The sequence below is a fragment of the Phodopus roborovskii genome, unplaced genomic scaffold, assembly GCF_943737965.1.
Source record: "Phodopus roborovskii unplaced genomic scaffold, PHOROB, whole genome shotgun sequence".
Lineage (NCBI taxonomy): Eukaryota > Metazoa > Chordata > Mammalia > Rodentia > Cricetidae > Phodopus > Phodopus roborovskii.
In genome coordinates, this window is record NW_026125489.1 from 1,070,347 (window position 1) to 1,138,779 (window position 68,433).

General features: G+C 50.0%; 4 protein-coding genes and 2 non-coding genes across 15 annotated transcripts in view; 3 read left to right on the forward strand and 3 right to left on the reverse strand.

Annotated features, from left to right (window-relative positions):
• Positions 1–15,801: 15,801 nt before the first annotated feature.
• Positions 15,802–20,401, forward strand: Myl6b (myosin light chain 6B). The gene is made up of 7 exons (XM_051176046.1): positions 15,802–15,863; positions 17,175–17,391; positions 17,899–17,926; positions 18,148–18,291; positions 19,530–19,703; positions 20,006–20,083; positions 20,192–20,401. The coding sequence occupies exons 2-7, from the start codon at positions 17,221–17,223 to the stop codon at positions 20,218–20,220; spliced, it is 624 nt and encodes a 207-aa protein (XP_051032003.1). The 5' UTR covers positions 15,802–15,863; positions 17,175–17,220; the 3' UTR covers positions 20,221–20,401.
• LOC127215859 (U6 spliceosomal RNA) lies at positions 18,547–18,650 on the reverse strand. Its single transcript, XR_007833978.1, has one exon. It is a non-coding gene; the product is annotated as a U6 spliceosomal RNA (small nuclear RNA).
• A 517-nt stretch (positions 20,402–20,918) lies between the features above and the next one.
• Myl6 (myosin light chain 6) lies at positions 20,919–23,514 on the forward strand. Of its 3 annotated transcripts, none has more exons than XM_051176047.1 (6): positions 20,919–21,011; positions 21,749–21,892; positions 22,078–22,251; positions 22,343–22,420; positions 22,685–22,729; positions 23,339–23,514. In XM_051176047.1, the coding sequence occupies exons 2-5, from the start codon at positions 21,823–21,825 to the stop codon at positions 22,711–22,713; spliced, it is 351 nt and encodes a 116-aa protein (XP_051032004.1). In that variant the 5' UTR covers positions 20,919–21,011; positions 21,749–21,822; the 3' UTR covers positions 22,714–22,729; positions 23,339–23,514. The 3 variants fall into 3 exon arrangements, with proteins under 3 accessions (XP_051032004.1, XP_051032006.1, XP_051032005.1); XM_051176048.1 differs by lacking the exon at positions 20,919–21,011 and adding an exon at positions 21,156–21,175; XM_051176049.1 differs by lacking the exon at positions 22,685–22,729.
• A 1,194-nt stretch (positions 23,515–24,708) lies between these two features.
• Positions 24,709–51,305, reverse strand: Smarcc2 (SWI/SNF related, matrix associated, actin dependent regulator of chromatin subfamily c member 2). 6 transcript variants are annotated; one of them, XM_051176051.1, is made up of 29 exons: positions 51,147–51,291; positions 49,234–49,353; positions 46,977–47,062; positions 46,105–46,186; positions 45,924–46,016; positions 44,715–44,784; positions 44,434–44,503; positions 41,331–41,406; positions 41,044–41,175; positions 40,826–40,941; positions 40,453–40,577; positions 36,602–36,661; positions 36,444–36,481; positions 36,075–36,205; positions 35,792–35,863; positions 32,107–32,220; positions 31,604–31,757; positions 30,832–30,924; positions 30,436–30,552; positions 30,290–30,352; positions 29,723–29,981; positions 29,331–29,492; positions 29,023–29,087; positions 28,507–28,642; positions 28,260–28,426; positions 27,785–27,919; positions 26,702–27,083; positions 25,987–26,412; positions 24,709–25,438 (listed from the first exon to the last, which is right to left on the reverse strand). In XM_051176051.1, the coding sequence occupies exons 1-29, from the start codon at positions 51,255–51,257 to the stop codon at positions 25,359–25,361; spliced, it is 3,735 nt and encodes a 1,244-aa protein (XP_051032008.1). In that variant the 5' UTR covers positions 51,258–51,291; the 3' UTR covers positions 24,709–25,358. The 6 variants fall into 6 exon arrangements, with proteins under 6 accessions (XP_051032008.1, XP_051032010.1, XP_051032007.1 ...); XM_051176053.1 differs by having other exon boundaries at positions 26,329–26,412; positions 30,436–30,555; XM_051176050.1 differs by having other exon boundaries at positions 30,436–30,555.
• A 534-nt stretch (positions 51,306–51,839) lies between these two features.
• Positions 51,840–51,921, forward strand: Trnas-cga (transfer RNA serine (anticodon CGA)). Its single transcript has one exon. It is a non-coding gene; the product is annotated as a tRNA-Ser (tRNA).
• A 12,993-nt stretch (positions 51,922–64,914) lies between these two features.
• Positions 64,915–68,433, reverse strand: part of Rnf41 (ring finger protein 41) — a 9,299-nt gene continuing 5,780 nt past the window's right edge. The window contains exons 2-5 of one of the 3 annotated variants that reach the window (XM_051176057.1): positions 67,950–68,221; positions 66,752–66,887; positions 66,303–66,406; positions 64,915–65,591 (exon numbers count right to left, since the gene is read on the reverse strand). In XM_051176057.1, coding sequence (XP_051032014.1) covers positions 65,240–65,591; positions 66,303–66,406; positions 66,752–66,887; positions 67,950–68,221 — 864 coding nt within the window. In that variant the 3' untranslated portion in view covers positions 64,915–65,239. The remainder of the gene's footprint in view (positions 65,592–66,302; positions 66,407–66,751; positions 66,888–67,949; positions 68,222–68,433) is intronic. The other 2 variants (XM_051176058.1, XM_051176059.1) reach the window with 2 other exon arrangements.

Below are 68,433 nucleotides of genomic sequence, written 5' to 3' on the forward strand. Positions count from 1 at the left end.
CCCAGTCTCCTGAGTGCTGGGCTCACAGGCATGTAGCAGGGCATATATAGCTCAAGGCATGCTGTTCTAGAATTTAGAAAATATAACCAGGAGTTTTGTTATATATGATTTCAAAAGACCTAACTAAATTCCCTTTTCTTTTGGTTTTCTGAGACCAGGTTTCTCTGTGTAGCTTTGGCTTTGTAGACCAGGCTGGCCTTGAACTCACAGATCCTCCTGCCACTGCTTCCTGAGTGCTGGGATTAAGTAATTACACTTCCAGAAAACCAGAAGACCGTGGCACAGCTTCTGTTCTGACAGGCTCTTAGTCTTTCCCAAGCTTTGCAAGTCAGGCTACAGAATCGAGGGATTCCAAGTTACACAGCAGCTGTGAGAATGAACACACCGCACAGTTGTCCTCAAACATGATGGTGAAATTTGGTGAAAGCACCTGTCTGCTTTAGCAGAAGATCTGGGTTTGATTCCCAGCATGATAGCTCTCTGTAACCTCGGTTCCACGAGACTCAACAGGCGTGCATTTGGTCCACACACACACCTACTGCAAAACATTCATACACAAAGTGAAATAACATCTAAAGAGAAATCACTGTCTTTGCTTTTAAAAGAATATCAAGAATCATCTGTCATGGAATTAAATATACTTATTTCTCAGAACAGCTTTTTCATTTTTTCTATACTCAGCACCTGATGTATTCTTCTAGCTCTACCACTGAGGCTGGCTTCAAACTCAGAGATCCGCCTGCCTCTGCCTCCTGAGCGCTGGGATGGAAGGCATGAGTCACCACCCCCTTCCCACTCTTGTTTTGTGAGATCGGATCTTACTATGTGTTCTTGGTTAGGTTTGCACTTGCTATGTAGACCAGGCTAGCCTCCAAGTCATTTTGATTTGCCTGCCTCCTACATACTGGCCCAAACTGAGGTTCTCGTGTGTACAGCCAGTATCTTCCAGGAAGTAGTTTTGAAACGACTTGCCTCCAGAGTTCTGGGATTACAAGCAAACGTCACCACGCCCAGCTGCTTTTACTGTGTCCATGTGTAGCATTAGGGTACAAACCCAGGGCTTTACATGCAGGGAACTGTTCTACCACTGAGCTCCCTAGCCAGCCCCCAAACAATGCACTTTTGACAGTGACAGGTACAGGCTACTCCCTTCTCAGAATATGGCTTTATTGGACCAAACAATGTGCAGTAGTTAAGTGGGTGTGGCAACTCAGGTCATCTGCTTAGCCTTTCCCCCTTTACCCACACACAAGACTCTCCAGCCTTCCTGGAGGCAGTGTGTAACCCCTAAGGGTTAGGAATACTTGTGACTCAGTCATAGCCAGCAAGATGTCAAAGGAAGTCACTTAGGAGTTAGATCATCAATAGGAAGCAGATAACCATCAGGCACACATTTAATGCCAGCACTCGGGAGGCCGAGGATCTCTGAGTTTGAGGCCAGCTTGATGACAGAGTTCCAGGACAGTCAGGGATCTGTAGAGAGACTCTGTCTCAAAATAAATAACCTATTGCTCTTCAGAGGACCCAAGTTTGTCCCATTACCGACCTGGTGGCTCACACAGTCTGGCTCCAGTTCTAGGGATCTAGTGCTCTCTTCTGGCCTCTTTAGACACTGAGCCCAATACATGGTGCATATACATACATGAAGGCAAAATGCACACAGACACACACTCACACACATCATGAAGAATCATACCGTGGTTAAGAACACTGGCTGCTCTTCCAGAGGATCTGAGTTCAATTCCCAGCACCCACATGGTGACTCACAACCATCCGTAATGAGATCTGGCGCCCTCTTCTGACCTGCAGGGATACATGCAGGCAGAAATGTGTATGTATGTATGTATATTTTTAAAACTAAAACCACACAGGGATCGGGGTGGTGGCAGTGGCAGCAAACATTTTTTAATCCCAGCACTTGGGAAGCACAAGGAGGTGGATCTCTGAGTTCGAGGCCAGCCTGGTCTACAGAGCATGTTCCATGATAGCCACAGTTACACAGAGAAACCCTGTCTTGAAAAAAATTAAATCAAACAAATGAAAAAAATCCATACATGGGCTGGAGAGATAGCTCAGAGTTTAAGAACACTAGCTGGTCTTCCAGGGGTCCTGAGTTCAATTCCCAGCAACCACATGGTGGCTCACAACCATCAGAAATGAGATCTGGCGCCCTCTTCTGGCCTGCAGAGATACATGCAGGCAGAACACTGTATATAATAAATAAATAAATCTCCACACATGTGGGGGGGGGGTGGGCAGCTGAGAGCATTATTCCTCTCCCAGCACTCACAGCAGCTCACAGCCATCTGTGACTCCAGTTCTAGAGGATCGGACACCTCTTCTGGACCCTGTGGACACCAGGCACCTAAGTAGGGTAAGATAGTCAGTGGTAAAGACAGCTGACACGTTGTCGTTTGGTTTGGTTTTGGTTTTTCGAGACAGGGTGTATTAATGTATTAGTTAGGGGCTTTATTGCTATAAAGAGACACCATGACCAGGGCAACACTTAATTGGGTGGCTTACAGCTTTAGAGGTTATGCCATTATCATCATGGTGGCCTGTAGGCAGACATGGCGCTGGAGAAGGAGCTGAGCGTTCTAATATCTTGATCCTCAGGCATTGGGCATAGCTTGAGAACAGGAGACCTCAAAGCCCACCCCTACAGTGACACTTCCTCCAACAAGGCCACACCTCCTAATAGTGCCTCTCCCTATGATCTTATAGGGGCCAGTTACTTTCCAACTTACCACACAGGGCTTCCCTGGCTGTCCTGGAACTCGCTCTGTAGACCAGGCTGGCCTCAAACTCAGGGATCCTCCTGCCTCTGCCTCCCGAGTGCTGAAATTAGAGGTGACTGCCACCACTTCCCGTTGTCACATAGCCTTGATGGCCTGAGTTTGATTTCTAGACCCACACATAGATAGAAGTTGTGACCTTAACACATAAGCCCACACATACACTGTGCACACACACAAAATTTGGGGTTGTTTTCACAATTTTTGGGGCTCAGTTGTTAATACACTGGCTGTTCTTCCAGAGGACCTGGGTTCAATTCTCAGCACCCACATGGCAGCTCAGGACTGTAATTCCAGTTCCAGGGGATCCAACATCCTTTCACAGATACACCAATGCAAATAAATCAATCATTACAAAGAAAATGTCTCACTCTATGGCCCTGGCTGGCCTGGAATTCACAGAGATCTATCTGTCTTGGGGGCAGGAGACCTCTGAGGAGCTCCAGGCTAGCCAAGGCTGTATAGTGAGATCTTGTCTTGAAAACTCAATTTAAAACTAAAGTATTTGTGAGTTAACTGGAGCCCAGGGAAACATCTCCCTTCCTTCATAGCATCTATTTCAGATCTTTACCACCTTCTAGAGTCATTGCCTCCTACTTCCTCACCGACTACAGGGTGGACATGTAAACGAGTTAATGCACGACAATGCTCCCATCCCCGTCAGGCCTCCCGTGTCCCTGCGACACTTAATTGTAGTGTGATATCTGCTCTTGACTTTCTCCAAATATTTCAGGACTGTGAATGGACCAGGTGACCTGCTTCTTCTTGATGCTGGACAGTGCATGCCTGTGCATGGTGGAAGAGGGCATAAAAGATCACGGGAACAACCCGAGCAACCAAGACAGGTTATCTTGAAGATCTGCAAGCTCCTGGGCGTGGCTGGGCAACAATGCAGCCAGTACAAACCAACTGTGTTGGTTTGAAGCTGATGCTGTGTTCCCTTTGTGGGCTGTGCCACATGCTGGGCAAGAGCTCTGTGGCTGATCTATGCCAGACACTTACGCTTTATCAAAACACATGAACCGGTCACCGGGGCCCATGCACATGACCCCAGCACCCAGGAGGCTAAGGCAGAAGGACTGTCACAGTTGAAGACAGAGTCAATGGAGAGTTCCAGGACAGCCTGGGACATAGGGTAAGACCCTGTCTCTAAAAACCAAACCCCCACCACCACCACTGGCAAAAAGCCTGCTGTGGAGGCAAATGCTGTAACCTCAGCATTTGGGATACACAACCAGTCCCAGGCCAGCCCTGTCCCACAACAGAACAAAAATAAAACACATGCAGGCCAGATTACAAATATGGAAGGATTCCAGATAGAGAGACAACATAAGAACTTCATTTCGAGGTGGGTGGGCAAAATCTCTCATCCATTAAAGCCATCTGCCACTAACTGCAACAACCCGAGTTTGACCCCCAGAGCCCACAGAGTAGGAAGAACCAATATTACAAGTTGTCCTCTGACCTTAGCACCCACCCGTCTCCACCAAAACAAAAAACTTTAGACTTTAGTCCCAGCACTCAGGAGGTAGAGGCAGGGGGATCACTGTTAAGTTCAAGACCCTGTCTCAAAAAAAAAAAAGTACATTGCAAAATTATCATTGTTTATTAAAGCCTAGATTACCCTTGTGTTTGGTAGCTTGTTCTCTGTCCTTCCCAACAGGCTTAAAAATAAAAAGATTGCTAGGCTCTAGCAGGCCTGCAGGAGCAATCTACAAGTCTGCTGGCATACAAAGTTCCCAGGAGATTTTAGAGAACAGCTAATTCTGGGACTTCTGCCTTAGAAAAGGAAAATGCCTTTACTTATTAAAACCAACTTTTTTATTTATATCTCTCATCTCATGCAGCTCTATAATAATAACTTAAGAAGGGCTTCATAAACTAAGTATCTGAAGACCTCCTCACGATCCTCCTTTTTTTTTGGGGGGGGGGTTTCAACACGGGGTTTCTCTGTGTAGCTTTGTGGACTAGGCTGGCCTCAAACTCACAGACTCCCGAGTGCTGGATTAAAGGTGTGTGTCACCACCCGGTGGCTCTATCATTCTTTTTATTGTGGGTTATCTTAGATTTTTTTATTGCTGTGACAAAACACCATTAACCAACATCAAGTTGGAAAGGAAAGGGTTTACTCTGCTAACACTTCCAGGGAACAAGCTATGAGGGAGGGTGGTAAGGACAGGAACTCACACAGGGCAGGACCTGGAGGCAGGAGCTGATGCAGAGGCCATGGAGGGTGCTGCTTACTGGCTTGCTCCCCCTGCTCTCTTACAGTGCCCAGGACCTCTTCCCAGGGATGGCAACACCCTCATGGGCTGGGCCCTCCAATCACTGATTGAGAAAATGCAGCCAGGTGGTGTCACATGCCTTTAATCAGAGCACTAGGGAGGCAGGCCGATCTCTGTGTAAAAAGGCCAGCCTCGTCTAACAGAGCTAGTTCTAGCACAGCTAGGGCTACACAGAGAAACCCTGAAACCCTGTCTCTAAAAACAAAAACAAGAAACAAAACAAACAAACAAACAAACAAAAAAAAAAGGAAGGAAGAAAAATGCCCTGCACGCTTGCCAGTTTCCTGGAGGCAGTTTCTGATTTGCAGTTCCCATTTCCTAAATGACTCTAGCCTGTGTCAGAGTAACATCAGATCACCAAGAATAACTGACCTCTTGGTAACTTGAAACAAACACATCATTATTAAGCCGTAACCTTTCCTTTTTTGTTCATTTCCAAGATCTATCATCACCATATGAAACATTCCAAAATCTAAAAGTCCCATAAAGTTTAAAAATTCAAATAGTAGGGCTGGCTAGAAGACTCAGAGGAACAGTGGATGAGCCAGGTGGTGGTGGTGCATGCCTTTAATCCCAGCACTTGGGAGGCAGAGAAAGGCAGCAGATCACTGAGTTCGAGGTCAGCCAGGTCTACAGAGATAGTTCCAGGGCAGGCTCCAAAGCTATGGAGAAACCCTGTCTCAAAAGCAACAAAACAAAAAACCCAAAGCAACAACAACAAAAAGAGCAATGGCTGCTCTTCTAGAGGACCTGGGTTCAATTCCCACCACCTACATGGCAGCTCATAACTGTCTATAATTCCAGTTCAAGGGGATCTGACACCCTCACACAGACATACATGCAGAGATAGAAATAAATAAATCTTTAAAAAATTCAAACAGTGAAAATCTATTTAAAAGTCCAAAGTCTATTTAAAATATTCAAAAAAATCGATCAACTGTGGGCTCTTGTAAAATAAAAAATAATGCCTTTAATCCCAGCACGTGGGAGGCAGATCTCAGAGTTCAAGGCCAGCCTGGTTTGCAGAGCAAGTTCTAGGACAGCCAAAGCTACACAAATAAACAGTGTTTCAAAAAACAAAACAAAAAAAGTTACTTTCTTACCTCAAGAGGAAGAACCAGTTTATAGTTACAATCAGAACAAAGCAAAAACAAATTCCAACAGGGTAAATAATTCGGCGTGCAATGTCTGGCATTGCTCATGATCTGGGCTCCTCCAAAGGGCCTGGATCACTTCTCTGGCCCTCTCTGCATCGCACACAGCTTGTCTTCTAGGCTAGGCTAGCTCCATTCCACAGCTGTTGCTGTTTTCCGAAACGCTGGGGTCTTTTACTGCAACTGGGCTGCACTTTCACCAATAGCCTCTCCTGGGCTCTCTTCAAGGACCCTGGCCTGCCATGGTGTCAAGCCTCAGCTGCTCTTGTATGAGCCCTGCATGCCTTCAAAGCATGAGATACGGGGTGACTCTTACACTACTGAGTTCAGCTGCCAGCATGAGGTTCAACCTTGACTGCTTGTGTGTGCTTGCTCTGCGGGAACGCTTTCCAGAAGAGTTCGCCTCAATGAATCACAGCGGAATCTTCAGCCCCAGCTGACCAGATAGCAGATTCTCCATGCACAAGGCCGGAGGTCTTTTGTTTCTCTCTGAAACTTCACAAGCCGGGCTTTTGTGTTCTGCACTGCTCTTTGTTTTGTCTTTCCAGATCCCACAGAACAGCCCACTTGTAGGGTACGGGAAAAAGATGAAGAGCCCACACTCAAACAGTATGCAAGGACAAAGAGCGTTTCATATTCCGGCATGAGCCGGGCTGATCTCTTGAGAGTTCGAGGGCAGCCTGGTCTACAGAGCTACACGGAGAACCCTGTTTTGAAGAACCAAACCAAACCAAACCAAACCAAACCAAAATATTCCAGCACGCAGGGGTCGACCCTGAGAGAAGTGTACAGGCTCCTTTTAAGCATAGTTAGGGGTGTTTCAGGGGCAGTGAGGTCATCTCAACCTCAACCGTGACTGGTTAGTCAAGCAGCAGTTACATTAGCACACTTCTAATCGGCTGAGGTTCAGTCTTATCATTTTTGGGTAAGTTTCAAGGGGGCTGCAGGAACTATCCTTGAGACCCTGTGGGACCTGTTGGAAATCAGTCTGCGGACCCCGCCCCCTAACGACGGTGGGTCGCTCATGGCCATGTAATCGCCCGCCCCCCTCTAGCTGACTTCCTAGCCCTGGCCATGGACGATGATGAGTGGAGGGGTTCTCTTCCCACTCTCATCTCTGATAGGGAGCCCTGGGTAGAAATCAAAGTATCAGGGCGATCCATCTCCTTCCTTTTGGACACTGGTGCCAGGTACTCAGTCCTGAGGGAGTTTTAGGGATCCACTTCCCCTTCTCGTCTCCCTATTGTCGGGGTAGGGGACAGCCTTGCCTACCTCATCAGACCCCACCACTCAGTTGTATTTTTAGGGGAATTCCCCCCACTCATTCATTTCTAGTTATACCCACTTGTCCTGTGCCCCTACTGGGAAGGGATCTTTTAGCCAAGGCAGGAGCTTCTCTTTCTGTTGCTCCCCCCATTCGCCTAACCCCACACTCATCAGCGGCCTCTCTTCTCCTCCTTCTAGCCACTCACCCTATTGGTTCTAATACGTCATTTCCTCTGCCAGCTTCTGAGGTAGACCCCAAGTCTGGGACACCAAAAACCCTTCTGTAGCTAGACACCATTCTCCCATTGTCATTCAGCTACAGAACCCCTCGAGGTACATCACTCAAATCCAGTACCCACTCCCACTCCAGAGCCTTAGGGGACTTAAACCTATCATCTCTGACCTCTTAAGGAAAAAGTTACTCCGTCCTACATCCTCTCCCTTCAACACCTCTATACTGGCAGTTAAAAAACCTAATGGGACCTATCGCCGGGTTCAGGCTCTCCGACTCATTAACTCTGCAGTGGTCCCCCTCCATCCTGTGGTACCTAATCCTCACACACTTCTTTCTACTATCCCCTCAGGGACTTCCCATTTCTCAGTTTTGGATCTCAAAGATGCCATTTTCTCTATCCCTCTTGATCTAAGTCTCAAAATGTCTTCGCTTTCACCTGGACTGGCCCTGATACCTATGCCTCCTCACAGCTCACCTGGACTGTCCTGCCTCAGGGATTCCAGGACAGCCCACACCTGTTTGGCCAAGCTCTGGCTTCTGACCTGCTCTCTCTGTCTCTCCCCAAATCCAAACTCATACAGTATGTAGACATTCTACTTTGCAGCCCTTCCTTAGAAGTTAGCCAGACTAACACCTCTGTTCTTCTAAATTTCCTGTCCAACAGGGGTTATAGAGTCTCACCTTCCAAGGGCCAACTGTCTACTCCTCAGGTCACCTACTTGGGACTAACCATAACCACAACTCACAAAACTATTAACTTAGACAGAAAAAACCTAATCCAGTCTCTTGCAGTTCCTTCTACTAAAGAGGAAATTTTATCTTTTCTAGGAATGTCTGGCTTATGCTCCTTGCTCACCCTCTATCTGAGGCAGCTCTTGGCTCTCTTTACGAACCTCTCCTTAACCCCATTACTAAGCCCTTCCAGAAATGCAACAGGCTCTTCTCCAGGCCCCGGCTCTTCATCTTCCAGACCCTACTCGTCCTTTCTCCCTCTATGTAGCAGAAAAGGAGGGGTATGCCCTTGGGGTTCTAGGCCACCAGCTGGGAACTTCCTTTGCACCTGTAGCATATCTGTCAAAGAAACTAGACTTAACTGCCCAAGGATGGGCACCCTGCATACATGATTTAGCAGCTGCTGAGCTCCCCATTCGTGAGTCAAAGAAAATAATCTTTGGGTCACACATCACTGTCTTCTCCCGCCATAACCTGTCCCATCTCTTAACTTATAAAGGCTTACAAACTCTACCTCCTTCCTGAGTTCTTTCCCTCCAGGTGGAACTAATAGAAGATGCCACATGTACTTTCCAATCCTGCCCACCCATCAATATCTCAAATCTCCTACCTCAACCTAATATTAACTATTCCCCATCTCATTCCTGCATTGAATCCCTAGAGGAATTATTGCCCCATCCTTCACACATATGGGAGGGCACACTACCTCAGACCACCTATACCTGGTACACAGATGGCAGTTCCTTTTAACATGAGGAGACCCATAGAGCAGGATATGGCATAGTGTCAGATACCAGGATGGCGGGGGCACAGGCACTCCCTGTCCGTATTACTAACCAGCAGGCTGAATTAATAGCCCTTACCCATGCCTTCCAATTAGCACAGGGACAAACCCTCAATGCTTACACAGACTCCAAATACGCCTTTCACATTCTTCTGTCCCATGCTGCTATCTGGAAAGAGTGGGGGCTGCTTACTACAAAAGGAGAATCCATAACTAACTCAGGTCATATTATGGCCATGTCAAAGGCCTCCCACCTCCCCAAAGCTATAGGGATTATTCACTGCCGGTCTCATCAGACCGACAGCTCCATTATCTCTAAGGAAAACAACCGGGCTAATGAAGCAGCTAAAGCTGCAGCCCTCAGAAGCCCACAGTCACCACACCCACCACAAGGAGTCCTGACACATCCCACATCCTCACAGTCACGTAATACTTGACAAATTCTGTCCTATTTACACTAGCTCTTTCATCCTTACAGCAAGGCTCTTTCTCATTTTGTCAAGGCTCACCTCCAGCCCACTCCTGAGGACTTACATTTCTTAAAAACTATCACTGCCTCTTGTAAAACCTGTCAGATGTCAGACCCTAACTCCAGGTATCATATCTTCCCTTTCCTACCCACCAGGCCAGGGGCTCTCTCCCAGGGACTGATTGGCAACTTGACTTTACCCACCTACAGCCAGACGGGTCAAGTATCTCCTGGTATTGGTTGATACCTTCTCAGGGTGGGTAGAAGCTTTTTGAACTACTAACAAGAAAGCTCAGACAGTCTCTTCCCTTCTCAGGGAAATCATTCTTCAGTTTGGAATCCCAGCTTCTCTTCAGTCAGAGAATGGCCCTGAGTTCACCTCTCAGATCTCACAAATCTTATCTAAAGCTCTAAACATCCCTTGGCATTTCCATATTCCCTATCACCCCCAGTCCTCAGGAAAGATAGAGTGAACTAATGGTTCTTTAAAAAATATTCTTGATAAAATGTCACAGGAACTTCACCTTGTCTGAATAAAGCTCTTGCCTCTGGCTCTATTCAGGCTTAGGGTCTCTCTCCCAAATTGTCACCTCTCCCTGACCTGCTTACACCCTTACTTCATCATCTCCATTCCCTCCTATGGAACTTTACTGACTACTCCCTGCCTCAACCATGAGCCAACCCCTGTACATCCCCAATTAACATCTGGGACCAGGTCCTTTTCTCTCCGCCAGACCAACACCCCTCTCCCCTTTCCCCTCAATGGCAGGGCCCCTTCAAGGTAATTCTTATCACTCCAACAGCTGCTAAGCTTGAGGGCCTTTCTTGCTGGATTCATTTATCCCATCTCAAACCCTTTACTTCTCCACCCAAAACTCATCCCTCATATACAGCAACTACAACAGGACCCTGTTCCCTTAAGCTTCGAGGACACCAAGATCAACTACACTGCCTCCTATTCTAGAAGATTAAGGATTCACTCCTGTAACCTCACTCTGCCAGATTGGGAACCTCATGCTTTCCTTCCTGTCCTCAGGCTGACCTAAACTCTCCTACTTCTAAATACACCCCACTCATCAAGCCTCTCTCTATATATCCCTCAATAACTCATTCAAAACTCTAATCTAACCAATTAGCTGTTGTTACAGGAACACCAGCCAAAAACTATAGACACAAATCAAACACTTGTGCCTCCTAAGTAAAGGTAACATTTCTAACATGGGTCTGCTGCTAATGTTTATGTTTTCACAAACCTCAAAGTAAGTCCCAGGGAGCCGAATTGGACCCAGTTAAACGGGTCAGATTTACTCCAAATAAATATTACTCAACTTCTTCCTGGCCTTGGGACTTCCTTTCCTTGTCTTGGGACCCCCTCGGGAGCCCCTCCCCCATCTTGCAACTCTCCCATTAAGTATCGGGACCTAAGAAAAAACTTTTTTTCTAAACTTAACCTTGTCCTCTGCTCTACCAACATCTTGCCAGGCCTCAAAGAGACGCCAGAGTTTCACAGTCAGGACTGTGATGAAACAACCAGCTACCAGGATGTGGCAGCACCCCAGCTTTCTCAGATCCCCCAAAGATGATCAACACCCCCAAGTCAGCAGGAAGCAGTCTTGAGAACTCAAACATCCTTATTCCCTAACCTGCCACGCCCAATCCCCCCACCTTTTTAATAAGAGCTGGGAATGTTGGAAACCAAGTCTGCTGACCCCGCCCCCTAACGATGGGCGGGTGGCTCAGGGCCTTGTCAACCACACACGACCAGCCAGGCTGTGTATGGGACTCAGTTACGCATGCACAATTTCCCTTCTAAAGCAAGTGCCAAGGCGAGCACGTACCCCCCTTCTCTCCTCTCCACCAATAAACTCCACGTGGGCGCGCAGAGTCTCGTGTTTGTGTTTCATAGGCGAAAGCTGTGCAGTAAGAGAACAACAGGGCGCATTCAGGACTTTGATTCCCTTCGCCCCTGAGCGCAAGGGTCCGGTGGATAATTGGTTTCTTTGGAAGAGACACCTGTGTGTCCCTCTCAGAGAACTGAAACTTAAATTCAGTGGTGAGAGTGGGAGAGTTTAACCCCTTCACTGAGCTCTGAGTGCCCCGTGTCCTCAATAAACAAACAGCAAACACACACGGCCAGGCAGGTCTGTCACGGGGCTAGCCCACAATCCTCTAACAGTTCCTGTCTCAGGCTTTTACACGGCGATGAAACGTCACTAAGATAAGCAAGTTGGAAAGGAGATTTTGCTTACATTCCGGTTAGTGAAGGAAGTCGGGGCAGGAACCTGAAGGCGGGAGCTGATGCAGAGGCCATGGGGGGATGCTGCTTACTGGCTTGCTTCCCCTGGCTTTCTCAGCCTGCTTTCTTAGAGAACCTAGGACCACCAGCCCAGGGCTGGCACCACCCACCATGAGCTGGGCCCTCCCCTACCAAACGCTAATTAGGAAAATGCCCTACAGGCCTGCCCACAGCCCCATCTCATGGAGGATTTTACTCAGCCGAGGTTCACTCTTCTCAGATGACACTAGTTTGTGTTAAATTGACATAGAAACTAGCCAGAACACTTAGCTTTGCTAACATTTTTTATCCGCCCCCCCCCCCCGACTTAGGAAATAAGTGTTCTACATCAGCTATTATCCGTCTCCATACATTAGCTAGTGTTTAAGGACCTAGTTGTATGAGGTGAGCCGGCAATTACTGGAGTTTCTGAGGTGAAATGCTGCTGTGTGAGTATCAAACTCCTCTCCTGTCAGGGGCTGCGGGTGCTGCAAGATGGGCAGAGTGGGTAGAGTGTTTGCCTGGCTTGGGTTCCATCCCAAGAACCTTATAAAATACAGTCACTGGGAGGTAGATCAAGTTAAAGTTAAAGCACACCTTTAGCCCCAGCACTTGGAAGGCAGAGGCAGGGGGATGCCTGTGAGCTCCAGACCAGCCAAACAGGCCACTGGAAAAACAAAAACAAAAACAAAAAAGAAAACAGCCCGGTGGTGGCGGCTCATGCCTTTGATCCCAGCAGAGGAAGGCAGATCTCTGTGAGCTGGAGGCCAGCCTGGTCTACACAGCGAGTTCCATGACAGGCTCCAAAGCTACACAGAGAAGCCCTGTCTCGAAAAAAAAACCCAAATAATAAAAAAAAAAAAAAAAAAAAAAAAAAGAGAGAGAGAGAGAGAGAGAGAGAGAGAGAGAAGTCATGCTGGATATCATAGCTGGGGCTTTCAAGAGACCTTCCCTCAAAACAAAAACATCATTTTTGTTCGGTTGGTTTTTCTTCTGAAGGTGATGGGAGACGGAACCTAGAACCGGAACCATGGCAGACAATCGCTCTGCTCTCAAGCTCTAACTGCAGCCCCCCTTTTACTGTTGCTATTGGAGATGGAGCCTCACCGTATTACCCAGGCTGTCCTCTAATACTTGCTTGTCCTTCCTCCTCCATCTCCAGACTGGGGGCTACACGCAGGCACCACCAAGTTCCCTGAACTGATTTCTCTTTCTGGTTTAAGATAAGGTCTTCGTGCGCCCCGGGCTGGACTGAAGCTACATAGCTGCGGCTAACTCCGAGCTTCAAATTCTGCTTCCGTCTCTTGAATGCTAGGGTTGTCAGTGTGCGCCACCATGCCCACTTAACCTGGCTCTGGCACTTGAATCCAGGACCTTGTGAATGCTAGGGAGACACTCTTATCGACGGAGCTGTGTTCCCAGTCCACAGCTAAAGTCACAGTTTCTCCATTGGGTTTTTACTATAATAATACTATATAATTATATAATACAATATAATAATAAAGTTTATTTAAATTATATAGAATTTATTATTAGAATTAAGCAGACATGGTAATTCATGCCTACTATCTTGGTGAGGTTCTGGGGTCTGTACCTAACGTTTCAAAAAAACCAATCCACTTCAGTACAAGTTACGAGCTAACAAGCCACCTACACACGTGGCCTTTCTCTGAACAGTCTTGTAATACTTATGGTTAATGTATTCCTTCTCCCTCTCCCATCTTTTCATACCTATTAATCCTTCAAATATGGCAAACAAGGGATGCTGGAGATGGGGGCATGGCGGCTCGGGCAGCGGCAGGAGGTTCGGGGGTGAAGGGAAGACTGTGATGTGAGACTATCGCAAACAAAAAGGGTAAAATAGAAACTCTGACATTGGGAAGTTAATCCTCCTTGACATGTGTAGCACCCACACGCCACCCTGTCCTACAAGTGTTAACATGTCTAATTGTGTTGCTGGTTAAGAGCACTGGATCAGGGTTCAGACCCCCAACACCCACCCACACAGCAGTGCACAGCTTTCTTGTATTTCTTCTATTTTTGGTTGTGAGCCTAGCCTTTAACGGCTGAGCCATCGCTCCAGCCCAGCAGTGTACAACTTTTCTGTAATTATAGTTCCAAGGGATCCAATGCGGTCTGTGACCTCCCTAGGCATCCACCATGGGCACATACATGGACACATACATGCAGGCAAAAAACGTTCACTCATAAAAATAAAAACCTTGGGCACTTGGTGTCACGTGACTTTAATCCCAGTACTTGGGAATGTAAGGATTCAGGCATTATGCTGGTCTGCCCCTGTCACCAGGCAGAATGCACTCAGGCTGGTCAACCATGATTGCATAGTCTGCACTGAGTGCAAAGGACCCCTTTAAAAGACAAACCCCTCCTCTCTTTCCCTATTTCTTGCTGTTCCCCCGGGGCAGACAGGACTTTTCCTGTCTCCTTCTCTGTCTTTCTTTGCCTCTTTTCTCTTTCCTTCCCCTCCCTTTTCTAATAAAACTTCCCACTAAGCTGTCTGCCTGGCATGTTTGTCCCTCTGCCTCGGTCACCCTCGGCTGCCCAGGTCCCCCTCCTTGCGCTTTATCAGGTGGATCTCTGTGGTGTGAGTCCCAGGCTGGCCTGGTCTAAACAGTTAAGTTCCTGGACAGTCAGGCCTATGTAGAGACCCTGCCTCAATAAATAAATAAGCAAAGAAATAAGTTCATAAACCTTAAAAACGTTAACATGTCTAACTATGAGCTATTTTACAGGAGGGACAAGAGATATTGACAGTACATGCTTGTCTGAGCCCACATTCTTCATTACCTCCATAGAAAGCCCCAGAGAGGCCACACTGTCTCCAGTCTTAGGAGCAGAGCCTCCAGGAATATGGTTTCCTATATCATGTCATTTCTCTCCTTTCTGTTTTCTGAGACTGGATCTCCCGTAGCCCAGGCTGGCTTCATGGGATTCTTCCCGCCTCCACCTCCTGAGTGCTGGGACCCAGAGCTCTGTGCTTGGTGAGCAAACACTACGCCAAGAGAGCTACAGCCCCAGCACCGGTACAGACCTTCGAGAGCTTTCTCCAGCCAGGGAGAGTGCGTTTCTGGCCACAAAGTTGGCTCGTGCCTCATTCTTCCTACGGTACCGCCGGCAGTTTTCTAAGCTGAGCTATTTCTGGTCGGCCTGCTTTCACAAGTTTGAGGCACCCGGCCAGGGAGCATTTACTCCTCTGGCCCCGGACGGAGGTCCGGTTCCCAGACCTTTGGTAAACGCCAGGGAGAGAGAGGACGAACGTTCGGGCTGGGGCACCGGTGTCTGCGAGGGGAGGGCTGTGGAGCCCAGCACCGCATTTGCAGGGCATCTCTGAACCCCGGGGGAGACCGCGGGGCAAACCTACCCGGAAGAGTCTGGGGCAGCGGGGACCAGGCTTAAGTGCAAACCTTAACATTTATTTCGGGAACCAGCTTTCTAAGATCAAATGTAAAAATGGCAAAAAGAGAAAGATTCAAAACTTTGCAAGTTACCGCTTCGGGCCGCACAGGCGCGCGCGCGGGCTTGCTTCTCCGCAGCTAACTACCGGAGGAAGCGAAAGCGACCGCAGCCGCCGGCCCGCCCTGAGCCCTGCGGGCGTCCGCGGGCCCGCAGCCGTGGGGTCAAGGGTGGGGACGCTCAAGCCCTTCCCGTTCCGGAACCCGCGCACACTGCCGAGCCTGAGTCACCAACTGCCACCGCGGCCCGGAAGTCGCCGCCACCTCTCACCGGGGTGGCCGGGGAGCGCGCACGGACTACGACTCCCGGCGTGCTCCACGGCCGCCGCAGTTAACCCCTGTGGGCCCGGAACAGCCCTGCGTCTCGCCCCCGCCCCTTCCTCGCACCCGGCAAGGTGAGTTTTGCAGTTTTGCAGGGTTGGGTGGGCCTTTCCCTCCTGAGGTTTAGGAGTGTGAATGTGAGAGACAGGCGTGTTGTCTGCAGAAGGATTTCTTGTTTTCCAAAAACGGGACAATTTGCAGTAAAAAGAATCTGACGCCCTTTTGCAAATGGTAGACACACTATCACTCCCTGAGCCCCAGGGCCTAAGGTGGAATGACCAGTCTCTCATAATGCTATCTAAATCTTTCTCCAAGAATAGGGTTGCCAGAACCTCCTCCCAACTCCCAAACACGACCTCTTCCCTTTGCCATCGTTTGCAGCAAGATTTGTGACTGAAAGCTGAGCTCAGTTTTTTGTTTTTGTTTTTTTTTTTTATCATGGGGCTGATTGGGGTGTGGGAGTGGGAATACCCACGAAATCCGGAGACCCTATCACCTTTTGGATTAGAGAATGTAGGCTCATTGTCTCCCAGAGACCTCCCTTCGTGTGAGAGAGAGAGAGAGAGTGTGTGTGTGTGTGTGTGCGCGCGCGCGCGCGCGCATCCTCCCGCCTAACTCATTAGGCATCCTAGCCTTTTGTCTGATTTGAATAACAGTGCCTTGTTGAAAGTATGTGGGCGTATGCTAAACCTAGACCTTGTCGACACCTGCACGCCTAATTCAGCACTAGGGGCAGAAAGCAGAGGGTAATGTCACTTTGCGGTTGCTGTGTGTGCATGGCTCCAGGTTGGGGGTAGGTGAGGGACCGGGAACTACAAATTCTAATGCTCATTAAACTATGGGTATGGGCAAAGGCAGTGGAAAGACCCCGACACACACACACACACACACACACACACACACACACCTCTTTTACTGTTTCCAGACCTCATTTACGATTTTCCCACTTCACTCTGGGCTCCTGTGCTGCCCGGGTCCTGCTCCATCCCATGTCCTTCCATTGCTTGGGCTGGGCCTTCTACAGTCTACAGCAGCTAATGCAGGGTCTCCTGTCGGTTGAGTTTTTTTTTTTGGTTTTCTTTCCCTCTTCTCTTCACCCCTTCCTATCTCTGGCAAGCATCCTAGTCTCACCCTGGAGGTTGAATCTGAGAAGTCTCTTGTTTCTTGCCCCTGCCCTCAAAGGAAACAATATTCTAGTCCGCTTTGGGGGAGGACAGGCAGGGGGATGAAAACTCTGGAAGGAAGAAGTCTTGAACTGCAGGAGACCAGGGGAGTGAAGGCAGACAGGCATAACTCTCCTGTCCCTCACCCTTGCCACCGCCAACTGGCTCGCTGCCCCTGCCCCCGCCCCTTTGACATCCCAGACTCCCTGCCTATTTAAACAGAGATGGGTGCCCCCATCGGCACACTGTCCTTTGGCCACCTGACATAATGCCTCCCAAGAAGGATGTCCCTGTGAAGAAACCAGCAGGGCCCTCCATCTCTAAGCCTGCGGCCAAGTCTACAGCAGGGACCCCTCCAGCCAAGACCAAGGCTGACTCAGCTGCCCCCCAGACCCCGGCAAAAACCCAGGAGCCCCCCCTTGATCTCTCCAAAGTGGTGGTAAGTGCCAGGGAAGTGTGGATTTGGAAAGGGGTGGTTCAAGGATGTGATACAGCCTAGGGCATTAGAGAATGTGTGGGCAAAGGAGGGGATGAATGGGCACTGTGTGTGAAGGGGTTGCCAGGCCAGGCCAGGCCAGTTCCAAGGTGAAGGGAGAGAGCTGGTGTCTTTCTAACTCAAAAGGCCACATCTCTGAACCTCAGGAGGGGGGACTGGAGAGGACAGGCTTGTTAGACAATCACAGCTGGGGGCAGGGGTAAATTTAGCCTTTGTTCAGCCCCCAGTTATGTGAGGGATGCAGGGCTCAGGGCAGTGGAGGGAGGGAACAGGTGGTATGGGATTAACCCTGTTCCCAGGAAACCCTCCCCCCTATAATTCCTCTTGGGATTCTCCCAAGGCCCAGAGCCGGGAATGGAACTAAAATGGCAGGGCCCCTCCCCAGAAGAGCCTGCCAGTGGGTTGGGAGGCTCTGTCATCTCTCCTTACTTGTCTCCCCCCCCCCAACAGATCGAGTTTAACAAGGACCAGCTGGAGGGTGAGGAGAAGCCATTTCCTAAGCCCCATTGTCCAATCCCAAACCCCTGGTCAGATCCTGTGTTCTCTTAACTGCAGCCCTGACCTTGAAACCTCCCACACTTGTCCTCTTTTCCTCCCTTGCTTGGTCCAGCTCGAGCATGAAATTTCCCAATGAACCCTCCTCTATGTCTGGAGGTGATGGGAATCCCTGGTCAACACTGCCTTCTCCTTGCATCTCAGAGTTCAAAGAGGCCTTTGAGCTGTTTGACCGAGTGGGTGATGGCAAGATCCTGTACAGCCAGTGTGGGGACCTGATGAGGGCCCTGGGCCAGAACCCAACCAACGCCGAGGTGCTCAAGGTCCTGGGGAACCCCAAGAGTGACGGTGAGAGGGACCTTGGACTATGTGGACGTTCTCAATTTTCTTTTTCTTGGTGTTGGAGATTGAATACAGGGTTCTGCCCTGGGACACTAACTGCCTTCCTTCCTTTCTTTTTTAAGACAGGGTTTCTGTGTAGTCCTGGCCGTCCTGGAACTCGCTCTGTAGACCAGGCTGGTCTCGAACTCACAGAGATCCTCCTGCCTCTGCCTCCCTAGTGCTGGGATTAAAGGCGTGCGCCAGCACACCTTTCCTTCCTTTTCTAATACGGAACATTTCACAAATTCGTGTGTCATCCTTGCAATGGGACCAGGCTAATCTTGGTATCGTTCTGATTTTAATAGATGTGTCGCCAGAGCGAGCACAACTGAGCTCCGTTTCCAGCTTGTGACTCCCCACAACCCTGAAAGGGTTTCAGTGTCCTGGCCAAGAGTGACCTTAAATCCCAGTACTCCACCTCCTGTCTGCTTCTGCCTGCTAGGGTGCTGGAGTTGAATCCAGCACCTGGCAAGCCCTTTATTACTGAGCTACAGCCATGCCCTTTTACACTCTGAGACAGGTTCTCAGTAAGTTACTGGGGCAGCCTTGACCTCACTGTGGCATCTGCTGCCCTTGAACCTACAGATCTATCCTAGCAGCTCTAACAGGCCTGGCTGTCCTGGGACTCACTGCATAGACCAGGCTGGCCTCGAACTCAGAGATCTGCCTGCCCCTGCCTCTGACTGCTGGGACTAAAGTTGCCAGCCACTACACCTGGCTTAGCAGGTTTCTGTCTTGAGTGTGTCCCAACCACTTCCCTACTCCCCAGTGCTTCCTTTTTTTATTTTTCTGTGGAGATGAAGTCTCACTAAATTGTTCCGGCTGGTACTAATTTTGCCTGGCCGCTATGTCTCCCAGCCATTTCAGTTTTCCATGGCAGAATATTGGTAAGGTGACCAAGGGTTCTTGGATGGACCTCAGAACTTCACAAGCTATTGAACATAGGGCAGGAAAACACCCTGAATGCTGAAGGGGATAAAAGTCGACATGGTAGGAAGGGAAGCAACTCGGTCCTACACCTCAATTTTTTTTTTCTTTTTTTTTTTTGAGACAGGGCTTCTCTGTGTAGCCCTGGCTGTCCTGGAACTTGCTCTGTAGACCAGGCTGGCCTCGAACTCACAGAGATCGGCCTGCCTCTGCCTCCCGAGTGCTGGGATTAAAGTGTGCCACCACTGCTCGGCCTCTCTTCTCTTTCTACTCTCCAGAGCTGAAGTCCAGGCGTGTGGACTTTGAGACGTTCCTGCCCATGCTCCAAGCAGTGGCCAAGAACCGGGACCAAGGCACATATGAGGACTACCTAGAGGGGCTTCGCGTGTTTGACAAAGAGGGCAATGGCAAAGTCATGGGAGCGGAGCTCAGACATGTTCTCACCACTCTCGGTGAGGCGGGCACCAGAACTGGAGGAGGCTGAGGGGGCCCGAGTTGGGGAGGCAGAATCTGAGGGGCTCGCTCATCCAGAGGCTACAGTAGAGAAGAGGGAATGAGGTGAGCGCCCCAAGTCCCGCTTTGCAAGCCAGACTTGTGCTGATTCCACGCAAGTCTCAACTCTTGCTTGCCTCGTGTTGTCTGTGAAAACTCTGACCAGTTTCCAAGGCACCGCTGATGAGGGCCCTATGTTAAGAGAAGGGTGGGAGTGGCTTGGGCTAGTGAGTCAGGGGCTCTAACTGTGTCTGGGGCTCAGGGGAGAAGATGACGGAGGAGGAGGTGGAGACTGTCCTGGCAGGCCACGAGGACAGCAACGGCTGCATCAACTATGAGGGTGAGGGGGCACGAACAGACCTTCGTGTGGGTGGGAGCACCCTCCATTACCTAAAGTTCCACGGGTTGCGCTTCAGAGTCTGAAGCCCTCTCACCTCCTCTCGTGCAGCCTTCCTCAAGCACATCCTAAGCCTCTGAGCTCCTCCAGACCCTAGTGTCGCCCTGGACCGACCAGACAGACGACCAGGCAGAGCGATTTCCCGTCGGTGTGCAGCGCAAGCCAGCGGGGTCGGACGCTTGCCACGCCTCCCGGCCGCCCGAGGCGCGTTCCTGCCACTAGGCGGCACTTAGAGTTTTGAAATAAAGACCTGGCTCCTGCTTTGGTCTCCGACTGCTTTCTTTGCAGGAAGGGGAAGGAGGCGGGTGGGTACTCAGTCCTGCCTTCGGCCAAAGCGCAGATTCGCTGCTCTCGGTGCGGCTCGGGAAGGACAGACACCCAGCGAGTCGCACCGAGGGCGGGGCCTCTCGTCTCATTACTGTGGTGATGTCATCGGCACGGGCCCAGACTAGCATCCCTATTGGACGGGGCCGCGGAGGGTGACGTCATACGCCAGGGGCCGTAGTAAGGCTAGGGCTGGGCCCGGAGTCGGAGCCATTACTGCCGGGGCAAGTCCTGCAGAGCAGAGCAGAGCAGAGCAGAGCGGCCGAGATGGTGGGCCCCGGGTGCCGGGAGCGTAGCGGGCTGTGGGGAGCAGGGAGCCGTGGGGTCGGGGAGGCGAGCCCGTGGGTGCGGGCTAGGGCAAGCCCGGGGCTCGGAAGCTCGGCGGGGGTGGGAGGCCTGGGGCTCGCGCTCTCTCCGTGCCTGGGGAAGCGAGTCCTCAGCTGCAAACAGGAGTTGTGGCTCAGTTTGTAAGGCCCGGGTAGACTTCGGGTGCTCACCAATCCCTTCTTCTCCGAGCAGTGTGACTTCACCGAGGACCAGACCGCAGGTAGGCAGTCTCTGGCCCCCAGCTGAGGTCACCCTCCTGTCATCTCTGCTTCACTCCCGGGAGTGCCCCGCGGGTTTCCTTCTCCTCCTCTCTGGATCCTCCATTTTCTGTTCTCACTCTTTCTTCCTTCCCCTCCCACTCTAGATCTGAGCCTCAGGCACTGGGTGAGTTTTAGGTGGTGTGGGTGTGTGCAACGACTTTGTTCGATTAATGCCTGTTGTGTGCCTACTTATGACTGTGTCTGCCTCTTCTAATCGGCCACTTTTGCCTCTCCCGTGATAACTGTCCCCTCCTTGTGAATACTCTCAAGAGCAGTGACTAGATATTTCGTGAAGATGGGGACTGGGGAGTTTGCTAGGAATGTGACTTAGCTTCTCCTGGAAGGGGAAAGCTGGAATGACCCTGGAGTCCCTAGCGCGGCTCCTACTTCCTTATATGGACAGGACCTAGCCCGGGCGGTGGCGAATTCCTCTAGTGTCTGTAGGTGAAGAACCTAGCCAGCTGCCGGCTCAGGGGGTGTGTAAATAAGCAGGTGGCTACCACCTTGTGCTGGGCGGAGGAGGGCTGTGTCTTTATGTGGGACACTTGAGCTGGTAGAAATGGATCCCGGTGAGCAGCCTCGGGTGTACAGGACAAGAGATCCGGTTCCTCCAGCATGACTAAAGTTTGATTGGCGGCAGAGTTCTGCAGGGAGGACAGGCTCAATCCCCTGTGCTGCTGTTCTTCTGAACCCTTAGAATTCAAGGAGGCTTTCCAGCTGTTTGACCGAACCGGTGATGGCAAGATCCTGTACAGCCAGTGTGGGGATGTGATGAGGGCTCTGGGCCAGAACCCAACCAACGCCGAGGTGCTCAAGGTCCTGGGGAACCCCAAGAGTGACGGTGAGCAAGAGCTTAGTGTGCCAGCGGGTTTATGGTTGTCGGGCTAAATGCACCCCTCTATCTTCACAGGGCCCAGAGAGCCAGCCCCACGGGTTTCCCTCTTCTGGCCAGAGTTATCGGCTCACTTGTGTTCCAGGAACTTGTGTGATTCCTCTTGTGTGACACTTGTCCCTCCCGCACGGCAGAGATGAACGTGAAAGTTCTGGACTTTGAGCACTTCCTGCCCATGCTGCAGACGGTGGCCAAGAACAAGGACCAGGGGACTTACGAGGATTACGTTGAAGGCCTTCGAGTGTTTGACAAGGAAGGGAATGGTACCGTCATGGGTGCAGAGATCCGCCATGTCCTCGTCACACTGGGTAAGGTTCTGTGACCTGTTCTGGAGCTGAGCTGCCACCTTGATAAGCCTCACCTGCCACCCAGTTCTACAAAGTGCTCTTTCCTCTGCAGGGGAGAAGATGACAGAGGAAGAGGTAGAGATGCTGGTGGCTGGGCACGAGGACAGCAACGGTTGCATCAACTACGAAGGTAAGGGACCAGTTGTGAACTGGGACCTTTGAGGAGGGCACGCTAGGGACAGGCTTGGTTCCAAAAGGGAGCCAGAAGTCGAGGGGCAAGGCCCAGTCCAGCCTGGGAGGGGCTGTTGGGGGTATAACGGTAAGGGAAGGGATGATGGAGTGTCAAGGGTGGGTAGGGAATGGGGGTAAACAGAATGTCTGTTCCCCACTGCCTGACCCCTTCACCCCATGTCTGTGTCTTGTCTTCACCATTAATGTCTCTTCCTTCCTGCAGCATTTGTGAGGCATATCCTGTCGGGGTGACGGGCCCATGGGGCGGGTACGGCTCCTCCCAGCCTCTCTAGTATTTCCCTGGTGTTTCCTTTTTTCCCAACCTGTGCTCTCTAGCCCCTGCCCATAGCCTACTCCCAGCTGACTTCTTCCTGGCATGATTCTGCATGGAGCTGGCTGGGGAAGGGAGGGATCCCTCGATAATAAGGAAAGCAGCTTGGGGTTGTGGTACCTCCTTACTTCTCTCCGGTCTTTGAGGTTGGACTTACAGGGTCTTGGTACTGGTGTCTGCAAACTCACCAGCTTGTAGACAAGGCTTGCCTCATTCTGCTGCTGTAACAGGACAGTTCTTTTCCATCCCTCTGCTGGACAGCTTGGAGGTACCCTAACCCAAAGCTGTCTTCTCCTGCCAGTGGCTGACAGTAGTTATAGGTGTAGTGGAGACCTCCTCTGCCTCTGCTGTGTCCTGCTGCTCAGCGTGGGGTGGGGGACTAACAGCTGGTGGGAGGGGAACCAGGGACAGAGAGAACTGGCCACTCAAGGTGACCCTTTTGCAAACTGACCCCAAGGTTGGTTGCTGTGGGCATGTAGTCTCCTGGCCCATGGTGTACCCCTCCCCAGCCCGTCCCTTGGCTTACTCCAGCTCTCCTCTCCACAGAGCTCGTCCGGATGGTGCTGAATGGCTGAGGACATTTCCATATCCCCAGCCGGTGCCTTGCCCAGAGGGAGATGTCGATGTGGCCCCTCCTAGGCTCCCTTGTCACAGCACCTTGCCCATCCGGTCTCTTCTGGATGATGTTTGCCCTCACTGAATAAAGTGTTCTCTTTGCCCTATTCTGGTTCTGTTTTCTTCCCTGAGCATGGTGAGGGAGGAAAAGCTGAGGTGGTAATATCTGTCCCGAGACAAAGCTCAAAGCTGAGGGCTGGGGTTAGGGAAGCTGGATTAGGGCCTCGTTAATGAAAGGCTTCCCTTTGGGGAATGAAGGGAAGCCATAAACCCATATAGGATCAGAGCTAGCTGCATATTTTTGTGTGTGTGGGCACTGTTTTGTTCTGTTCTGTGTCAGGTTAAATTTCTTGGCCCTAGGGCTTCTTTGAAACAGGCCCCCATCCTCTCAAGTACTGCACCTTTGTGGGAAAGCCTGTGAATGTTTGCTGGCACTAAAATGCCAGGACATATTAGTACTGTCCCATCTGCAGAAATGGGGCCAGTAACAATAGGTGTGTGTGCCTGCCTCCTCCCTAATAAGGGAAGGAATGTAGCCACTGTCTGAAAGGATTTGGTCCATGCTGTAGGATGTGCTTCCAAGAGCTATTTTCAGGGTAGGAGAGAGTCGCTGCTGCCGCCGCCACTGCAATGAGTCCTAATTGCCGGGTTGCCTCTGGCCTCTTATGGGCCTGTGGTAAATGTCCAGTGAAGGGACTCCAGGAAGGCTGCCCCAGCCCAGTCTGCCCCCTGCCAAGTAGCCACAGGTAAGAGAACACAGAGGCATCCACAAGGTGGAACTGGAAGCAAATTAATTTATAAAAAAAAAAGAAGAAAAAAGGAAAGAAAAGAACAGAGAAAGGAAAATTTTACAGAAAACTTTGAACAGAAGAAAGGTGCCAGGATGCAGAGGAAGAGAAACACTGGACAGAGGGACAAAGGGCCTGGCAGGACCAAGTACTGGTGCGGGGCCTGAACCCTGTGTACCTCACAAGGAGGGGGAGGGGGACTGGGTGCAGAGGCCCTGCAGCCTAGGAGGCAGAGCCATGCTGCGCGGGTCTCAACCTCTGGCCTCGTTTGGGCAACTCCCAGCTATGGAGGCTCTGCCAGGCTTGGAGGGAGAGGGCACGAGTTAGCAGAGTGCTTAGGAGCTTTTCAGACTTCCAGGGTTTGCAGACTCCCATCCTCTTAGAGCTCCCTTTTCCATGTCCTCTACCGCTCAACCAGGGAAGCAGAGGAACAGCCTCCATTGTGGCCCTTCGTCTATGACCTACCACGGGATCCCCCCAAACGTTTCCCCACCAAATACACATACGCTGACATCAACTAAGCAGGTGACTTTTAAAAAACAAACACAAAGCTGACATTCAGAGGGAAAGGTCATTGGCTGAGCTGGGGTGGCCTAAAACAGCAACAATGACGAGCAGCAGGAAGGGTTAGCATGGACTGGAATGGGGGAGGGGCTGACTCAGTACCCCCAAGGGGCGCAAGAAGACAGGCTTGGTACCCTATTCCATCCCCATAGCTCACCCCAAACCTCACTTCCTCTTAAAACCCGCCCTTCCCCTTCAAAAAAAAAAAAAAAAAAAAAGTTACTTTCTTGTGGGCTCCAATGTGTCTTTTTAAAAATCTCCCTTTTAAAGGGCTTGTTTTCTCGGTATCCACTTCAAAACTGCAGTAAGTAAGTCTGAAGGGGGTATGCCCGCCCTCAGAAGTGGTTAGTATAAACATCTTTCCCTAGCCCTTCCTTTGAGGGCACCATCTCCATCCTATCCTCTCCCAGGCATTAGAAACATCTTTTAGTCAGAAGTCCGTAAGTAAGAACTGGGTATAAAACTGCACACCTCAGCTGGGCATGGTGGGGGCGGTGAAGGGCAGGAAGAGCTTTCCTTACGTAGTCCCAGTGGTGGGGGGGGCTGTCCCTGGAACTCATCTCCACAGGGAGTGAGGGGAGAGAAGGCTGGCTGGCTCCTCACTGTGGAGGAGGCACAGGGGCGACCGTGCCTGCTGGGCTTGGAGCTGTGGGGTCTGGAGGCAGGGGGGTGCCTGGGTCTGTGGAGAAAAGAAGACAAGTGAGCCAGAGCAAGCAGGGGCAGGGATCCAGCCCCGGGCTCCACACACACACACAGAACTGGGCATGGCATGCAGTGGGTGGGTAGATGAATGAAGTACCCACTCTGTTTAACTTCTTTTCCCAATACTCTTTTCCACCTGACACTGGGGAAATCTCCTATACCCCAAACCATCCTCCTGCCCCCAAGGACTCTAAATGGGGCATCTGAATGTGGTGGGAACAAGCAAAGGAGTGTGCCATTGTCATGCGAATGGGTAGCTAGTTTCCAGGTTTACAGCTGAGGTCCTCTGTGCCACTGGACTCCTCCATGACCCACCAGTGAAAGGCCCCAACGTCATCCCAGAGGTGGCAGCTGCCAAACTGGGAAACGGAGGCCAGGCAAGGCAAAGAGGCCCTTCCTCCTGTACTCTGGTTTTACCAGAATGTTGACATCAGTTGTGGAAATTCTAGCGCCTAACCCTTTGCCTTCCCTCCCGCCGTGTGGAACCCTCTCCCTCACCCCTGCCCCCTCCTGGCCCCTTCTCACCTGGCAGTGGGCTGGCACTGGGCAGGAGGTTGCCCTGAACGGCCGCCACAATGGCAGGGCTCTGGGCTGCGGCGGATCCGAGCCCCGGCCCGAGAGGCAAGGAAGATGGCATGGTGGTGTTCGCCGGCAGGTTAGGATGTAGAGGGTTCGCCATGGACACAGGCAGGTTAGGTGGGGGGAGAGTGCCCGGGGCAAACGGGAGGTGGTGGTGATGCCCATGCAGGTTAGGAGGAGGGGGAAGGTTAATACTAATGGAGTCAGCTAGGCTACCAAATGGGATGATGGATGGAGCAGCAGGAGGAGGAGGCGGCATGCCAAAAGGCAAACCCAAAGGAGCATTACCCGCCACGCCTGGGTGCCCGCTGCCTGGCACTGCCCCTGGCATCATTGAGGGAGGAGTTTGTTGGTTGGGGAACGGTGCGGGGCCTGGAAACAAAGAGAACACAGAGATAAGAGGAGTAAACCCTTACGTACCAGCTCCAGCCTCACAAAGCATGAGCTCGCGCCACCTCCCCTTTCCCTGACACTACAATAAGTGGTAAACTCTTCAAATAGACTCCAGATAGCTGTGTTTGGGAAAATATCCCTGCTGGTTTGGGGACAGAATATAGTGGTGCCCACCTGTAGAAACTACCCCATCAGATCTTCCCTTCAAGAAACCAGAACGTTTGCCTGGCTCTCTACAGCCGACAAAGATGGCAGCACTCATACTCACCATGGGGTCCAGGGGGGGGTACCCCTGGTGGGCCTGCCCCAGGCAGGGGAGCTCCAGCTGCTGGTGGCTGCTGTGGCCCCACAGTTGAGCCTGTCTGCCCGATCTGTTCAGAAGGACCCAAGCTTCCAGGAGGGACCCCACTGCCTGCAGGAGCAGGACCCACAGCTGTGGGAGCCACAGCTAGACCATGGGCTGTGGGTGGCCCAGCAGCCCCGGCTGGCGGTATGGGCTGGGAGCCCGGCGGCAGGGGTGGCGGCTGCTGCTGCTGCTGCTGGTGCATCTGCTGGAAATGTTGCTGCCGGGCCCGCATCTCCGCATACTTGAGCTGCTCCATGTGGAAGGCTTGTCGGTCGGCCAGGAGTTGCTGCCTCTGATACTCCAGCTGCCAGTGCCGACGGAAAACTGTCACCGGGTCCCATAAGACACCTGGGCAAATGCCTGGCCCACTTTTTCTTTTTAAAGACCCATCTCCCAAGCTGGTGTCTCCCCAAGACTAAACCTTGGCTTCCTTGTCCTCCTTGACAAAGTCTAAGATGGGCAAGTCTCCCTCCCAGTATCCATTGTTCTTCAGTGCACTGGAGCTGATGTGGTGTGGCTCTGTATTACTCAACTCAAGTTTTCTTCCTTCAAAATCAGCCATAAACTTACCGTTGCACTGGCCTCTGAATTTTGATTTTATTCAGAATCTCCCAGCACTTAGTTTTATCTTTACTTGTTTGTTTTCTTTTTTAGACAGGGTTTTTCTCTGTAGCTTTTGCAGCCTGTCCTAGAACTTGTTCTGTAGATCAGTCTGGCCTCGACCTCAGAGATCCACCTGCCTCACCTCCCGAGTGCTGGCATTAAAGGCGTGCGCCACCACCACCCACCGGGCAGGCACTCAGCTTTATGAGAATCTAGTAAGAGGCAAACGCTGAAGCCAGACCTAGAGATGTAGCAGTCAAAAAGCCTCATTGGTGGCCCACCTGTGGATGACAGCTTCTAGGTTCCCTGGCCTACAACCCTCTGCTGAGATGTCCCGTCAGCCTCAGGACCCCTAAGCCCAGCCTCTGGCAGGGCTCCAGACTCCTGCTGGATGCTACTCACTGCTTCTCGTTCCCGGTCCATTATCGTCTCCAGCTCCTCAAAATGGCGGAGTTTGATCTCTAGTTTCTTCATTTGAGTCTCCACCAGCAGAGCCACCAACGACTTGATCTTCCTCTCCTCAACAGCAGCCAGGTGCTAGGCAAGGAGTGTGACAGGTCAGCCAGAGGACTCAGCTGCAGACACTCCAGAGAGAGGGAAGGACAGAGGCTGGCAGGTTTAAGAAGGAAGTAGCTATGCTCACAACTGTAATTTTTTTTTTTTTTTTAAATAAAAAGCATGTAGAAAAATACTAGCAAGAGACAAGAGGAGTAAAAGAAATGAAAGGGCTAAAAAATAGCCCATGGTAAGAGATTTTAAATGTTTGAAGAGATGACTAACTCGTTCAGGACAAGAGTAAAGGGAAGAGGCCGCCACCATTTAAGGGGTGAGAGGGGAGGTGAAAGACTGGGCCTTGCTCCCCGAGAACCGCCCTCACCTTGGCCTTCACTGCAGCGGCGGCCAGGGCAGCGGCAGCAGCTGTGGAGAGGTTGCCCTCACCAATGTCTCGTTCCACCTTTGTTTTCCTCTCCCCCTCTGACTCTACCGCGTCCTTCAGGACGTCCTCCTGCCCTTCTTTTGGCTCCTTGTCTTTCTCGGGATCGACTGTGCCGGGACAGAGGCAGGATTAGCCTTTTAATGGGACATCCCGGGCCTGTGCACGCTCGCCATGGTGGGCAGCTTACCTATCGGGTCCCCATCGCTCTTCTCAGACTCCTTCTCGCTGTCCCCTTCTTTCCCTTTCTCTTCATCCTTCTTGGGAGCCTCATTGGCTTCCTCCTTTGCGTCTTCCTCTGCAGCCCCCGGTCCTTCCCGTGGCTCCTGCAGTTCCAGAAGAAAGGAAAACTTCAGAGGATGCCGTTCTCAGAGGGGCCAAGGCTGGTGACTGACTCAACCTCTTTATTTATGTATCTCTGTGGGCGTGTACATGCCAAGGCCGGAGCAGGACACTGGGTGTAAGACAGGGCCACCCTCCAATGGGCCCCACAACAGGCTGAAAGTCACGTAAAACAATGCCAAACTTTTTTTATATAGGTGCTAGGGACTCTAATTCAGATTTGTGGAACAAGTACCCTCACCCACTGAACATCTGCTCAGCCCCACTGTGACCCTCACTGCAGGAGCCCGCCCTCCCCTGGACCCCAGATCACCACAGGCTGCACTCAGCAGCCTCTTCCAGACCCAGGCCCTTCCCTCTGTACCTTAGGCTCCTTCTTCTCATCTGATGTCAGGCCCTCTCCCCGAGCCTCCTCAGTACCGCTTTCCTCTGGACCCATGGAGAAAGAAAGCAGGGAGAGAAGTCTGATAAGTTCCATCTATGTGACAACTTTCCAGTAGCCAAAGCCTCAGGGACGAGACGGGTAGAAGGAAGCCGGATTCCCTCTAGTGGCCTCACGAAGGGTTTTCTGTCCCCCTGTGCTGTGCTGGGCGAGACCAGGGCGGGCACAGCACAGGGGAACAGCTGGATCTGGCTCAGTGAATGGGAAGAAGTCTAGAAGCTCGTGCTCACCAGCGCGCTCAGGCTCATCAGCAGTGGTTCCCGCAATGCCGCTGCTTTCCAGACCAAAGGCGGGGTCTGCCTTGCCTGTGACCTTGGCTGCTTCTTCCACTTTCCGCACGTGGGCTTCCACCAGGGCTGTGGGCACCTCTTCCTTCATTCTGGAGAACTCTTCTGTAAGACCCAGACAGGGAGAGGCTGGGACGGAGCAGGTGGGCAGTTCTGGCAACCCCGTGCAAGCTTTCTATAAACCTGTCTTCCTCTAAGATCAACATGGAGTTAGACAGGGGCCTGAACTAAGGCAGCAACAGACAAGGCCAGCAGAGCAGCCAGACTTGAGGCCCCTCCGAGAGCATCTAACCCTGTAAAAGCACACTAAGAAGGCTGCCCCTCCCCCAGATTACCTAGGGCTGACTTTGCAGCAGCAGAGGCAACTCGGGGATCGACGACAGAAGCCAGGAAGGCAACGGTGCTCATAACAGGGTTTCCCGACTGACTGAAGGGGATGGGCTGGTAGGCCAGAGGGCCTAGGGAGGCCTCCGAGTCCTCCAGGTATGGGTCTTCAATGGGAAGGCGAAGAAAATGCAAGATGCACTCATCCTGCGTGCGGCTTCCCACATGTTCAGACACTTTGTTCCAGTCATCCTTGTACATTTCCAGAGCCTGGTGGGAGTGGTGGGCACACAACTCTGCTTACTTCACTGCTTCCTTGGAGGTCAAGACTCCCCATCCCTCTATGGGCATCTGGCTTGAAAGCTCTTTGTGCTCTGGTTATTTCTGTACTCTGCTGGACCCAAGGGGTATCTCCAAATAACACACTAAGAAAGAGTATGGGTTACAAAAAGGCCCAGACCCCGGACCTAAAGCTGTTCCCGGGACAGGTGTGATGGGACCAGACTGCACGAGTGCTTCCCATGCACAGGCTGGCGTCTGTCCCCAAAGCAGAGCTCTCTGTGCTTTGCCCCAGTTACCTCAAGGAGCAGCAGGGTCTCCTGCTCCGTCCACTCCCGAGTGGCACTGGCGGCAGCTTTGCCCTGGAGAGAAACAGAGGCACCTCAGGACAGAGGAAGCTATGTGGAGAGCAGGGGCTCAAGCCCAGGCTGGCCACACCTCATACCTTGGAGGGCACATTCTTCTTTGTGTACATGTCTGTGCGCAGTCCAAAGTTCTGCATGTCTGTTGGTTTCTCTTTGCCTTTGTCAGGAAAGTTGAGCATTTGCTGGGAAGCAGAGCTCTGCTATTTGTGGAAGGGGGAGAAAAAAAAAAGAAGTGAATGTTAAGTGGCCACAGGGGCCAGAGGCAGAGAGAGAGAGAGAGAGGCAGAGAGAGAGAGAGAGACAGAGAGAGAGAGAGAGAGAGAGAGAGAAGGAGCTTCCTTCCCGAAGCCAGGGATGCCTGGCGGGACTTCCTCCCTTCCTACTGCAGCTCCTCTGGTCTTGCCTCTTCTTCCCAGGCGGGGGTCCCCCAGTGAAGGGGCAAATAAACAGCCCAGCGGGGTCTGCACCCCACCTACCAGCTCTGGCTTGCCCTTAGCCGTCTCTGGCGCCAGGTCATCCAGCTCTTTGCCCTTCCGCCCAGCCTTGGTCTCAGCATCAACCTGGCGGCCCTGGGGGACAGAGCTTGGCGTCACGGAAGCTGGGCAGGAAATGGCCAGGCCAGGCCTTGGAGGCCTAAAGATCAAATGCTGGGCGGCCACAAGCTCTGGGAACACTCATGCCACTGTCCCATGATGCCTCCATGATTAATTAGACATGTAGTTGGCATGATAGACATTTGTATCGCATGTATCGTCACAGACTCTGAGGAGCTGGACAGTGCATCCTAACCCTAGATTCAGTCAGAATCTTTGTGTGAGCCACACAATGTTTTCTTCTCTTTAAATAATGTATGAAGTGGAAATGGGAAAAAATGAACATGACAATATTTATGAGGCAAAAATGAAAAAAATATGGGAAAGATGGCAAAGTATAAAAACTTCGTATGAGTTATCACAAGTGACTTCTCTATCTGTTCCATCTCCTACATTAGTTGTCTGTCCCCTGGGATGAGGAGCAACTTCTCTCCCTCAACAAGTGCTTACAGCTCAGGTATCAGGGCTAAAAGAAGGTGCTAAACACATGGGCTGATTCCTGTGGTCCCTTCCAACTCATGCTCAGAGAATCCCTGCCACACTCCTGAATCATTACTCTAAAAATACAAAAATAAAAAAAGTAAACAGAAAAGGAAAAGTGCAAAGAAGCCCAGCCTTACCCACTCACCCTTGTCCCCAGCGCCCCTCGCCCTACCTGTGGGGTCTTGGGCTGAAGAGGCACCAGCCCTGATGGTGTGTCCGCCAAGACGTGGAAGTGAGAGGTGGGGGGTGGCCCCATTGGGGTAGGCCGGCTCTCGGCATCTACCTGGTAGTTAATGAGACCCCACTGTTCCAGGAAGGCATGGACCCTGTGAGAGAAAGGGAGGCTGGGCCACATGGGAAAGCCAGAGAGGAGGAGGGATCCCGCTGACACCCACTCATCGCCCACAGTGACACCCGGCAGTGGAGCCCAGCTACACAGCCCAGCCTGGACTTCTCTCCATGCCCACATTCTAGTGACCAGACAGCTAGTAAAGTTCATCCAGCTGTCTTCGGCTAAGAACACAGCCCTCTGTCACCTTTATATCACATTTCCAGCCCCCTAAGTCCTGTTATGACAGATACCTTTGCCCAGGTATCTTTTCCTGCTTATTCTCTATGTCCCTGCCAAGACACACAGACTGACGTCCTCTCAATCTCTCTCCTCAGAAGACCCACCTCATGATGGCGCAGACATCACCTGCCAAGTTCCGCCGACAGGCAGTGGATGTTAGATACTCCTGGGGATTCAGTCGGTAAGTATCAATCATGAAGTTTCGATATGCCAGGTAGCTTAGAAGAGTCAGGAAGACCAATAAGAGGAAGAGAATTAATGTTCGTTGAGGCCCAAGGAGAGGAAAAATTGTAAAAGTACTAATGACCCCTCCTGACAAGCTGGGGGCTGGAGAGGTAGCCCAGTGGTTAGGAGTACAGCCCAGTGGTTAGGAGTACAAAAGACCTAGGTTCAGTTCCCAGCACCCATATGGTGGTACAGAAGCACCCGTAATTCCAGTTCCCGGGAATCTGGCGCCCTCTTCTGAACTCCATGAGCACCAGGCACAAGTGGTACACATACAAACATGCAAGCTAAACACACACAAAATAATACACCTAAAATACAAATGCCGCCTGTATTCTCCTTGGTGGCTTTTTTAATTAAACGAACCATCCCTTAATTTTACCTGGGATTCCTAGCCTCCCAGGTGCTGAGGCTACAGGACGGATCATCATGCTCATCTTACCCAACTTTTGAAACAATAATCTAAAGGTAAGGAAAAAAGATGCCTGTTTCCCAAACACTAAATCAAAAATCAAAGTCCTTATCCATGCAATCAGCCAGTCACCCTGATGCTGGAAAAGGGCTGTAAAGGATTGCTGCTTTTTTGTCTGTTTGTTTTTGTTTTTCAAGACAGTTTCTCTGTGTAGCTTTGGAGCCTGTCCTGGAACTCAATCTGTAGACCAGGCTAGCTTCGAACTTGCAGAGATCCGCCCGTCTCTGCCTCTCAAGTACTGGGATTAAAGATGTGTGCCAACACGGCCTAGCTGCTTTTTATGTGTGTGTATGGGTGTTTTGCCTACACTTATGTCTGTATACTACATGCACACTTGGTACCCAAGCATGACAAAAGGGGTTGTTAGCTCCCCAGGAACTGGAGTTGCAAACAGATGTTGAGTCCCTACATGAGTACTGGGAATTAAACCTGGGTCCTCTACAAGAGCAGCCGGGCCCTTCACCACTGAGGCATCTTACCAGCCTTCAAGGGTTGCTTTTTGTTTTGGTTCTTAAAATTTTTATTTATGGTTTTTTAACTTATCGTTTTTGAGACAGAGTTTTGTGTAATACAGGCTGGCCTTCAACTTGGTCCTGCAGCACAACGCCATGTTCCAAAGGCTGAGATCATATACCACCGCTCTGACATTTAATTATTTACTTACTTACTTAGAGTCAAAGTCTCATGTAGCCCAAGCTGGCTTTAAATCTGCTAGATAGCTAAGGACAGCCTTGAACTGCCAATCCTCCTGCCTCTGCCCCCCAAGTGTTAAGATTACCAATGTTTAACACTATATTATTTAAAGTTAGGTTTTGGTTTTTTGTTGGAGACAGGGTTTCTCTGTGTAGCCCTGGCTGTCCTGGCACTCGCTCTTGTAGACCAGGCCGGCCTCAAACTCACAGAGATCCACCTGCCTCTGCCTCCTGAGTGCTGGGATTAAAGGCCTGCGCCACCACTGCCCGGCTTAAAGTTAGTTTTTCGATACAGTAGTTGTATTAATTTATTTGCATCTACCTATTCTCTGCATGAAGGCATTTGGAGCCTACAGCACACATGTGGAGGTCAGATGACATCGCTCAGGAGTTGGTTCTCTCCTGCCATCGTGTGGGGCCCAGAGACCAAACTCAGGTCAGACCTGGAGTCTGCTGGGCACCCGTTAAGCTCTCTCACTCCCACTATTATTTCTCCACTCAGTTTTAGTTACTAATTTTATGTATGCATGCACGAGCACCGCGTGGACCCTGGATTGTCAGGTCTGGCAGCGGGGGCTTTTACCCACCAAGCCATCTAGCTTGGTCTGGAACTTGCTTTGCAGCCTAGAATTCGTGATCTTGCCTCAGCTGCTCAAATGCTGGGATTACAGATAGCATTTATATTTTGAAGTTAGAAAGATTTAAAGCAGATGCCAGTCTTATCATGATACTGTTCTCAAATTATCTGAAACATAAGACCCCTATGTGCCACACAGGATGTCTGTGGAGAACTAGCTGTGTCTGGGTACAGTGGCTCAAAAAAACGACAGCTGCCGGGCTGCAGGTTGCAGACCCCGGAAGCATGCTCAACCACTCAGTGGCCTGTAACTCCAGCTCCGACTGATCCAACGCCTTCTCCCGGCCTCTGTGGGGGCAGCATTCGCATGCACACACCCACACACACAATAATTTAAAAAATAAAATAAATATTGCTGGGTAGCAGAGGCAGGTTGATCTCTCTAAGTTCAAGGTTAGCCTGATCTACAGTGTGAGTTCCAGGAGAACATAGGCTACACAGAAAAATCCTGTTTTGAGAAAAAAACAAACAAACAAACAAAAAAAAAAAAACAAAAAAAAAATCAATCTAAATATTTAGAAGGTAGCTGTTATAAAGTATAGAATCTGAGAATGTGAGCCAGGACAATGATCCAGACCCTGGTTTTACTTACTAGCTGTGTGAGCTCACTCAACTGACTTACATCATCTGTCCCCCTCTCCCCCCAGATCCTAGTCTGTAAACTAGAGATAAAGTTATCAGCCTCATCAGACAGAAACTCAGGAGGAGAAAGAGACCCACACCCAGCTATGGAGAAAGGGACAATTGTGAAAAGATGACCCCACAGAGGGGAGGCTGAGCAGCAGCCGCAGATACGCAGGAACCCTGGCCTCAGTCTCATTCACCTTGCTGTGCTCACCCAATACCCCTAACCACAGACAAGGTCCAAGCCAGGCATCTCAGAAGAGCCAGAGAGACCAATGAATAACATGTTTGCAGAGGGCTCAAGGTGGGAAGCTGTCAGGAGATAGTGTGTCCTACATGACACATGGAAAACAGCACTTATCAGAGGCAATAAACAGCAACGTACAAGCCCTAAAGCTGTCATTTTATTACTTTTGAGATCAGGTCTCACTATCTGGCCCTGGCTGACCTGTGTAGATGAGACTCAAAATTATAGAGTTCTGCCTGCTTCTGCAGAGATCTGGCATGCGTGATTGCTAGGATAGAGCTCCTGTGCATGCCAGACACATACATGCTCTACTATGGAGCAACATTCTCCAGCCCCAACCCTGGGTTACACACCACTCTTCTAGAGTGCCACTGGAGCTCGTGGTTCTCAGAATTGGACCTTCCTTTTCATCCCTATCCTTGTTTTTCCCCTTGAGAAAGCCTAGCTAGAAGCCCACACTGGTCTCAAATCGGAGTTCTTGCTTCAGCCTCCCAAGTGCGAGGACTATGGATGTGAGCCACCAGGGTTGATCTTAGCTTGTTTTCCAACAGAATTTCAACCTAGGCATAGTCATATTCATCTTAAGTAAAGTTGCTGTATATGCTAGCAGCCACTCGTTGTGTGTGTTTCAGGTAACAATCATGGACGGAACGTCTCTGCATCTGTTATAGCATTTGAAGGGTGGGGGCAATGGTACTTGTCGTACACAGAAGACCATGTTCTCCTTTATCTCCTCAGGCGCCCCTAAGAACATGTTCTAGCATGTTCTGCTGTGGCTGGCCTGTGGCATCTGTCATGTCTCTGTACACCTAACGGAGAGCCTGGATGGATGTTGCTAAATCTGGGTGAGTGCAGAGAGAACACCAAACAAAGCCATGAGTTGCAGTCTTACATCTCTGGGGTCTTGGACTTGTTCTTGCCGTTGAAGAACTCAGGGAGAGCCCTCCGTTCAATGGCGTGAACGCTGCAAGAGAAATCACCATGGATTAAGGAGAAGGCATTAGTGGTGGAAGAGAAGCCCTTTTACGGGGAGTGGGGTCGGTAAGCAGCCCTAAACCGTAGCGGGGAGCCGGAAGGAAGTGCGCCGTCAGCCTCACTGAGGCACAAACATCTCCTGTGTGGGAGATAGGATTGGCACACGGGAAGGAGCTATGAAGGCGAAGTTGGCGCAATACCTGTTGTAGTCAAACCAGGCGGCGTAGCTGGGAATGATGATGTGGTGCGTCTGTTCAGTCACGTTGTCCTCGTGCAGGTCTGGGCTCTTGGTCTGCTCCCCTTTGTTGCCCGTGCTGCTGTCATCCTCGTCCTATGAGCATGGAGGCTGCTGGACACTCGGCTCCCCTCCCCGCCTAGCTCCCTCAGCTTCTCCTACACCCAGGAGCATGGACACTAACAGGTGGCGAGGGCGAGCACCATGGGCCCTGGGGCTGAGTGGCTGCAGCACTGAGCAACAGCTAGTTTACTCTACGGTGGGAAAAGCCCAGGCAGAAGGAACTCTAGTCACAATCCCACAGAGAGGTAGAGCCTCTCCACACTGGCTCCACCTTGCCCGTCGTCTCCATGTTTTCATCCTCCTGTTCATCTGGAAGGGAAAAAAGGCAGAGGCAGAGGTAAGGCCAGAGCCTGGGGAGCCAGAGCCTGGGGAGGTGAGCTGGGCTCTCCCTGCCTCCAGCACAGCCCGCCTTAAGGCTCCCTGTCTTACCCAGGTCAGTCATGGTGCCTCCTTTGACCGGGGCCGACTCCGAGTCCTTCTTAGTGTTGACTGCCAGGAGAAAGAGCCGCTGTGTTAGACATGTTGGCCACAATCAAGCCCTCACTTCTCAACTGTTAGCAGTTTTACATACCTTGCTTTCTCAAAAAACCGTGAAACACACTTGCTAATTCACTGCCTTACCCAACTAACGATTTCATTTAGCAGCCTTATCTATGTGTACATGATACCACATATGAACTCCTATGATTCTCCTGCCTCTGCCTCCCGAGGGCCCACAGAATCTGATGCCCTCTTCTGGTGTACAGATGTACATGCAGACAAACACCCACATACATAAAATACATTAAAAATTATATATATATAAATATAATATATATAATATATATTAATATAATATTAAATATTATATATATATCTAATATATAAAGAAATATAGACTCAAGCAGCTCAGGTTGGTTTTTAATTCACTATGTGCCTAAGGCTGGCTTTGAACTGATTAACCTGCTTCTGCTTGCCAAGTGCTAGGATTACAGATATGAACTAGTATGCTTTACTTGACTTTGCTTTTTCTTTTGAGACAGAGTCTCATTAATATAGGAGTCATTGTGTAGCCCAGGTTGGCTTTGTACTACTTACATCCCTCCTGCCTCAGCCTTGCAAGTAATTGGGGTTATAAACCTATGCTATGCTACCAGGCCTAGTTGAATAGTTAGATCTTAATTAGTTAATATTATTATTGTTTTTTCAAGATGAAGTTTCACTATGTAGCCCTGGCTGTCCTGGAACTCACTCTGTAGATCAGACTGAACTTGAACTCACAGAGATCAGCCTGCCTCTGCCTCCCAAGTGCTGGAATTAAAGGTGTGTGCCACCACACCTAGCCAGACCTTAATTTATTTTTAGTTTACTTTATTTATCTTTGAGACAGGATCTATGGAATCTGGCTGTCCTGACACTCTCAGTGTAGACCAGGCTAGCCTCCAACTCACAGAGGTCCCCTTGCCTCTGCCTCCAGAGTGCTGGGATTTAAAATCATGTGCTAGCATGCCTGTCTGCAGTGCTGGGGATTGCACCCACCAGCAGGTGCTCCAGTAAGCTGCACCCCTAACCTAATCTTGAACATTTCAAAGCAAACGATAACCTCAATTTCATACACAAAGGCTCAGGAGGAAACAGCCTCCCAACTCTCATCTCCGCACTGTATTTGAAGCTAGTGGTCAGGACAGAAACTGCAAACCAGCACAGAGGTGCAGTGGCCTCTGAAGAAAGTAGCCTCATACAGTGTACCACACGTGACCCGCCAAAATACAGAAGAAACACAGGCTTCTCTGTAGAACTGTTCCCGCTGCCCTTTACAGTCTTTTCCAAAAAAGTATTTGCTTTATAATTGGATGCATACCTGTGTATGCATGTGAGTATGCCTGTGAACACGTGTAAAGGTGCCCCTGGAAGCCAGAAGAGAGCCCTGGGTCCCCTGGAGATTGATTCTTTAATGTAAGCCATCTGATGTGGGCACTGGGGACTCCAGGTTCTCTGCAAGCACAGCACCCACTCCTGGTGCTGAGCCACTTTTAGCTCCAACAGTTTTAAGAAAATTCACAGCCAGGCAGTGGTGGCGCACGCCTTTAATCCCAGCACTCGGGAGGCAGAGTTTGAGGCCAGCCTGGTCTACAGAGCAAATTCCAGGACAGGCTCCAAAGCTAGAGAAACCCTGTCTCGAAAAACAAACAACAATTTCAAATTTCTTGACTGTGTGCATTAAGGGTGTGTGTGTTTGTGTGGCGGTCAGGGGTCTGTACTGGTGTGATCTGGTGTCCCTCTCCTTTATTTTCTCAAGCAGGGTTTCTCATTGGTCCTGAGCTCACTGATTCAGCTAGAATGACTAGCCAGCAAGACCCTGGGTTCCTCCCGCCTCCACCTCAGCACGGGAATCATGGCACAAAGTGCCACACTAGGCATTTTATACGGCACTAGGGATCCAAACTCAGGTCCTCGTGCTGACTCATCTCTGTAGAGCACTTTTCATTTTATTGTCGAGACAGGGTCTCATACATCCCAGGCTGGCCTTCAACTACCGAGTCTCCCGCATCTCTCATGCTGGAATAACAGGGCTGCAGCTCAGTGCTAAACACTAGGATATGGCCTTCATGCATGCTAGGCAAGCACTCTAATTAGCTAGAAGTCTAGCTACTTTCTTTAAAAAGATAAATGGGGTGGAGGACCCTGGGAGGAGAGGAGGGGGAACTGAGGCGGGATGTGGAATAAACTTCCTAAAACACTTTTTTAAAAAGACAGACAGGCTGATTGGTTTTGTGTGTGTGTACAAGCATGAGCCATGGCGCAGGTGCGGAAGCCGTCAGCTCTCCTCACACCTTGTTTTGAGGCAGGGTCTCTCCGTCGTTTCTGCTGCTCTGCTTCCTACAGAAGCCTGCTTTGCTAGAACCACAGACACAAGATACTGAATCTGGCTATGGGTTCCTGGGTTCAAACTCATCCTTGACTAGAGTGGCAAGCACTGTTAGCCACAGAGCCATCACACTGGCTCGGTTCCATTATTTAGAAATACTTATCCTTATTTATGTATATCTCTATGTGTTTGTGAGAACATATGCTTTTAAAGCCAACAGATTTTACTTTCACATGGCCAAAAACACCCCATCAGAGAAAAATCCTGCTAAGCAGTAGTGGTGCACACCTTTAATCCTAGCACTTGGGAGGCAGAGGCAGGCAATCTCTGAGTTTGAGGGTAGCCTGGTCTACAAAATGAGTTCCAGGACAGCCAGGATACAGAGAGAAACCCTGTCTTGAAATACAAAACAATAAATGAATACATAAATAACTTTTTATGAGTATTTTTGATATGCAGTGCCAGAAGAGGGTGTTGGGTACTATGGTACTGGAATTTTACAGTTGTGAACCACCATTGTGGGTGCTGGGAATCAAACCTGGGTCTTCTGCAAGAGCAGTAACTGCTCTTAACCACTGAGCCATCTCTCCAGCCCTGCCCAACCCCTTTTTTAAATGATAATGTTTGTATGTGTTTTATAGTGGTCCTAAAGTAATGTTTAGGTAGTGTAATTTGCACAATTTGTCTTGAAATATGGTTTATTGGTGGGAATGTATATTCAAAAGTTATTAGAGTAAAGACATAGCTCAGCAATAAAGTACTTATTGCACAATTCTGAAGACTGGATCAACCCTTAGTACCCATGTAAAATGCTAGGCGCAGGCATGGTGGCGTGACCTTATCATCACAGCACTGGGGGAGTGGAGAAACACAGGTCCCTGGGGCTTACTGGCAAATCGGACAAGCCTAATCCTGAAGTCCCAGGTCTCTGGACACAAGGTGGGGGGTGGGCAAGATGCTGCAGTAGGTAAAGGTACTAATTGTCAGTCAATCCCTGGAACCAGTATGGGAAAAGGAAAGAACCAACTCCCACAGTGTCCTCTGATCTGCACACACGCACTGTGGCAAGTACACACACACACACACATACACACACACACACACACTCTCTCTCTCTCCCTCTCTCTCTCTCTCTGTTAAAAACACAAGGTACAGGCCCCTGAGGAACGAGGCCTGAAGTTGAACACTGGCCTTTGTATGCTTGTATATGAGTGCACACATACACAACAGGGTTTGGAGGGGTAGGGCTGTAGCTCAGTGGCAGAGCATTTGCTAAGGCACAGGTCCTAGGTTTGATCCTTGGAACAGAACTGACAGTATTTCCATATCAGACATGGACATAAAACAGATTTCTTAGGGCAATGGTAACTTCACTAAGCAGCTCTGCGGAAGGGTAGGGGTGGATGGCCTGGGGGCTCAGCTTGGCCCATACCTGTTTTGGGAAGTGTCACCTCTTCCACGTTTGGGACTGGAGAGGGCTCATCCATGTCTTTCGTCAAGTCTTCTTGTTCCTCTTCCCTGTGGCCTCGCTTTGACTTGGTGTAAGGTGTGGAGGGTCTGGGAAGGAAAAGAGAACTGTGAGGGCGGGGCTGGGCGGGGCAGACACCGGCGCATGCTCAGTGATGGGGAGCAGAAGGCTCTCTGTTGGGCGGCTAAGCCTCCCTTCAATTTCATGATGACTGGGCTCAAACCACCAAGTAAGCACATGGAGATTCCTTCACCCTCTTCTCACGCCCAGCCCGGGGCAGCGACTTTGACACGCACCACGAGGACAGTGCAGTGGGCCGAAGTGAGAGGTTGCATACCCTTTCTTAGCATTCTTCTTCTTAGCTTCTGGGGTTGGTGAGGGGGAAGGAGAGCGCTTCCTCTTCTTATAGTTGCCTCCCTTCTTGTCCCGTCGGTCCGAATCCGGGCTGTTTACCTGCACATCAGAGAGCTGGGATGAATGTCAGCCTCTAGTTCCCACTGAGGCTGGTCCTGAGGTGTAAGCTAAGAGCTTAAGAAAAAGGAGCAGAATTTTCACCTCATCTGTCAGTGTCTTAGCTGAAATCTTCTTCCGTCGGGAAACAGGGCTTTTGTCGTCATTGACTTCATAGTCTTCCTCGTTCATCCATTCATTGAAAGTGTCTGTGTCGAGGATCCACTTGGCATGAACCTGAAGTACAAAGGCAGGTCATGCTGGAGGATATCTAGAAGCCATGGCTCTGTCCGGAAACTCTCCACATAATAAGCCCAAGTGCACAGAGGCCTGCTCCCTTGACAGAGCGGTCAGGCCCTGGGTTCTTCAGGGTCAGGGTTAGAAAAGCTCACCTTCCTTGGCTTCTCGGGAGTTGGCGCATCTTCCACAGAGGCTTCAATTTCACTAGCTGGGATCCACGTATCATAACTGTCAGAAGAGATTCAGCATCAGGAACAGGTAACGGGACAGGGTGGTGGACACAGGTATAGTCCTGCACATTTCTGTTTTCTTCCAAAGCACAGAGATGGTGCTAACAAGCTCTACCCAGGCCTGCCTTTTCCATTCACAAAAAATATTCAGCTGTTGATTTGTCCAATGAAATTGGGATTCTTTTTACCTTAAAGCAATAAAAGCATATTATGAAATATTTCAAGCTGCTGGGTGTGGCGACTTATGCCTATAATTTCCGCACTCAGGAGGTTGAAGAAGGAAAATCGATGCAAGTTCAAGGCCAGCAAATGCAAAAGGGCTAGAGGTAGCTCAGTGGTGTGTAACTGTGGAGCAACACAGGCTCCCGGAGTCCAGAAACGATCAACAACAAAACAGGAACAAAAACAATAAAGCCAGTCTTGGTGGTGCTGCCTACAATCCCAGCACTCTAGAAGCTGAGGCAGGAAAATCTTGTCTGAGATAGCCTAAAAGGAACATAGTGATACTCTGCCTCAAAACCAAATAACCAATCAACAAACAAAAACACAGAAGAAGAAAAAAAACTAAAAAAAAAAAAAAAAAAAAAAAAAAAACCTATGAAAATAATCTAGCATAGGTGTCTATGGGAATCTGAGACAGGGGATTGATTCCCTTTTGTCTGAGGTCAGCCTGGGTCACATAGTGATTCTTGGATATCTGCATTACCTCGTACCACGCCTTCAAAAAAAAAAAAAAAAAACAAAACTCCAACTATGCCTGGTGGTGGCACACCCTTCATCCCAGCACTCGGCAGGTAGAGGCGGGTGGATCTGTGCCTTTGAGGCCAGCCTGGTCTACAGTGATCCAGGACAGCCAGGACTACACAGAGAAATCCTGTCTTGAAAAACAAAAACAAAAAGACAAACGAAAAAAGAATTACAATTATATTATACTTGGTATTGATGTTTTCTTTGGTAACTTTTAAAAATCATGTTACTTTTTTTTCCCCCAAAAGGGAGGTTATACCACATCTCCTTGAGGACTTAGAAGTACTAGGTCAAATGACCCTCTTGTCTCAGTATCTGAAACTACAGATGCTAACCTACATGTCTCACTTAAATTTGCCTATAAACTATCCATATTATTTTCAAAGGCTCCATAATAGCCCAGGGTCATTATATACATTTCCAGAAACATTTTCCTAGAATTACACGTTTTTAACTTTTGTTTTGGGACATGATTTCACATAGCTTAGGCTGGCCCTAAACTTTCCAGCAAACTGAGGATGACTTTGAACTCTTAATCCTCTTTTTCTTTGGCTTCTCGAGTGTTGAGCTTACAGCTGTGTGACAATGCTTGCCTTTGTTTTAGATCAAAGCCGGCGGGATGGCTCAGTGCATACAAGTGCTTGCCATACAAGCCTGGTGCCAGAGCTGGATCCCTGGAGTCCCAAAGTGTAATGTAATGGATGCATTGGCTCCCCATGTGTCCCTGCATATACACATGCTCGTGCACACAAGGACACACACACACACACACACACACACACGCAGATGGTAGAGCAATCGTTTAATCCCAGCACTCAAGAGGGAAAGGCTGGTGGATCTCTGTTCGTTCAAAGCTAGTTTGGTCTGCAGAGTAAGTCAGGCTAGCTATGGCTGTAAGCCAGACCTTGTCTTAAACAAACTGTATGTATGCATGTATGCATGCATGATAGAAAAGGAATTACACTGACCTGGGAATGATAAAGCAAGCATACAGACCTGACTTCTATCCCAGAACCTATCTATATAAAAATTCTGGGCATGAGGCTGAGGAGATGACTCAGCAGTTAAGAGCAACTGTTGCTCTGGCAGAGGGCCCAGGATCAGTTCCCAGCACCCACACGATGGCTCACAACTATCTATAATTCCAGCTCAAGAGGATCTCCAGGACCCTCTTCTGACCTCTGCAGGCACCAGGCACGCATGTGGTGCACACACATAAATGCAGCCAAAACACTCATACACATAAAACTAAACAAACAAGCGAACATTAGGCCATGGTGGCTTATGCTTGCAACCTCAGAGCCTTAAAGATAGACAGTAGACTTCCCCAAGGCCCTCTGGCCATTCAGTGTACAACAATTGGTGAGTTCCAGGCCAATGAGAGACCCTGTCTCAAAGGAAGTGAACAGCATCCCTGAGGATGAACTTGAGGTTATCCCATCACCCCCACACATACATACACAGAGCAGAAACACATTTAAATATTGCTAGGCAGTGTTGGCACATGCCTTTAGACCCCAGGGTTTGGGAGGCAGAGGCAAGCGGATCTCTGTGAGTTCAAGGTCAGCCTGGTCTACATGGTGAGTCCCAGATCAGCCAAATTTATGTAGTAAGACCCTGTCTCAAAACAAAATAAATACAGGAACTGGACACTGGGCACGGTGGCTCCTCGGTAATTCAAACACCGGGGAAGCTAAGGCAGGCGTTGCAGATCAGCTTGGTAGTAAGAGCTGGTCTCAAAACAAACACCAAAAAGGTGGCTAAAGACACCTAAGTATTTAAGAGCACCAGCTGCTCTTGTAGAGGACCTAGCTTTAGTTCCCACCACCCACATGGTGGCTCACAACCACCTGTAACTCCAGTTCCAGGGAATCTGACGCCTCTTCTGAACTCTGTGGGTACTAAGCACATACATGGTTTACATACGTATATGTAGGCAAAACATTTATACACATAAAATAAAAAAAAAACCTAAAAAACTCAAAACCAAACAAAGAAAAGGGAACAAACATACACACAAAAGCCAGTGTGGTGGCGCATGCCTTAAAACCAGCATTGAGGAGGCTGAGGTAGGATCATCGCTACAAGTTTGAGGCCAGCCTGATCTACATAGCAAGTTCCATGCCAGCCTGGATTATGTAAGCAAAATTTTGTTCCCCCCAAAAAAAATTCCAAATAAGGAAGCAAACAACCCGGAACAGTGCCTTCCTGCTCTGCCGGACAGCTTGTGTGTCTGCTGGCTGCTGCTTCCCTGACTGCCCTGAGACCCCGTCCTCACCTGTCAGGGTAGTAGCCCCAGTGCAGAAGAACTTGTTTGTCCCTCTTCATGACTGGCCGCACCCATTCCTCTGAGGACAGAGAAGAGGGAGCGATGAGCTGGAGAGAAGCACAGTGACCAGACAAAGGCTCTACCTAAGTGCCCGCCTGTCCCAGCAGGGACCCATGAGGTGGGGATTCAGGGTTCCGATGCTCAGAACCTCAGCTGTGTATGGTGAGCAAACTCATCCTACATCCACGAGCCAAGCCACCACAACAGGGGACAAGAAAGCCCCATCTCACCTTCTTCTAGGTTCCCTGGGACAGGATGCACAACATGGGAGGCGTTGCTTTTATCCTCGGTGACGGTTCCCTGGATAGCACAAGGAAAAGCAGGCACATCGACTTCCTTTTGAATTACTCTCGCACATAAATACAAGAATTAAAATGTAAGCACAGACCTGCCCATCTGACTACATCTTTCTTGCAGCGGCATTAAAATTAGTTTGTATTTTCTAGCAGCATCACTTAAGTGGCAAAGAAACACAGTGGTAATGCTATGTTAGCGTTGGAGAAAAGCCAACGGGTTAAATATCCCCACAGACAACCCTCTGTGTGGGTACCCTACATAGTGGAGAGGTGTGTGTGGTGTATACTGCCTGACTGTGCAGAGCTAGAGGTCAACTATAAGTGCCCTTTATTAGTCTCCACCCTATTTTTCTGAGACAGTGAGCCAGGAGCTGACATTTCAGATTAGCCGGTTAACAAGCCCCCTGGATCTACCTGCTTCTACCTCCCAGCACTGGAGTCATAGGTACGAACCACAACACACAGGTTTTACATGTGTCCTGAGGATCCAGACTCAGTTCCTCATGCTTTCGTAACACGCACTGAGAGCCATCTCCCCAGCCATACCCATAGGAAATTTAAAGTGGACTATGTGTCTGTCTGTCCATAATACCCACTTCTCATTAAAAAGTAGTTCCAGCCAGGCAGCAGTGGCACATGCTTTAACCCCAGCACTCGGGAGGCAGAGGCAGGTGGATCTCTCTGAGTTCCAGGCCAGCCTGATCTACAAAGCTACACAGAGAAACCCTGTCTTGAAAACCCAAACAAACAAACAAATAAAAAGTAATTCCAAAGAACGGAGATTTTGCTGTGGTCGCTTTATAGCCCACGGGGTGACTTCAACTTCTGACCGCCCTGCCTCCACTTCCCAAGTGACAGTGCTCATCACAGCACCCGATTCCGGGTTGCATTTATGTGAAGTCAGGTCTGTCTGGTTCAGTGGGAGATGTCCCCTTCATCCAGGCCAATGCAGTGGCAAGGGGCAGTGACAACTCTATCAAGCCTGGGAACGGGAACGGGGATGAAAATCGGGACAAGTGCTGCTTAAAGGCCTGAGAGTAGAGAGGGCCACAGTGCCAGAGAGGATGAGGTGTACAGTGGTGACAGTGGGTAACCCAGTCAGGAGTTCGGAACCCTGACCGACCTGCCCTCCTTCACACTTACCTGGTGTCTCTTAACGATGTCTTTTAACTTCCCCAGCAGCTTAGGCTCAATCTCTGGGCACAGGAAAATGTTAGGTCGAGACAGGCAATTATTCTGTGAGGGCAAGTGGATGAGATGAGAAAGACTATTTTATACTCCTACTGCGGAAAGGGAAATGAATGGGGATGGGCTTGAACGTTACCTGTACCAAGGACTTCTCGATGGTCATGAACATTTCCACATTGCGGTCCATGCGGGATGGATTCTGGAAATCGTAACGCCGCCTTGTAAAGGGACAATAATCTAGTAAGTTATGGTTTGTGTCTGTGGAAAAGGCGAGGGTACAGGACTTTTTTCTTTTGATTTTAAGTTATACTTTTATTTTATGTGTAGGGTGTCTTGCCTGCTTGTAAGCACCATGTGAATGCAATGCCTGAGGAGATCATAAGAGGCCACTGGGTCTCCTGGAACTGGGGTTCCAGAAGATTGTGAGCAGCCATGTGGGAATGGGACCATGTCCTCTGCAAGAGCAGCCAGTGCTTTAACCACTGAGCCATGTCTTTAGCCCCAAGCATACATAACTTCTTCTTCCAGATAGTTCCTCTGAATATCAGCCCCAGCTATTCCTGAAACTACTACTCTGTAGACCAGGCTGGCCTCAAACTCACAGAGATCCACTTGTCTCTGCCTCTTGAATGCAGGGATTAAAGGCCTGTGCCACCAACTCCCAGTTTGGTATGGAACTTAAGAGGGAAAATTAGGAGATAATCTTGTCACAAATTTTGCCCAATTCACAGGGAACGAAGGGTTCCTGATCTCAACTGCATGAGTCATTCTATGCATTAAATCAAAAGGACAAAGTATGAGATGCCAGCCTAAAAACCCTCTTCCCAGACACTCCATACCCATTCACTAGTTTGTGGGGACTATTCTGACTATACCATCTATTTTTCTGGTCTATCAAAACAAAAGACACATGGGATTTCTAATGCGTTCTCTGGCTTCAGAAGGACTCCAGGACACTTGCAAATTTTCTCCAAACTAAACATAAAAAGCAGAGAGAAGGCATCTCACCATCCCTGGTCGCTTTTGAATTTGTAGGCAGCTGCAAGAATGTGGCACAGGGACCCTCCTGCTTTGAAATCTAGGAAACATTTGATCTATAAAATTGAGACAGGGAAGAAGTGTAAGTTAAATTGTAAATTTTTTTTTATTTTTGTCACATACAAAACCTGCCACAAAAATCCCACTCTGAACTTATCTCCTTTCAAATGTTTTGTTTTCTTTCTTTGTTTTTTAAAGCAGTGTCCCACTATGTAGCCCTGGCTGGCCTAGAACTCACAAGTAGACCAAGCTGGATTGAACTTACAGCAATTCCCCTGCCTCTATTTCCTGAGTACTGAGATTAAAGGCGTGGGCCTCTATGCTTGTCCCGCAAAACTGAAAACATTTTACCCACATGTTATTGTACCATATAACCTGGAAAAGGTTAGAAAAGAAACCAATATTCATTAAGAAAAATGTCACTTTGGGCCAAGCCCTCTAGTGGATTACCTCACGTACTACTGAAGAAACACTAAAGACGAAGTTATTGAGACTCAAAAAGGCTGCCCCACAACCATTATATGGCAGAACCAGGACAAAACACACGTTTATGCAAATCTAAGTCTCATTGCCTCTTTTAAGGAATTACATGCATTAATTTATTATGTGTGTGTATGTGTATTGTGTGTATATGTGTGTATATTGTGTGTATATGTGTATGTATGTGTGTATGTATATGTGTGTATATTGTGTGTATGTGTATTGTGTATGTGTGTATGTATATTGTGTGTATATGAGTGTGCATGTGTCTCTCCATGTATGTATATATATTGTGTGTATGTGTGTATATATGTGTGTGTATTGTGTGTATATGTAGTGCATTTATGTATATTGTGTGTGTATATGTATGTGCATGTATCTCTGCATGTATGTATGTATACTGTGTGTGTTGTATGTATACTGTGTATTATGTGTATGTATATTGTGTGTATATGTGTATGTGTATTGTGTGTGTATGTGTATTGTGTGTGCATGTATCTCTGCATGTATGTATACTGTGTGTGTTGTATGTATACTGAGTATGTATTGTGTGTATGTATATTGTATGTATGTATATGTGTATGTGTATTGTCTGTGTATATCTCTGCATGTATGTATGTATATTGTGTGTGTATATGTGTGTGTATGTGTATCGTGTGTGTATATGTGTGTATGTGTATTGTGTGTATATGTGTGTGTATGTGTATTGTGTGTGTATATGTGTGTATGTGTATTGTGTGTGTATGTGTATTGTGTGTGTATGTATATTGTGTGTGTGTGTATGTGTAGGTCACAGGGCGTTTTCTCTCCTTCTAGCATGTGGGTAGTTAGTTCAAGGGGCCAGTTCTGAGCACTTTACCCACTGAGCCATCACCCCCTTTGTGGCACTGAAGTTTCGATTCTGGGCTCTCACAGGCTGGCAAGTACGCCACCAGAGCTTTATCTCCAGTCCCCTTTTCTGATATTTTAACACAGGGTGTTGTCAAGTTTCCTAGGCTGGCTTGAATGTTCCTGCAATGTTCCTAAGTCAGACTTTAATTTTTGTTTTGGAGACAAGGTTTCTCTGTGTAATCCTGGCTGTCCTGGAACTCACAGAGATCCACCTGCCTCTGCCTCCCGAGTGCTGGATTAAAGGTGTGCACTATCATGCTTGGCTGTGACTCAGATTTCTAAGCGGTGGGTATATCAGATGTGTGCCGGCATACCTGACCTCAAACCTCTCTTTTATTTTACTTTTTAAGATTCACTTATCTTATGTGTATGAGTGTTTTGCCTGCAAGTGCATCACATCAGTGCCCATGAAGGTCAGAAGAACCCTGGAGATGTGAACCACCAGGTGGGTACTGAGGACTATACCCAGGTCCTCTGCAAATGCTCTTAGCCACTGAGCCATCTCTCCCGCTCCCAAAGGCCATGCCCTTTTAAACCATAGCCATGAGAAGGGCCCCGGAGGACTAAACCCACATTCTCAGAATACTTGTTGCACAGGGGTTTTCTAAAACAACGGGAATAGCCAGCTGGGAGCTAGTTCACGCTGTAATGCCCTGGCTACTAACAGGGACTATTACTGTACCAAAACTACGTAATTTGAAGAAAAACCAGGTGCATTTATTTTTCTTTTGAGACAGGGTCTCGTAACACGGCACACGGTGTCTGTCTGAACTGCTATGTAGATTAGTCTGGCATCCAACTTAAAGCAAAACCACAAAACCCCTTTCCAGTTTGGCGATCCATCCCTTGCACTCACCGGCAGTTTAGTAAGGGGTGCATTGCTGACATGCTTGCCAAAAACCTCTTCCTGAAACTGGAGCAACTGCACGACCAGGCTGGACAGGGACTTGTTGGTCGGTGGCTCTGCTTGTATGTACTGGGGAAAGGGAGAGAAACAGACTGCAGACACGTCCTCTACCACCTGCCATTTCTCGTCCCCGTGTTCTTGGAAGCACCTGCGACAAACAAAACTGTGCCCTTCCCCACATGTCTGTCTATAGCAAGAGGGTTCCAGCAGCTCCTGCAAGCTACTCCACCAGCCCAGGTTGCCAGCACTGGGGACAGACAGCAAGGGAAGCTTTGTGCTCTCCTTAGGCTGCACACCGATGTCCGAGTTGCACAACACCCCGATATCTGGCCGCCTCATCCCCAGCCTACAGTAAAATCTTGAAGCTTTATGGAGTTCAAGGCAAGGCAACAAAAATCCCTTTGAGGCTCTGAGTGGCACAACAATGTATTTCTCGGGGGAACACGATAAAAGACCAGGCTCCCATCCATAACGGTATCTTAAGAGAGCTACGTGAGGCGAGCAGGGCAAGCTGACTTCAAAACTAAGCCCGTACATTTTGCTTCTACTACGGAAAGGGGACACGATTGTCATTGTAGGGTCTCCTTCCTAGCAAGGAGTGCAGACCACCCACCCAGCCCGATGATAAGCAGGGAATCGACATCTACCTATCCTTTTCTGGGGGAAACAATGACCTCAAACGTTACCTTCTGGCGCTACCTGGAATCCTACCTTTCTGTTCTGTTCACTGAGCCAAGGAACTAATTTTCTCTTTACCTTTTGACCCTCATTTCCTCTACCCTAATCAGAGTCAGCACCTCTCGGTGGGAGGTGTAAAAAGATCTGTGAAGTAAATGACAAAGAGGTCAGCACTTGAAAGCCTAATCGGGTCACAGCTGTCAATCCCCTCCCCTCGGGGCGATAGGCTACGACCCTAGTCTGGTCTCCCTTCAAAAGGTCAAAAGCAGACTGGGAAGCAGAACCCCCATGCTGCAGTCACAGAGCCAACAGCTGTTTGTCAAGAGACCCCCAACTCAAACCAGGATTACTGGGGAGTTCTGAAGCTGACCACTACATTCTGACAGGCTGCAAAGCTGGGGTAGGAAGAGCTGGGGGCTGTAAAAGAAAATAAGGGGGGGGGGGAACCTTAGCCAGGGGTAGTGAGGAAGCAGGCCATATCCAGGAAAAAGAAAGGAAAAAAATAAAGCCTAGAGACAATGAAGACACCAGAATGAAATCTCAATTTTGTTTTTGTTTTACAGACAGGTAGGGCTTCTTGATGCCTTTTGTTCACCACCCTTATTATTTCCAGTTACGGGGTGGGGGTAGGGACTGGCGATCTGAAGCTCATCCTAGCCTCCGGCCCTCAAACCCTGGGCCGGGGTGCAGGGCGACTTTATCGTGAAGCCAAGGGGAGGTCTGCATGAGCGGCCGATGCCCGGGGCCCGGGAGGGAGACAGGTGATTCCTTCCCCAGGCAGACGCTTCGCACGGCCTGCCCGGCGCCCGTCTGCCCTCCCGCTCTCTCCGTCCGCGTCTGGACCGACACAAAGCAGCGGGGAGGGAGGAGGGAGGCCTGGGCCGCGCCGGTACCTGGCTCGGCGGGGTGGGGTGGGGCGGAGAGGAGGCGCGCGGCGGCACCGGGAGGCCGAGGCCGAGGGCGATCGGGCCCTGGGCCGCCGCCCCGAGCCCCGGGCGAGCCGCGCGGGCAGAGGGCGCGGTGGGGGAGGGGCGCGGCCGGGCGCCGGGCGCCGGGAGCCGGGAGGGCGCGGGGCGGCGGGCGAGGCGGCCCGGGGTGCGCCGGCCCCGGCCCCGGCCCCGGCCCCGGCCCCGGGAGAGCGGCGGCCCGCGAGCCCTTTGTCCCGCCCGGCCGGCCCGGCGTACCTTCTTGTAGTTCTTGCCGAGCCAGAGCCGCACGTTGTCGAACTGGGTCACGGTGTCCGCGGCCTCGTAGTACTTCACGTTGGGGCCGCCGTCCTTCTTCCGCACCGCCATCTTCTCGGGCTCGGGCTCGGGCCCCGCCGCCGCCGCCGCCCGCCCGCCCGCCCCGCTCAGCGCCGCTCAGCGCCGCTCAGCTCCCGCCTCCTCCTCCGCCCGCCTCCCGCCGCCACGGCCGCCGCCTCCCGCCGCCTGGCCCGGCCCCGGCCCGCGGAGCGCCCCCTGCCGGCCGCCCGGCCCGACGCGGCCGCGGAGAGCGGGAGCCCCCGGCGGGCTCCGGGGCGGCGGCGGCTCCCCCGGGCCGGGCTCCCGCAGCGGGAGTGGGGACCCCGGCCACCCCGCCGCCCGTGACCCCGAGTGCCGCCGTCGTGCGCGCTCCCTTCGCCCCCATAAGTTGCTTTCGCCTCTTCCCGGTTCTCTGTCGACCCCGGGTCCCCACGCGCCACCCCCGGGGCTCAGGCCGGGGGTCTCCGCCCTCCGTGTGACTTCCGGGGTCTCCTGACTAAGGGATCGGTCTGCGGGCCCGGGGAGGGGGGGGCGGCGGCTCCAGGTGTGCGCCCCGGGCCGGGGTCGCGCGCACCTCCCACGGGCGCCGCGCAGGCCCTTCCTGTAAGCGCGCGGCACAGCTCGGTTTTGGGAGTCACGGTGGCCGAGTGGTTAAGGCGTTGGACTCGAAATCCAATGGGGTTTCCCCGCACAGGTTCGAATCCTGTTCGTGACGACAGTCTCTGGGTTTCCTTTTTTTCTTCCTAACTAGACAAGGGAGTGAAAAAGGTCGCATCACTTCGTTGGGTTGGGTCAGGGTGGCTTAGAAAGCGAAGGATGCACAGCTGTACTGGCTGCTAGGATGCCAGGCAGGCACTGTGAGAAATCTGTAACGATCCGTGAGATAATGAAAGGTTTGGGCGAAGATTTGTTTTGTTTGGGAATGTGGGTGTTGTGCAGTGATAGTAGGTGATGAAATTTCTAGGAAAAGAAATTTCTAGGCTATTCCTCCACTTAGTCACTCCAGCTGGAACTTACCAGGATTCTGTCACCAATGAGTTTTGTGCAAGGAATCTTTTTGTTTGTTCGGTTTCCCCGTAGAACAGCCATGGCTGTCATGGCACACTCTCCGTAGACCAGGCTGACCTCAAACTCACAGAGATCCACCTGCCTCTGCCTCCTGAGAGCTGGGATTAAAGGCAAGGCATGAGCCACTGCCGCCACCATTTGCTTTCTTAGGCAGTTTCACTGTGGGTGAAACTGGCTTGGGTGGCCTGGCTTGGTCCCTTGACTGCTAAGATTACATGCTTGAGCCACTACACCCACCCTGCAAGGAATCTCTTCTACCATAAAAAACACCAAATTCTATTTATTCCACCTCTAAATGTTTCAAATCAGCTCAGTTTTCTCAGGGATGAGTGTATGCTGGGCCAACCACTCCTCAGTCTTTGAGAAGTTGCAGTTGGCTGGCACACGTCTTTAATCCCAGCGCTCAGGAGGCAGAGGCAGGCGGATCTCTGAGAGTTCGATGCCAGCCTAGTCTACAGAGTGAGTTCCAGGACAGCCATGGCTACATAGTGAGGCCCTGTCTACCTATGAGGATCACGAGTTTATATGTTGGGGTGTATTGAGACAGCAACACAACCCCTAACCTTAACCCCCCCTCCCTGCCATGGCTGTTTGTGTGGCATGACCTGACTCTTGACCACTCTTAGCAGGTTTTAACTACATTCTATCCCCTGGTTATCTGGTCTTGTCTGGGCTGTTCTCCTCTGGTCAGGTGTGGGGTCTGGTGTACAATCCCAGCCCTTGGGAAGAGATTGCTATCAGTTCAAGGTAGGCTGAGTTGCACTGACAACCCGCTTTCAGTTAGGACTGGAGATGCAGCTCAGCTGGTAGAGTACTGGAGTACGTGAAGCTTCCGGGTCAGTCCCTAAAATTGTGTACCTACCTGGTACACACCAGTAATACCAGCACTCAAGAGGCAGAAGCAAGAGGATAGGAAGTTCAAAATCATCTTCTGCTACAAAGCAAGTTTGAGGCTATCCTGTCTCAAAAAAAGAAAGAAAAAGAAAAACAACTTTCTGATCACCTGTTCGCCCTGATGGTACAGGAAGTCTTTCTTCTTCATACTCAAGAATTTTTCCTTGCTATGTGATTGAATGTACTCGTGTTTCAACCTCAAACTGGACTGAACTGGGCTGTAAGTGTCCTGAGAGTCAGGATGGGTTTTCTTCAACAAGGCTTCATACACGGTGAGATCAAAGTAACTAATAGAATCAAAAAGAAGAACTGACCAGCAGAGGGCAATCATGTACAGGGAAGAAGATGCCAGTTTACAAAATGGAGGAGGCTGCAGAGAGAGGGTACCGCCACAAGATTGTGAGGACGGGAAGGTCACCCCTTCCACGCTCAGATACTTCCCTCAGAACTTTTAGGTGTGAGACAGCAGATGTCTAACCTGTGTGTCTAATAGATACTTAGAATTTCTTTCTATTTGGCATGGTGGCGCATCCGTGTGATCCCACCAAAGACAAGACCAAGGCAGGAGGATCATGAGTCAGAGGTTAACTTGGGCTACATATTGAGTTCAAGGCCAGTCTGGGAAAAACAATTTTAAAAGGATTATTTTTATTATGGAGGCAGGTGGAGCTTTGCTTCTATCCCAACTGCCCAGTCCCAAATAATCACACAAAAGCTTATAATAATTACCTAGCTAGCTCTCACAACTTAAATTAACCCATTTTTATTAATCTACACTTTGCCATGTGGCTCGAGGCTTTACCTGTTGTCTAGCACATCTTGTTCCTCTGGCACCTGGCTCACATCTCTCAGCTCCCTGTATCTCCCTTCGGCTTCCCAGCCGCCTTCTGCCTGGTCACCTCAGCTTCAGTATTAACCAATGAGAAGAATACATATTCACAGCGAACAGAAGGGCTATCCCACATTATAGACTTGCTCTTTACTCTTCCACCCTTTTGTCTACCCCAACACACTCCATCATTTACATCCCCTCGTTTACTCTCAGCTCATCTTCTCCCATTTATCTTCACTGAGATGGATAACCCTGCTCCTGCCGGCCTCCTGTGGAATCTTCCCAAAGCAAGATGGGGAGGAAAGGGTTTATTTGGCTTACGCTTCCATATTTTGTCCATCACTGAAGGAAGTCAGGGCAGGGACCTGGAGGCAGGAGCTGATGCAGACGTCCTGGAAGGGTGTTGCTTACAAGTTTGCTCAGGGCCACAATGGGCTGGACCTTCCCCTACCATTAAGAAAATCCAATCGATCACTAATTAAGAAGATGCTTTACAGCTGGATCTTTTTTCTTTCTTTCTTTCTTTTTTAAGATTTATTTATAATGTATACAGTGTTCTGTCTTCATGTATCCCTGAAGGCCAGAAGGGGGCACCAGATCTTAGAGATGGCTGTGAGACACCATGTGGTTGCAGGGAATTGAACTCAGGACCTCTGGAAGAACAGTCAGTACTCTTAACCTCTGAGCCATCTCTCCAGCCCTACAACTGGATCTTATGGAAGCATTTTTTTTTTCTCTCCAAATTGGGTTTCCTTTCTCTCAGAAAGGACATAGCCTGTGTCCAATTGTGTTGTGGAAAAATCTTTTTGTACAGTGTCGATCTCTGGTTACTAAAGAGCTAAATGGCCAATAGCTGGGCAGGAGGAGATACAGGTGTGGGAGAGCCAGACAGAGAGCACTCTGGCAAGAAGAAGGTGGATTTGCCAGCCAGAGGCAAAGGACACAGGATGTGTAGGAGATGAGCTAACAGGCCGTGAGCCATGTGGCAGCATGTAAATTAATGTGGGTTAACTTAAGTTGTAAGCGCTACTTAGTAACAAGCTTAAACTGCCAGCTGAGCATTTATAATTAATGTCTCTGTTTATTTGGGACAGAAACTTCCACCTACAAGGTTCACATAAAGTTAGCCAGCACTTGAAATCCTCCTGTTCTGCTGGGTCTCAGCTTCATGAATTCAGGACAGACAAAACCAGGCACCTTCACTTGACAATTCCAAATCACTATTTTCTTGTTTGTTGATTTACTTAATTTATACAGGGTCTTACCAGGTAGCCCAGGCTGGCCTAGAACTGGCTGTGTAAACTAGGCTGGTCAAACCTATCATCGTATTCCTCTGTGTCTTCAGTGACAGCTTTGTTTGTTTGGTTGAGACAGAAACTCATTGTGCAGCCCAGGCTGGCCTGGGTCTCACTATGTAGACTATGCTGGCCTTGAACTCAGAACCACCTACTTCTGTCCCCTCCATACTGGAATCAGGTGAGCCTCACCACACCTGGCTTGTTTTGCTTTACGGAAGTTTCACTATATAGTCCAGGCTGGACTGGAACTTGCTGTGCCGTCTAAAGTGGCCCTCCAACTCCTGCCCCCTCTGGGGATTGAACCTGGGACCTTGGCATGCAAGTCCACTGATCTCATCTCTAGCCTGGACATGGATTCTCAGTCCTCTTGCTCCAGCTTTACACAGGCTTGTAGCACAGAGGTGGGACACTGCCCAGTCCTTAAATGGCTCCAGGGTCTTACTGGGGCATCTAGAAAATGCAGAGATGACACACAGAAAAGTTGACATGGGCTAGACAGGGCTCTCTGATGGGGACACTACACCACCCTGGAAGCTTCCTATGCTTAATTATATACAGTTGAACAGGGGCGAGAGGTGGGTGACTGACTACAGCTGAAGCAGGCGTCAAGATTACTATATACAGCTGAACAGAGAAATAGATTTGGTTCGTCTCTGTAGGGGGACAGTCTCCAGGCGATATCGGGGAGGGGACGATAAAGCTATGATGGACATTTTCTGCACAGACTATCAACTTCTGCACATGGATGAGAAGAAGACTTTGCCATCCCTGAGGCTGGGCGGAGGGGCTTGCCACTTTCCCATGGGTACTTGACCTTGTCAAGGGATGCACTCACTCAGGGCACAATAAAGTTTCTAGTGTGTGTCTATGGGGGCGTGTTGGTGTGCGTGAGCACATGCCTGTGGGAATGGGACCACAGAGACCACAGCTTACAGGGGTCCTTTCCATCTTGTGGCCTCAAGGACCAAGCCAACATCTTCAATCTTGGTAACCTTTTACTTGTTGAACCATCTTACTGGCACTGGCCTTTATTCTTAATTTTCAAATAAAATGTTTGTCTTTCTCTCTCTCACTTCCCACTACCTGGATACCTTTTTGGATTAAAATTTTTCTTTAAATTTCATCTATGTGCACTGTATTTACATTTCCCCCTTCTCCCATCAACCCATCCCATGTCATCTCCAACACCCTCAAACCCATGGCCTATTTTTTTCTTCCCTCCCTCCCTCTCTTTTCCTTCTTCCTGAGGCATGGTTTCACCACGTATGCAGCCCAGGCTGGCCTTGAGTTTATGGAAATCCATCAGCCTCAACCTCCTAAGTGCACCACTACGCTCAACCTCTAATTATTGTTCTCTCCCCCCCCCCCTTATATATATAAGCAAGTGTGGTGGTGGCAGTGGCAGCGGCACACACTTTAATCCCAGCTCTCAGGAGGTAGAGATCAGAGGATCTGTGAACTCCAGGCCAACCAGGTCTACAGAGCGAGTTCCTGGACAGTCAGGGCTACACAGATGAGGCCCTGTCTAGAAAAACATAAAACAACTATAGCATGCTGTGTATGAACAAATTCAGTGTTGTTCATGTTCTTAGGGCTAGCCGCTGATTAGGTAATCAGTTAGGGAGGGGTCTTTTCATCTAGAGGTGGAGCCCCATGAGATTTCCCTCATCTACACTGGCATGGCACCTGGTGTTGGAACCCTTCACGTCTGGTTTGGCCATATCCTTGAGGTTCGTAGGTTAAGCTTCCTGTCATATACAGAAGAAACGATCTCACAGTCCTTGTCCCCTTCCTCAGTCTCAGATGTAGGAGTTGTGTTGTAGATGCATCAGGTGGTACGGGGCACCCGAGTCAGTTATTTCTCTGTGTATTTATTTGGGAGCTGGGTGGGAACGCCCAAAGAGTAAAGAATAAAAAACAAACTACACTTATCTGTATTAGGATAAGTATTTAGGATACTGTTGGAGATTATACTGGTTCAAGAAGAGGCAGTGGTATTTCCGCTAAGACAGGCATGCCTCCCCCCTATTGAATGGGCCTTAAATCCACATGGACAGCCACTATTGCGTGTTTGGGGTTATCTTGCCATGCTGGTCATTGGTGCGGTTTAGACTTTATAGTTGGGCAGGACTACTGATTGGTTTCCCCCTTTGGCAGCTTACATAAGACCTTCCAGTACTTGGAGAGCTTGCCCTCAGAAGAGACTTTTGGTTGGACCAGGCTGATTCCTCTAAGCCCTACAGAGCCTCTTTAACTGCCTACCCTTCCCAGGAGACATTTTACATCTAAGCAGGTTGACCATCTCCATATGACAGCCATTGCCTGCTATTCTCATGGCTCTCCTCGTTAAACAGCAGCAGGCTAAAAACCACTCTCCCATGACCTCAGCTACAAATCAAAATAGGTTCATGTAACTGATTTTAAAATATCTTATTTATGTATATGCATGTACATAATGCGTTAGTACCCATGGGAGCCAGAAGAGGGCGTCAGATCCCCTGGGCTGGAGTCACAGACAGTTCTGAGGTATCCAACATGGGTCCTTAGAACTGAGTTCAGGGTCCTATGAAAAAACAGCAACTGCTCTTAACCCACTGAATTATTCTCCTGCCCTAATTTTACACACACACACACTCACACACACTCACACACATACACACACACACACACTTTGGGGGCGGAGCACAACTGTAGGAATTCAACATTCATAGCTTAATACACCCTTACAAATTAATGACTTGTTTCAAATTTTAAAAGGCTTGGTTAAGCTCCTGTGGTTTATCCAAAAGCAAATCATCAGAGGACTTGGCTAAACCGACTTTAACCTACACCTGCTAGGAAGGATGTGACACCCAAGCATTTGAGGAATTCCTATAGCTGGTTTACGAGCCACTTTAAAATGATTCATTACTTCAAAATTAGTCAACTTTGTCATGAGCATCTTTTGTTCTATACCTCTGAAATTTACCTGGGTCCCATTCAGTGCCTTGTATTTCTTTGTGCGTCCTAAGTATAGTTTTTTGAGATAGGTTTCAGGTAGCTCAGGGACTAAGTATAAGTAGCAGCTAGGTTAATTTCCTGTTGCTTTCACATTTACCTCCCACAAACTCGGGTTATAGGTATGTCTCACCACAGGAGCTTTATCATCTGAGACAGGGACAGGGCTGGCTTGGTACTTACTAGTCTGTGCTTGTTTGTTCTCATGACACACCTTCTGCTTCCAATTGTGGAGTGTTGGGATTTACAGACATGCTATACTGATGCCATTGTTTATTGGCATTAATTCCTAGAATGTACTCACAGAGACCCGACTGCCTCTGCCTCCCGAGTGTCAGGATTAAAGGTGTCACCAGCACCACCGGGCCCACTGCCTTGTTTTAAAACAGCAGGCAGCAGGTTGCAAATTGTAGTTTTTGGACTTCTCTGAGCTACAAAGAGAACTCTCCAGATCCCATGGTTTTCCACCCTTGTCCACATGTCAGATGCCAGCACGACATCTTACTGTAATTGTGCACTCATGTTAGGCAGGGTACCTCTCTCTGCCCAGGAGCCCTCCCTCATCCTGTTGAGTATTTTGTGGACAGTATACAGTATTTGTCCTGTCCCTCAACTGTTCCAAAAATCCGTGGAGCTAGGAACCACCTGAGTTGGTGGAAAACTTGGCTATCATGTAGGAGCAGTTCAGCCTCCAGCCTGAATAAACCAGGAGTGGTCGCTCAGGAAGGCAAGTGTTCAAGGTCATCTGTATATTAGGGGAGAGGGTATTTACTTACCATGTGTGCTTTTCCATGTGCCAGGGATGGGGGGGATGCAGGGGAGGCGGTGTCAGATCCAATGAAGCTGCAGTTAAAGGTGCTTGCAAACTGCCTGCTAAGGGCGCTGGGAACTTAACTGCAGTCTTCCAATACGCAGTATGAGGTCCTAACTGCTGATCTCTCTCTCCAGCAATTACACAGCAAGCAGGCCAGTATGGGTTACAGGAAACCTGTGTTGGCCATTCTTGGTTGTCAAATGGACTGCAGCTGTAAATTAACTAAAGCCTGAGTGGCTGGGTAAACATGTGAGGGACTTTTTTTAATTAAATCGTTTGAAGTGGGAAGATTCACTTTTAATCTGGATCTTTTGAGGTGGGGAGATTCACCTGTAATCGCCATGTTCTGGCCACAGCCTACACAAAGGGCATGGGAGAGGAAAGCTCTCTCTTGTTGCTTGCCCTCACTCTTGCTGGTAAGTCCATTCCTCACTGGCATTAGAGCCAACTTCTTGAGGGTTTCAGCATCTACATAAGACCAGCTGAGACACCCAGTCTCATGAATTAAGTAATTTCTGGATTTCCTAGACCTTCCATTGGATTGGTAGACAGCCACTGTTGGACTAGCTGAATCACATAAGCTATAAGCCACCCCCCCCCCACCCACACACACCCGGTGAGGCAGATGTTGCAGTTTGGAGTAAAACGGCCATCAAAGGAAGTGGCATCGTTAGGTCTGGTCTTGTTAGAGGAGGTGTTACTGTGGAGGTGGGCTCTGAGGTCTTTAGAAGATCATGTCCAGTGACACAGACCACTTCTGCCAAGCTGTAGGACTCTCAGCTATGTCTCCAGCGCCACCGTCCACCTGCACACCATCATGTTGCATCATGGTGATAATGGCCCAAGCCTCTGAAAATGTGAGCTACCCTAGTTAAATGTTTTTTCATTTATTGCTTTATAAGAGTCGCCATGGTCATGGTGTCTCTTCATAGCAATAGTAGGGTTTCTCTGTGTAGCCCTGGCTGTCCTGGACTCAGAGCACCACCTGCCTGCCTCCCAAGTGCAGGGACTAAAGGCCTGTGCCAACGCCTCTCTGCTGCCAGCCACCTTAATCAATCCCCGACACACTGTCTCTCTCTCTCAGCTGTTCCTATAGAGAACACTGACCAATACACATTTTGGTACTGTGAGTGGGTTCTACAGCAACGGAAGTACAAAGATTAATTTTTAAGTATCTGGAACAGGCTTTCCACGTTGCCAGCACCTACAGTTACCAAAGCCTCTCCTGGGAGCCCCACAGAACTGAAAGCCCATGGTGGGAACTATTTTACAAATGTGAGGGCACAAAGGCATTGGTTACCCTGACTCACCAATTGTGTGAGGCAACAGATTTGGTGAGTGTATATAAAAACTTGACTATTTCTGGAAAAATAAAAATGATGATTCTGGTTGGTTGTTCCTAGCACCTCTGGATAAATTAAATTGACAAAGAGAATGCACTCTCTGACAAAATTCAGTGATACAACAGACCAGCTCCAAGGTTCTATAAGCAGACAAAAGGGTTCTAAGTTTGCCCAAGGAGAGAATCATCTTCTCAGCCATCACAGAGCTCAATAAGACTGGCCAAATTACAAAGAAATTCAGGTCCCAGCCTCAAAGGGTGTCGGCGGTTACAGTAAGGGCGTTAGCTGGTATAGATTGGGGTCCTGGGAGACCCCAGGAGTCTGAGAACTTTGAATCCTCAGATTCTCAAGGGTTAATCTCACCTGAGGAAGTAGTCTCTCCACCCTCAGTAGATTACCTTCTACCACCACAACCTGAAATATCGCCTTTCCTAATGGGCGAAGGATGCAAAGAGACTCCTGTCTTGAAAAACAGAAACGACGATGACAACAAACAGGTGAATTCAGCAAAGAGGGAGCTCAAGTAGAGAGGATGGCCAGTTCTGTGGACAGGCAGCCTCTTTCCCAGTGTCACGGATCTGCCAGTGCCAATGGGCATATGAACTACATGACCATGGTGGCAGAGATGGAGGTTATATATGGGCTCATCCAGTGACTGTCACTCAGCAAGGCTGCACTGGCTACAGCTTCAACCTGGTGGCAGACTGACTACAATGGTCCATTCCTCCACGGAAAGGGTAACACTTTGTCCTTACCAGAGTGGATACTTATTCTGGTTATGGATTCGCCTTTCCTGCACATGCTTTTGCCAAAGCCACCACCTGTGGACTTACAGAGCGCCTTGTCACCGACATGGTATTCCACACATTCGTACTCTGACCAAGGAGCTTACTTCACAGCCAGAGCAGTGTACCAGTGGACCCACGATCATGGAATCCACTAGTGTTACCACATTCCCACCATTCTCAAGCAGCTGGTCTGGGAAAGATGGAATGGCCTTTGGAAAACCATTACAGCACCAAGGAGCTGGCCGCAGCATCTGGGACCGAGGCAGGGCTCTCCAGCAGGCAGAGTATGCATACTCTGAATCAGCAGCCAATATAAGGAATGGTTTCTCCTATAGCCAGGTAGGTCCGGGAATCAAGGGGTGGTCCCATTATCACTCCCAGTAACCCATTAAGAAAAACTTTACTTCCTGTGCCTGCAGCTTTAAGTTCTGGCTTCAGACTAGGGAGCGCTTTGGCCAGGAGAATCAATATTCCATTGAACTGGAGGCTCAGATTCCGCACTGGCCACTTTAGGTTTTGGACGTCCTTACACCACCAGGTTAAGGAAGCAATTAGGGTTAGGAAGGGTGATAAATACATATTACTATGGCCTGGACAGCTTTTCCACAGTGGAGGTAAGAAACGTTACATCTGAGTGCAGGAGATCTTTTAGGGTATCTCTTAGGGTACCTATCATGCCGGGAAATTAAAGTCAATGGGAAACTACAGCCTAACCCAGGCAGGACAATGAAGGTGCGAGTCACTCCTCCAGGAAAGGAGTCAAGATTACCCAAGTGCTGGCTGAGGGTAGAGGAAACACAGAATGGGCGGCAGGGGAAGGTACTTGCAAACAGCTAAGGCCGCATGACCAGTTGTAGAAATGAGGATTGTAACAGACGTGTTTCTGCCCCTTTTTGTTAAAAATGTGTGTGCTGCCTAGTCTATGTCAACTTGGCAAAAGCTGAGGAGCTACAGGAGCTGAGGGAGCCTCACCCAAGAAAATGCCCCATAAACATCGGACTGTAGAGCATTTTCTTATTGGTTGCTGAAGGTAGGGGATAAAAGACGGCCCACTGTGGGTGGGGCCACCGCTGGGTTCATTAAGAAAGCAGGCTGAGCTGGGCAGTGGTGGCACACGCCTTTAATTCCAGCACTCAGAGGCAGGCGAATCTCTATAGTTCAAGGGCAATGTTACACACAGAAACCCTGTCTTGAAAAAGAAAAAAGGAGAGCAGGCACAAGTCATGGAAAGCCAGCCAGTAAGCCACGCCCCTCCACGGCCTGCATCAGCTCCTGCTGCCGGTTCGGGTCCTGACATCCTTCAGTGATGAGCAGGGATGTAGAAGCATAAACCAAATAAACCCCTTTCCTTCACAAGTTGCTTTAGTCATGGTGTTTCATCACAGTAATAACCCCGACTAAAACAATATGTTTATATTGGCTTTTGGAGACGGGGTTTCTCTGTGTAGCCCTGGCTGTCCTGGAACTCGCTCTGTAGACCAGGCTGTCCTTGAACTCGGAGATCCGCCTGCCTCTGCCTCCTGAGTGCTGGGATTGACGGTGTGCGCCACCACACCGGGCCACCTTATTCCTATTCCTTTGAGCCGATGTCTGTCGCTGAACTTGGAGCTGGGCAGGGACCAGCGAGCTCTAGGGAGTCTCCTATCTGCCCCACACAGGAGGGGTTAAAGACATTCTTTACTATCTGCCCCACACAGGAGGGGGTAAAGACATTCTTTACTATCTGCCCCACACAGGAGGGGGTAAAGACATTCTTTAAGTGCTGGGGATTTGAACTCAGACCCTCACACTTGTCAGGAAGAACTCTCGCCTGCAGCCATCTCTAGCCTAGGGAAGTCCTTGTGGAGGTTTGCAGGATAGTTCTTTCTGGTTCCTCCCCTACACTCAGGTCAGGAGACCCTAGGGAGCAGAAGCTCCCCACCCACAGTGGTCTTCCAGATCAAGGGTGCTTGCTGGAAAAAGAGGTGCTGCAATAGGGTCCCCCACATGCGGGAACATTTAGGGCAACAGAACTCAGGCTAAAGGCACATGCCGAAGAGAATAGTTACGTCACTGGAGGCAGGAGGGCACAGAACGCAAGCACGTGATGTATACAAACTCCCAGACAGTCTCTTAAGGCTTCAAAGTCAGTCTAAGGTCCATTACCAAGCAAGGAAGACGGGGCAGTTAGAATGAAAGGTCAAAGCCAGAAGACTGACATAGGGAATGATTAAGAATTTAGAGCCGAGTGACAGATTTATTAGCAGCGAACACCATGGACAGCACAACCAGAGAACTGCAGACCCCGCTGGTGCACAGGGCACCGAGGCTTGGCCTCCTCACTCATCTGAGTAAGGAAGGGACAGCGTGGGCCTGGACAGGGCAGGCAGGGGCGAAGAGGAATGAGAAGACACAGTAACCCCTTCAAATCCCTGAGCACGGTGTCTGCAACACCAACTCTCCTGTACGGTTCTCAGCTGTACCCTCCCAGCCTAATCCCAAAGGAGCCACGACCCAGCTCCCTCAGCCAACAACTGGCCTGGAATGAAACTCGCAAAGAGAAGCTAGTGTATGGCGAAGGGCAGCCCTGGCCTCCACAGTCCCACGGCAACCTGCGCTTTTAAAACAATCGCACCGTTGGTACTATTCCTCCTCGCTTACTCAGGCATCATCGGCCCCCACGCCCTTAGGTGGACTCGGGTCAGGCGGCGCACTCAGCTTGCTTTTGGAGACTTATCTAATTTGTATCCCATCGGAAGGTTAGAACCCAGATAAGCAGAAGTTTCCTCAGGAAACTCGAGAAGAGTTGCCTTCAAAATGTATTTGCCAATTCTAAGGTTTCACTAGGAGACTGAGAGGGGCGGGAACAAATTTCTTCGTGGGGTATGGTGCTCGACTGCCATAGCCAAAACTCCTGTTTCAGACAGGGTGATGGAGAAGGGGCCAGAGCGGGTGTCAGACCAAAGGTTGTGTTGAAAAGGAAACATGTAAAACAGATCCTACCCAGCCCCACCCTAACCAGAATCCCCACAATAGGAACAGCAAAAGAAAAGTTTTAAGTTTTGATTTTTTTTCTTTTTTCCTTTCTTTAAAAAAAAAAAAAAAAAAGTAAATAAATTAAATTGCCAACAATGTGGCCGGGCTGGAGAGTAGGACAGCCATAACCAGGCCATTCTATGAAAACAAAATCGGGTAACAGAAGGGATTTGTGACTCGGGAAATATAAACAATGCTAAAGGAAATGAGTGACTACAATCACAGGGCTGGAGGGAGGCCTATGGGGACCAGGGACACGCCAGGAGAGAGAGTGTTGGTCCTGGTCAGCAGAGCCAGGCTGCAGCACCCTGCTGGGTGTGTGAACCCGTGTCTTACCCCACCCAGCCCTGCCCTCTCCTAATTATGAAAAACAGGGAAAATACAGTTCAAAGGGGCATCTCAGCGACCCACCCTGCACACCCGTCGAGGCCTGCACCTCACAGGTGGGCGGCACAGGGCTGAGCTTGGCACAAAGGTCCAGTCTTCCCCAAGAGCTGTCAGTGATGACTGGGCAACACCCTCAACACTTCTGCTGGATGTCTGCTCCTCAGAGCTGCGCTCTCTCTCAATGCTTCGGGAAGGAAGTCAGCAAGCCTGCCTGCTTGGATCCCCTGGTTTTGGAAGAGAGGGACAATTAGAGATTCCTCACTCCACCCTGGTTCTCTAGGGAAAACAAATTTCTTTGTGCTTTCTGAAAATATTTGGGAACCAGGGATCTGAGGCAGGAAATACAGAAGTGGGGTTCTCCCACCCAGACTGAAACTTGACAGACATTGTGGGGGGAAGGGATATGGCAGAAGGCAGGAATCTGTGTTCATCCGCTGAGAGGCTCAGCAAAGCGCCCCAAGGTCCTTCGTGCCAGAAAAGCAGGGAGTACGTGGCTCAATTACAGGCCATGGCATAAGGACAGTGGGAGGCGTCAGGGCTCAGCAGCTGGAGCAATGGGTTTTTCCAATTCTACCTCTTCCTCACAGCCCGTGACGCTTAGATCTCCTCCACACCGTGCGCAAATATCATGACGAGCCCAGGCTCCTGCACCATGTCATCACCCATATGCTGGTTCTCGCAGGCCATCACCACAACGGCCTGCTTGCCAGGGATGCGCTTGGCCACGTAGTTCTCATAGTAGCGCCGGTTCATCTGCCTTGTCTCTAGCGTGGCAAGACCCTGGGGCCAGCTCCGTTCATGGGCGTTTTCAATCAGCTCATTGACAATAGAGGCCGGGCAGCCGCTCTCCACCAAGGAGCGCTTGATTACTGCCTGGAGCACAGCATCAGGGGTGGAGATCATCCCTCCCCAGCGGGTCACTCTTGCCGGCTGCAGGGAGTTCACCCACCTGTGTAGAGAGAGGGTTAGGACAGTCAATCCAGCTCACACCTTTCTCTGCTCTGGCTCTTCTCTGAACAGAAATGACCTTTCCTCCCTCTGCAGGACGATTGGCCTTCCTTCCAGCACTGGCCCAGAAAACCCAGATCTTCCTCTAGTTGGCCCTATCCAGGTCACATCACTCTCCATGTTCAACAGTCTAGACTGTTATTCTCCGAAGTCCCAATGTGTGCACAGCACCTACAACGCTGTAGCAACTGCTCACCCAGAGTGCCCTGAGTGAAGACACGTGTTCTGCACGCGGCAGCCCTCTAGTTCCAGGCTCACAGTTTGGTGTATCAACCATAAACGCCTCCTAACTGAATGGGTCGTAGATTCCCTTGTTCACTTGCTTATTTTTGCTGCATTTCAGATACTTTCCCTGGATACACTCAGCCTCCCCTGACCCCTTCTTCCCACCGAGACAGGGTCTCGGTCTGGCTGTCCTGGAACTCACTCTGTAGACCAGGCTATCCTCAAACTCACAGAGATCCACCTGCCTCTGCCTCCCTGAGTTCTGGGACTAAAGGCGTGCGCCACCACCACCAGGCTCATGTGGGTTTTAAGTGGCCTGTTTGGTCCCGAGTGCCCCTCGGCTAACTCCGTCCACCCCCTGCCCCTTCTTTGGGGCCTTGCTGCCAGGACATGGAGAGAGTGACCCCACACCCTGACTGACACTCACTCGAGGATCTCGTTGTATTCAATCGTCTCCTCCAGGTTCTGAAGGTTGGGGTTGACACTGCGGATTGCACGCATATATGCCTTCAACAACTGGATGTCTCGCTTCTGTCGGGTGGAAGGAGAACCAGAGGAGACCGTTAAGCCAAGCAGCACATCTGAGAATGAGGGGCTTGGGAGGGTGAGAACAGGCACTACAAGCTTGCTGGGGAAGGCAGCAGAAGGCTGTCCCACTCCAGCTGTCTCCCCAGGCCTCAGAGAGGCTTGGTGAAGACGGCATTTCCCACGTTAGGTGAGTGGGATGAGGGGAGTGGGCAAAGCCCCAGCTGATACTCTTCTGAGCCGTAGGCAGAGTATCCGCTCATCAGGACCGCAGACCAGAACACGAGGTGTGGTACCCACGGAGGCGTTTGTGACTGACCGGCAGGAGGTCATTTACAGAGAGGGTCCCACCTGTTCCGCCAGCTGGTGCTTGTGTTCAGCAGACGTCTTCTCCAGTTCCGCGATTCGAGTCTGCTGCTGCTGAACCACGGAGCGCAGGTGCTTAATGCAATTGTGATTTGGCAGCTCATCTTTGGGCATCTCCAGGCTGCAGGTCAGAGGGGGAAGAGCAAACAGGCTGCTCAGCGGGACCTGTGGGCTAGCGGCTCATTCTGCAACAGAAGACTGCTGAGTGTGCCACTACTCACATCTATCAATCTTTTCCTTCTCTCTTTCTTCTCCCAAACAAACTCTTGCCCCTACGCTGAACTTTCACCTTTCAAGACTTAGTGTTAAGACAAGGTCTTGACCAGCATTGGTGGCGCACACCTTTGAGCCCAGCACTCGGGAGGCAGAGGGAGGCGGATCTCTGTGAGTTTGAGGCCAGCCTGATCTACAGAGCGAATTCTAGGACAGCCAGGGCTACACAGAGAAACCCTGTCTCAAAAAACAAAACAAAAAAACAAAGACAAGGTCTTATTTGACCCAGACTGGCCTCTAATGGTGCCAAGGATGACTTTGAACTCACCTGCCTCCCACTCCGGAGTGCTGCGATTACAGCTGTGACCACCATGCTGGCTCATGTCGTGTTGGGGACAGAACCAGTTTTGTGTAAACAGGAAAGCAAGCCCTCTACTTACTGGAAGAGACACAGCCCCATCTCTCTCTCCTCTCTCTCTCTCTCTCTCTCTCTCTCTCTCACACACACACACACACACACACACACACACACACACTGCTGCCTTCTCCAGCCTGACTCACTCTTAGGATGCCGTTCTAAGAGGGAAAACTCTTGTGTCCTGTCCGGCTACTCTTGGCTTCTACCTGCACACATACATATTCCTTCTGAGGAGTCCTGGGTCACCGACCCAGGTGCCAGCATTTAACCAAATATTTCCCACCTCACACGGACAGAAAGTAGGGCACAAGGGAACACGAGAGGCTAGAAACTGGGGCAGGCAGCCGGACAGGGACAGAGTGCACTGGCCTGGAGAGAAACAAGTGCCTACGTCTTCAGTGTTACCAGAGGTCACTGGGTTGCTGTCGTCTTTGTTAGCAATGCAAGACCAAAATGACCATGGTTGGAAGTGAGATCTGCGGGTGGTCCCTGCCGACAGGGACGTAAATGGGAAGGGCCCTCATGGGAATGGGGTGGGGGAGGGAGTCTCACCCACAGCCCTGCTCGCAGGTCACAGGCCGCTTCGGATTGTGCTCGCAGTCACTGAGGTGGGACATGAGGTTGTCAAGCCGGACTACAGCACTGCAGCCAAACACAGCGTTGTCGCAGGCAATCTGCAGCTTTGACAACATGTTCCGCATGATCCGAGGCACTGGGCGCAGGTGGGCAACCGTGACAACGCTGCGGTCTACCGGGCACGTCTGCTGCTGAGAGAACCACTGGGTGATGCAGGCATTGCAGAAGGCATGCTCACAGTGAGGTGCCTGGAAGGGACACAAGGGTTAACAGCGGCCCACAGCCAGTCAAGCCTCTGGGCAGGCTCTAGGGCCAGAGGTCCCGGGGTCATAGGGTCATGGGAAATTGTAGCTCTATTTGGGGCAGGGCATTTTTGGGCCAGGTGTAAGTCTTACTTCCTGTGCTCAAGATAAACAAGCATAGGTTTCGTAACAGTAAGAGACATAAATAACTCTGCAGG

Excerpts from the sequence above, each read along its gene's own strand:
- Myl6 (XM_051176047.1), top strand. The coding sequence starts at position 21,823 with ATGAGGGCTCTGGGCCAGAACCCAACCAACGCCGAGGTGCTCAAGGTC. Across the intron at positions 21,893-22,077 it reads GGGGAACCCCAAGAGTGACG|AGATGAACGTGAAAGTTCTG; the intron begins GTGAGCAAGAGC and ends CCCGCACGGCAG. Across the intron at positions 22,421-22,684 it reads CGGTTGCATCAACTACGAAG|CATTTGTGAGGCATATCCTG; the intron begins GTAAGGGACCAG and ends TCCTTCCTGCAG.
- Smarcc2 (XM_051176050.1), bottom strand. The coding sequence starts at position 51,257 with ATGGCGGTGCGGAAGAAGGACGGCGGCCCCAACGTGAAGTACTACGAG. Across the intron at positions 46,017-46,104 it reads TCGAGAAGTCCTTGGTACAG|AATAATTGCCTGTCTCGACC; the intron begins GTAACGTTCAAG and ends TTGCCCTCACAG. Across the intron at positions 27,920-28,259 it reads CCGCTGCAGTGAAGGCCAAG|CACCTGGCTGCTGTTGAGGA; the intron begins GTGAGGGCGGTT and ends CTCCTTGCCTAG.
- Myl6b (XM_051176046.1), top strand. The coding sequence starts at position 17,221 with ATGCCTCCCAAGAAGGATGTCCCTGTGAAGAAACCAGCAGGGCCCTCC. Across the intron at positions 17,927-18,147 it reads TAACAAGGACCAGCTGGAGG|AGTTCAAAGAGGCCTTTGAG; the intron begins GTGAGGAGAAGC and ends CTTGCATCTCAG. Across the intron at positions 18,292-19,529 it reads GGGGAACCCCAAGAGTGACG|AGCTGAAGTCCAGGCGTGTG; the intron begins GTGAGAGGGACC and ends TCTACTCTCCAG.